Source organism: Somniosus microcephalus, chromosome 12 (genome assembly GCF_052327205.1).
Source record: "Somniosus microcephalus isolate GS21.2 chromosome 12, FLI_Smic_1.0, whole genome shotgun sequence".
In the NCBI taxonomy this organism is placed as follows: domain Eukaryota; kingdom Metazoa; phylum Chordata; class Chondrichthyes; order Squaliformes; family Somniosidae; genus Somniosus; species Somniosus microcephalus.
In genome coordinates, this window is record NC_140998.1 from 79,597,052 (window position 1) to 79,669,140 (window position 72,089).

Sequence of the window (72,089 nt, forward strand, 5' to 3'; positions counted from 1 at the left end):
GGAGCAGCCACGGCAACAGCAGAACCAGGCAGCTCAGCAGCAACAGCAGCAGGAGCGCCAACCTCCTGCTCACCCACCTGATGCTGCACAGGGCAGAAGGTGCCAGCGTATGGAAGCACGTCGCCGCATGAAATACCCCCAACACAGGGTTTACAGAGAGAGGATGAGCTACCTCAACATGACTGAGCAGCAGTGCCAAAGGAGGCTGAGACTTTCGCGAGAGGTTGTCGGAGACATCTGCGCACTGCTGCACCAACACCTGGAGCCCAGAGGAGTGGGTGGACACCCCTTAACAGTGGCTGTCAAAGTCACCACCGCACTTAACTTTTTTGCCTCAGGCTCCTTCCAGGGATCATCAGCAGACATCAGCGGCATCTCCCAGTTGGCCACCCACAGTTGCATCACGCAGGTTACTGATGCCCTTTTTGCAAAGGCGCACAATTACATCCACTTCTCAAGGGATCAAGCAAGTGTAACCGCACGTTCAGTTGGCTTTGCAAATAAGGCAGGCTTGCCAATGGTGCAGGGCATCATAGACTGCACACATGGGGCCCTTAGGGCACCCCATCAGAATCCAGCTATTTTTGTCAACCACAAGGGTTTCCACTCCCTCAACATACAGTTGGTGTGTAACCATAAGGAGGAGATTTTGCATGTTTGCGCCAGGTTCTGTGGTAGTTGCCATGACTCTTTCATCCTTTGGAACTCTCGTGTTCCTCCGCTTTTCAATCCACCAAACCAACTTAATGGATGGCTCCTTGGTGACAAGGGCTAACCCCTGAAGAAGTGGCTAATTACGCCGATCAGGAGGCCAGCTACCGAGGCTGAAGATCGCTACAACGCCAGCCACATTTTGATCAGGTCCATCACCAAGCAAACCATTGGCTTGCTGAAGATGTGATTCCGATGCCTTGACAGATCAGGTGGAGCCCTGCAGTATTCAGCAGCCAGGGTCTCCAGAATGGTTGTAGTATGCTGTGCACTGCACAACATGGCACAGTGTCATGGCTTGCAGCTTCCTGATGATGAACTGGCTTGGTTCATAGCCTCCTCAGATGAGGATGAGGATGAGGAGGAGGTGGAGGAGGAGCAGGAGGAGGACCGAGCACCAGCGTATCGACCAGCAGCAGCGGCAGCACACGAGCACATGGCTGCCCGTCATGTAAGGGATGCACTCATCCTGGCCAGGTGTGCATAGGTTGCCATTTTGGCACATGTCCTTGGCTCCATCTTAACACATGATAGACAATGGACATGACTCTCTGGCCTCCTTTCATTCTGGCCACCAACCTGACCACGTAAGTGTTGCGGAACCCGCAATGTGGAGCTGGCTAAGTCAAAATAACAGATGCCACCACGCCAACAGTTTGCCATCAAATTATTTTTATACTTTCAAACAGGGATGGCATTTCGTTAATAAACAGAAACAATCACCTAAGTGGCTACCCCTATGACTAATGGTGCTTTATTTTTCTCTTATGTGTGCTCCTGCGTGGTGCTCCCCCTGTGGCTTCAGCAGAAGTGGAGGCCCCTTGCTCACTTTGATGCTGCTCCTGCTTCGACACCTTTGGCGGGTGTCTTCTGGGTTTACGAGCCTGTGAGGGCTCGCCAAACGTCTGCTACGGCAGTGCAGGGGCTGAGACGCCCATCTCAGTTGGGTGCGGACTCTGGTGGGGCTCTGACTGAGGGCTACGCATTGTCATGGAAGTGTGAGCGCTTGGAGAGGAGACCCCACTTCCTTGTTCTCTGCCACCAACTTCCCTCTCATGGGTCAGGTCCACCTCAGCGCTTGCAAGTGGCTTGAGAACACCTTGCTGCACATCAGGGGGGCCATGGGGACCCGTATCTGCACTGGCAGTCCTACTCAAAAGGACTTCCATGAAGCTCTGGTTTCGCTGTTCATAGCTGCTCATGGCTCCTCCAGAGATGTCAGTCTATTCTGAACAATGACCATGTTTTCCTGACTCTGGCGACTTATTTCATCCATGGCCATAGGTTGCCATCCTTTCCATGGTGCTGCGTATATGCGCCATTGCCTCCCCAATGTCACTGGTCATGTTAGAGTTGGACGCCTCCATCCTCTTCACACTCACAGTGACCCTGGAGACAAGACCTGTCAGAGACTCCTGCACCTGCTCCTGGAGTTCTAGCATCGCTCTCCTTCTGGATGGACCCAGAGGCACAGGGTCCACATGCAGTGGAGCAGAGCTAGGAGAGTCCTGCGACCTCCGCCGAGGACTCTCTATTGCTGTTCCTGTCTCCAACACCTGCTGATGCTCACCTGTGAGATGTGATACACACGGTGACAACACTAATCTATGTCCTGAAGGTCCCACCAAGGTGTGCATATCTGCGCTGGTGCTGGGTGCGCTTACATCTGCTGACGCTGCGTCCTCAGAGGTTGCAGGTTTCCCTGAGGAGTCTTGCTGCTCAGCCTCTTCCTCGTCGACAGTGGGGTGGGGCTCTGTGGATGGTCCTGTGGGGGAGCAAAGGCATGGGTTAGACATTTGATGGAAGTGTGGCATACACATGCAATGGTGCAGATGCTCAAGTGGCAGTCTAATAATGTACACCAGCAGCCATTTCAGTCACTCAAGCAGTGTAAATGAGAGCAAGGCAAAACTATTCTGTCACCAGCTTGCTCTGCCTCGCCCGTCTGTCCGTCCCCCACTTCCACCTCTGTGCTGGCGATGTCCAGGGCCGTCTCTTCAGCCTGGGTGAGATGGGCTAGGGAAGGTGGCCCTCCTCCTGTCTTCGCCCTTTCCCTTCTATTGTGGGCTCTCTTTTCCTGCAGTGAGGGAGACAAGTGGAGTTGGAGTGAGAATGATGGAGTGAGTGTAGAGAGTCCAGAGCATAGATGCATAGAAGGAGACAAAGATGGAGTGAGGTTCCATGTCCAAGGGCCCTCCCTGTGCATTCTTGGTCATTGTCATTGCATAACATTGAAAGGGAGTGTGAGGGAAGCATAGTCGAATCGTGAAGTGATTGGGTTCATAGAGTGGGAGGGATGGTGAAGGGTGCAAGGGTTGTAAGGGTAAAGTGGGATGTGGAGGAAGAGGTTGACAATGCAGAGTGCTGGTGATGAGAGGAGAAGGGGAGCAGAAGGAGGGTCAAGCTGAAGGTATACTCACTTTGCCTGATCTTACAAGGTCATTGAACCTTTTATATTCATGTTCTGCTGCACACTGATCTGGAGGTGATGTCCCTTGCCAGCTGTAACCACACAGCCTTGGTTTCTTTGGGAGATGAGGAGAAGAACACCTCCCTGCTGACTCTCGCCCCCTCAACCAGCATTCCCAGTGCCTCATCGGAGAACCTCGGCGAGGCCCTTGCCTTGGAGTTGGCCATTGTTGAAGCAGATAAAAGTTTGGAGGTGGTGCAGCATCGACCAAAAACCAGTGGAATGAGCCAAGGCAGCAAGCAGCCCTTAACTGAAGCTGGAAAAGTGACGTCAGCAGAGGCGAGTTTCAGTCCCAAAACATTAACTGACCTCTGAAATCAACTGGCCAATTAGGGAAAAATCGCTATTTTTTTCCACCTCTCAGTGGAGGCGGGTTTGGAACCCACCCAAACCAAAACCCGCCTCCATTGGGAAATTCACGCCCCTTGACTCCAAATCTTCCTTTCCCTCTCTTTATTTCTCTTACTGTACCTGATTTGACTTGAATTCATTTACTCTAATTCACCCTCCTTCTCTGTCATTCCTTGAGTGAGGGGAAAAGTCTAACTAATGGAGCACGCTGCAAGATGCCCATTCCAGCAAATTCTGGGCCAATATATTCTCCACTGAAAATGTTTCCTTATATAGGGCAGAGTTTCAATAGCTCCCGCAGCTGCTCCGAGCCAGAAAGTCAATACATGGTGTGACACTATTCCTTTAATTCCTGAGGTGATCTTAAAATTGCACGCTTTATTTAATAGTGGTGACTGTTTGTGAGGAGAGCAAGAACACATGGAAGGGCGTGAAGCTGCGGTACTTACGTGATAGATACCCACTAAACATGCTAGATAAAGTTAGGGCTTGTCCATTCAAGTCTAAGTGAATTTTTAATGGGGTGATAAGTCTTAATTACTGCCAAACAACCTCTCTGGCACTGAAAATTAACTTTTCCAAGTGTGGAGTCTCATTCCTTCAGCTTTTAATTATTGTTGGAGATTTTTTAAAATTAAAATAATTTTTAAAAACTTTTTCTTTGTCATTTTTATCTCTCTCTCTCTTAATCCCATCTTTCTTTTCCTATTTATTTTGCTTCCTGTACATAATTTTACATTGAATTAAATAGTCCAACTTACACACGCTGTTGTGGCTCTCTAATTACCACAAGTTCCAGTGCAAAAGTCCACAGAAAGTCTGTGCGTAAGTGCAAGTGTAATGAATAGTGAGCGCCGTTCGTTTGCAGCTGATCGCAAAATCTGGGCCAATGTTTTGTGCCCTAATGAACAACACTAGTCCAACAAATTATGATGTTAACCCTGTTTATCAACAGCACAGCAGTAATAACATTTTGTTCCATTTGTCCTAATGAACTATGGCCAAATGCCAAAAGTAATGAATTATGGATAGTTCTTGTATTGTGGATTCATACCCCTGGAGCTGGGTTAAGACTGTACAGATTCATTTTATTCATATCCCTTACTAACCATAAGTGAGAGATCGTTAACCCATCAATCCGAGCTAAAGGTGAAATGAGTATTCTATTTCTCTGTACTAAGCCAGTTTTCCATGAAAAAATCAGTCATATTTGCATCTACAATATTGTGGGGTAGAAATTGGACCTTGTTGCACCATAAAACAGGCACAACAACCATTTCTGGAGACCAACGCCTCAAGGATGTCTGAAAGACATCAACCCGATATTGGGTCGAGGCATGTTCAGGTGTCAGGGCGGCCACTAAGACAGGCGTTGGCTTCTTGCATATGCTAATGAGGAGCCGAAGGCCTGTTTTAGGACCGATGAGTGACACTGGGCTGCTCTGAGCGAAGCAGGCGCGACCCCGCTCTGCTCAGATTTTCTAGGTGTAGATGCAGCCTACCAAGTGGCCGACACCAGAAAAGGTGAGCGTTTACTTAGGTTTGACATGGAGCAACGAGGCGTTGGAGCGATCCTCCCCGCCAGGTTGAAGCGGATCGGCAGCTGGTGGGAAAAAAAGACTTGCATTTATATAGCGCCTTTCACGACCACCGGACGTCTCAAAGCACTTTGCAGGCAATTAAGTACTTTTGCAGTGTAATCACTGTTGTCATGTGGGAAACGTAGCAGCCAATTTGTGCACAGCAAGCTCCCACAAACAGCAATGTGATAATGACCAGATAATCTGTTTTGGTTATGTTGGTTGAGGGAGAAAATATTGGCCAGGACACATTTGGGAAGGATGATGAGGCCCTATAGTGAAGTCAAAAATTTCCTTTGTGGGGCCAGGAGGAGAAGGAGTGCACCTCCAGGTTGCGCCTCCCCCCCCCACCACCCCCCCGCCTCAGACTCCCCCACCCATCCTTCCCTCCTGGAAGATCCTCCTGAAAACCCCTCCCCGCTATTTACCTGGAGGCCGGCGGGTGACAAAGGCCACTCGATCAGGCAGCCGTTCTGAATGCTCTTCACACCTGTTCCAGACGGGATGTTTATTGGCAGCACCTAAATGAGACCCAGCAGGTAAAATTGCCATGGCCTCCTGCTGCGCCTAGCGGGAGGAAAATTAACTCACCGCTGGAAACCAGCTCAGAGTTAAAATCCACCTGATTATCTGTACCGGTTTGGTGGTTTAATTAGACTTAGCTTGGGTTCTTTTCAGCTAATGACAGATGGGAGTTAAATCACACCCAGTAAACATAGAAACATGTAAGATAGGAGTAGGAGTAGGCCATTCGGCCCCTCGAGCCTGCTCCGCCATTCAATGAGATCATGGCTGATCATCCAAATTCAGTACCCTGTCCCTGCTTTCTCCCCATATCCCTTGATCCTTTTAGCCTTAAGAAATATATCCAACTCCTTCTTGAATATATTTAATGAATTGGCCTCTACTGCCTTCTGATGGTAGAGAATTCCACAGGTTCGCCACTCTCTGGGTGAAGAAATTCCTCCTCATTTCTGTCCTAAATGGCTTACCCCTTATCCTTAGACTGTGACACCTGGTTCTGGACACCCCGACCATCGGGAACATCCTTCCTGCATCTAGTCTGTCCAGTCCTGTCAGAATTTTCTAAGTTTCAATGAGATCCCCTCTCATTCTTCTAAACTCCAGTGAGTATAAGCCCATTCGACCCGATCTCTCCTCATATGTCATTCCTGCCATCCCAGGTATCAGCCTGGTGAATCTTCACTGCACTCCCTCCATGGCAAGACATCCTTCCTCAGATAAGGCGACCAAAACTGCACACAATACTCAAGATGTGGTCTCACCAAGGCCTTGTACAACTGCAGCAAGACATCCTTGTTCCTGTACTCAAACCCTCTCGCTATGAAGGCCACCATACCATTTGCCTTCTTAACCGCCTGCTGCACCTGCATACTTACCTTCAGCGACTGGTGCACAAGGCAGATTCATTAACCCATTTGCTGACTACAGTCAGTACATTTATCAACAAAGCATAATTGTGGTGCATTAACATGCACTTTGAGAAGGAATATTTGTTTCAATTTCCAGACATATTTAATGTGCAAAGTTAGATATTAATTTAAAGGAATGTCTTCTGAAATTAATTCCCACTCAAAATTACAATACTTTCCAAATGTAAATGCAATCTTCGTGGGAGTCTGGACTCAGATTTGCCAGGTTTTCTGACTGAACAGCGCCAGATTTTAAGGGAATAGCCTGCTCAAGAATTGCTCCTAGGTTTTCATTTAATGCAACAAAAACTTGCATTTAATGGTGCCTTTAATGCCAAAAAACAGCCCAAGTGCTTCACAGGGGAAAAAACGTCATCAGTGACAGAAATGATCCCCCATTAGAGAAGCAGGACTAGAAGTGATAATGAGAAGTTAATAATACTGGCGGGGCCCATCAGCATTTGACTTGGTGGCTTTTAACTTAATTGTGTAACGACTTCATAACTGATAAGCAACAAGTGAAGAGTTCTCTGATAACAAGTGAAACGAGACCATTGGAATTAGGGTTGCCAAACCTCCTGCGTGCTGCTGCTGGCAACTCGGGAGAAGTGTTTGTTGCATGGTTAGTTCGTGCATGCGCGTAATTGGGAGTGTCGGCACTTGCAGCCAATCAGCTGGTTGCCCCCCCCCACTAATCTATTTATCCCTCAATCAACATCACTAAAACAGATTATCTAGTCATTATCATATTGCTGTTTGTGGGAGCTTGCTGTGCGTAAATTGGCTGCTGCGTCTACACAACAGTGACTGCACTTCAAAAAATTGGCTGTAAGGCACTTTGGGACGTTCGGTGGTCGTGAAGGCACTATATATATGCAAGTCTTTTTTAACTTGGGGAGGAATGTCATTTTTTTAAAAACGTGTTGAAAGAATTAATGGTGACCTGGGAGAAAATTACTTTTGTACCCGTGCTTCGTGCCTGGGCGCTTTCATGGCCCAAACTCTTAATTCCTGCCTCGCGCCAAACCAAAGAGAGAGAGAGCGAGAGAGAGAGATTTGCAAGGGAGGGAATTGTAAATTCAGTGTAATCTACAAATAAACAAGACCTATTATGTAGAGACGGCTGAAAACACTTAGCAGGCCAGAAGCGTCTGTACGGAATGGAAAATGTCAATGTTTCAAGTTTAGCCCTTCATGTAGGTATTACAGATAAAGAGTGTGCAAGAAGGAACGTAGCAAGGGTCAAGGGAAACGGGCTGGAGGAACACATACACAAGAAAAAAATTGATTGGGTGGAGAAGAGACTGTCAGAACTGATAATGGCATAAGATAATAGGTGATATGGAGAGAGAGACGAGGGAGATAAAAGGCATATACGAGATGCAGAGAATGTGTGAATTGTTAAAACAGGTTAGCTAAATTACTGGGGGGGAAAGCATGCAAACCTGGCAGCCATCTCCTGTTATGTGCCCAATCAATTCAACAGCACATTTGTTGTTCTTTTCTTATGTCTGTCCTCTGTCCAAGTACAGGTTTAAGAAGAAAGAAACTGCACTCAACTACAGGGGATACATCCTTTATAAAGCGGGTGCAATAACATTTGCAAACTGCAGCAATTGGGTATCACGTGATTGGGCGTTATGTGACTGGGTGTGATGTGACTGGGTGTCATGTGATCAAATCTCCAGGAATATGTCCAGCCAGAGTTGGCGACCCTAATTGTAATGCAAAGAAGTGTCACAAGGGTATAAGCTATTTGTTTTATGTTAATGCCATTTCAATTTAAAATGTAAACTGCAATTTTGATGTACTGAACTTTGGAGCTATTACTTTGTGTGTGTGTAATCAGATTTTGAGTGCCCAATTGTTACTGTGCACACACAACTGAAAGGTTTGGGTTTACATTCTAATAAAATGGTAATGAAAGCATGCTGTTCGGTACTAATGCTGTCTTCCAATGGTGAGTGTGGATAGAGCTACTTGTTATTCTGGATGAAAACTAATACAGAAGTAACACATTTCTTGTGTAAATTGAAGTGTGAAACAGGCTCTTATTGATTAAAAGCATGAAAGTGTTGACAGGACCACACTGGAGCAGAGCATGAGCAATTAGGGAGTAATTGTCTCTTAATCCCAACCTGTTTTAAATTCATCTAAAGGTATCACTTATAAATTATTTCTAAAGTAAAAAGTTAAAAACTTGTACAACTAAAAAAAAATGATTTCCTTACTATCACATTTTATTTCTATTGCTTAACTCAATTTTTTTTGGATTGAAGCCCATTTTAAGATGAATTGAACTGCTGAATGAACGCAGCTGCATTCAGAACTTTTAATAACTCCAGGCAACAGGCCTGGCTGTGTATTGCTTGGATTAAGTGTCCGTTTTGACTAACATGACATGTTTAAAATTTTTTGCAGATTTATTTAATGGAATTTTAATTTACAGGGGGGTCAATGACAATACCATCTGAGGCATCTATTTGTCTGACAGATCGACAGGCCCAGATTGACCCGGGTCCATTTTCTTCATGCTTTTGGATTCGATAAAAGACAAAAATGGACTCATTTGAAAGAAGACATTGTATCCATTAGCTAATTTGCCCCTTATATTCTTACTTCTGCTGTGGTTACCTGAGACCCTACCTCCTACACCCTCACACCTGCTAGACAGACACTTGAGGTACTGCGGCACATCCTTCCAACTGTAAGGGGCCAAATTTCCAGCTTATTGTACTGTCCCCCGGGCTGCTCACATTCCACATTTTGTTTCTAGCATGAAGGATGTTGTTTTAAATCATAATAGTAACCAGGCTGTAATCACATTATAGCACACATGGAGAACTTGCAAAGATCATGTGTTTCAGATTTGACATTCTGATTTATGGTTGTGTGCTCCAGTTACACAGCTGCAATCTCATTTCCGAACAAAGATGGTTTTTATTTTTCTATTACTTTGCTCCAGCCCTTTCCTTTCAGTGGGGGGAAATGTACACCACCAGTTAAAGTCATAATACAAGCACAATTATGCTTATTCTTTTCACTTGGCAATAACACTACGTACTCTGTAGAACAATGACAGTACCTCTTGATAAGCAGATACGCTTACAAATAATTATTCAAATCGGTCCAAAAGTGCCTTTTTACACAAGCTAATCTTTGCCGAAAGTGGGTTATCATTTTAAATGAACCAAAGGAAAAAAAACAGTGCTATGTTCTCTGTACTTATGAGCCCCTAACCTTGATTAAATTTACTTTATTATTTTGGCACTAATTAGGAGATTGGCCTGAGCAAAGCACACTCAAACTGATCTGATTTTAGATTGACCATATAAGGAGTTTGCATTTAAATACACAAACAACAGTATCAGCCACAAACTGGCTGTTTGGGGAGTGTTCCATAAATTAGTAGAAGGGGTTGGAGCCAAAATCAGTCACTAAAAACAAGTAAGAATTTTTCTTACTCGCTAGTGGTACATTTGCATTCCACAAACAGAACCACTTCAAGTAGAAGCTCTGTATGCTGGTATCAGCCCTGTTTACACTATGGGGCGATACCAAAACACCTGTGGTAAAAAAAAATTGCACAATTACTTAAAAAAGTCTCAATTGCAACTTTAATTTTCTAGCCTCAGACCTCCCTTGATGTCAGCAGAAATGTTATCCAGCCAGCAATTCAAAAATCACTCAACCCACCTGCAGCTCGAAGAAATGGCAGCCTGTGGCAGCTCACGTTACAAGAGGCAGCATTTACGTTTGCCCCGGGTTTAATTTGGCTCAATCAGTGGGGGAAAGAAACGCTTCCAGAGACGGGTGCCCATATTGCATCTCCTTCATGTTACAGTGCTGTCCCTGGAGTCGGGCTGCCCATGGTGTCTGGGCTATAATATAAATGAAGCATAATTCATCCACCACTTCACAGTTTCACACATGTCCTGCAAAATTGAGAATCCTTCACATTCAAGGAATGTATACAGAATACGTCCAGATTATTTTTATGTGACAGAGCATTATGGTATGGGGTCGATTTTCTGAGTCCCCATGCCATTGTGCAGTCAGCAAATTTCAGGGAATTGATTTTCCAATATCAGTTGGCTCTGTTCAAAGCCTTGCTGTCAGCAAAATGATATTATAAAATTGACCTTCATATGCCACTAATACGATAAAGCATCTTCCAATGTAAACATCAGGTTTAAGTCCATACAGGTCAGCAGTGGTGAAAGTACATTGTGGATTGGCCTTTATTGGGCAGGGTGGGAGGTCAATCTGGCTATGGTGGTCTCATGCACACCCCCATATCCTGTGCAAGCTCAGGCAACAGAAACTGTTCATCTTTACTGCCAGCGGCACCCTGTGGTCGGAAGGATCCCAGGAACTCTTTCCCGAAGAGGGTTTTGATGCCTCCTATGGCATCATTTAATGGAGATTCCTCTGATGTCTAAAGCCGTATCTGAGTCAATTTTGTATAGCAAATGGGACATGAATCTTCTATTATTAGTTTTCTGGGGCTGCCTCCAGGCAAAAGATAATGGAAAGACAACAATTTAATATAATCAATGACTATATAATATTATTGTATACGTTCAACTAGAATACTCTATGATCAAATCTTTAGGCATCGGCAACTTGCTCTAAGACATAACCTGATTCTGTATTTACTTTTTAAATTGAAACCAAAAATATAATTTCGGCTCAGTGGTTTTTTTTCTCTGCTAATTTTCTCCTCTCCTTTCCTGAAGGCGTTTACTCCTTACTGAATAACGTCCCACAGACGCCAGGTGCTCTCAGGTACTTCACTAAATTACAATTATTATGCTTGTGTAAGCTTTCAGTGTTTGTAAACCAGCTATTTGACCACAGAGGGTAAAACAGCTGAGTCCAATCATGTTCTTACCCAACATCCATTTCCAGCAGGGATCACAGACTAGCAATCAGGAGCAAGATCCATGCCAATTCCCCTCCCTAACGCAGTGTAGGCACTGAAAGGCAATTGTAGCATCCATACTGCTACCCAGCCCGAGAACAACTAACTCAGCACAACCCATTCATGTCAATGCTTTCACCCGGTGCGGAGGGGAGCGGACAGGTCGGAGGACCTCCTCGTGGGCCTGCTCCTGGGCCTGGCCAAGAAAGCCATTAATTGGTCCAGGCAGCGGGCGGCTGAGGGGGTCGTCCGGCCGGATTGCCTCCCTCTCTTCCGCGGCCATGTTCGCGGCCGGGTGGCCCTGGAGATGGAGCACGCGGTGTCCGCCGGCGAGCTCGAGCTCTTTCGTGACCAGTGGGCGCCGCGGGGACTGGAGTGCGTAATCGATTTAAGAGGCCAAATTTTAATTTGATTAATCGGGCTTATTTAAAGGGTTTATTTGTTTAAGGGTTTTTTTTTGGGGTTTATAAAAAAGAGGACAACCCATTCATTGAACATGGGATCTTCCTGCTCCATGGATATCATGTTATTTTCCTGCATAATTGATCCTCTCTAAGTACCCTAATATATTAGGCTAGAAATTGATGCACATAATTGACAGAAAAGCTGAGACAACCCTCTCCCCCACACAGTCCTCAGGCAAACTGTAATGTGCACCAAAGACATTCTCAGTAGAGCTGCCACCTTTTGCAAAGCCTAAATCAGAAGAGGGAGAAGGAAGGGGTGGGACTGGATTACAGTACTAGCATTTTCTCTGGCAATATTGAAAATTCAAACAAAATACTAATTATCTTAATAGCTAATTCCTACACAACAAAAGACAGAAGTGAGTGGAAAAATAAGGTTTATTATTTATATTTAGTTTGCAGTTTTGAAATTTTCAAATAGCCTGCTTAAAAAGGAATGATTGCCTGTTCCAAACTAGATGGTGAGCAATCCCTTTTTGGGAAGAGGAGTCTTCACCAGCACAAAGTCTGCCAAAATGAGGTAGTGTTATCTTTCTCTGCAGAGGCAGGGGTGTAAGTGTTGGTGGGAAGGCATGAAGCATCTCTCAGGTAGCCTGGCCTGCCAAGCAACCCTTGGCAGCTCCTCCTCTTCCTCAGAAGATCCCTATTGTCCAACCCACTGGTTCCAATAATGTAAGCTCAGGGCAATAAATAAATAAACAGTGATAACTGCAACAAAGGCTCATGGAAGCCTAAGTACCAACAGTAAATAAAAAACAAAAAAGGCCATTTAAAAGGCTTAAACCACTTCTCTGTAAAATCTTCAGACTTGTTAAAGTCAGGTCTTCTTGAGGCCTCCTTCCTGCTAGGTTTCCATAAGCATGTTGGGGACTTGGGGGGGCGATTTTCCCAATGGAGGCGGGTTTAGATTTGGGCGAGTTCCAAACCCGCCTCCACTGAGAGGTGGGAAAAATTTGCGATTTTCCCCTAATTGGCCAGTTGATTTCAGAGGTGTGGGTGCCCCTTTTGGGACTGAAACTCTGCTCTGCTGTCATCACTTATCCAGCTTCACTTAAGGCTGCTTGCTGCCATGGCTCATTCCACAGGTTTTTGGTCAATGCTGCACCACCTGCAAGCTGTTATCTCCTTGAAGAATGGCCAGCTCCAAGGCAAGGGCCTCCACGAGGTTCTCGGATGAGGCGCTGGGTACGCTGGTTGAGGGGGCGAGAGCTAGCAGAGAGGTGCTCCTCCACTCATCTGGGAGGAAGAGGCCTCCTAAAGAAACCAAGGCTGTGTGGGTCCAGCTGGCAAGGGATATAACCTTCAGATCTGTGTGCAGATTGGGTGATTGTTTCTGTTTATTGATGAAATGCCATCCCTGTGTGAATGTATTAAAATTAGGTGATGGCAAACTGTTGGCATGATGGCATCTGTTATTTCGGCTTAGGCAGCTCCACATTGCGGGCTCCGCGACACTTGAGTGGTCAGGTTGGTGGTCAGAATGAAAGGAGGCCAGAGAGTCATGTCCATTGTCTATCACGTGTTAAAAAGGAGCCAAGCACATGTGCCACAATGGGCAACCTATGCAAATCTGGCCAGGATGAGTGCATTCCTTGCACGATGTGCTTCCATGCGCTGGCACCTTCTGCCCTGTGCAGCATCAGGTGGGTGAGCAGGAGGTTGGGGCTCCTGCTGCTGTTGCTGCTCTTCATTTGAATCTGAGCTCCATGGTGAAAGGAAATAAATGGTTCCCATGTTGCTGGCAGATACCCCCGTTGGGGAAGCGCTCAGTCCAAGTGGGGCGAGGGTCTTCCAAGGAGGTCCCACAGTTGAGAGATAGAAGCTGCAGCACCTCCAACTTCGGTAGGCCCGCTAAAAGTGCTGAAAGACCTGTGGAACAAAAGTTCTACCACCTGCAACTGCTCCCTGATGAAAGCTCAGTTTTAATGGTGGAGCTGCAGCTGTGAGGAGGCCACCCACTTGTCAACCCACCAGGGTTAGCTGGCGTGGTTTAGAAGGGCTGTGCAACACGCTGAAAATGTGGTAAAATAACGAAGACCTGTCAAAATAGGATTATAGAGGCCCTTAACTACTATTTAAGGGTCTTATCTATCTCTCCCGACTGATGGAGGCGGGAACGAATTGCACCCATCAAACCCGCCTCTGGCAAAATTGCACGGAGGTGGGTTCCGAACCCGCCCTCCATTTCTGCCATTTTGTCAACTGTCCCACCTCCAAACCCGCACAGCAGTGGGCCAAAATGTGGTGAGGTGCTCTTCTGTGCCCACTGCTTCTGTGTGCCATTATAGCATCTGGTTGTTCCGTATATGAGTCCAGTGTTCTGGCAACAAGCACTCTTCTGGCAACCCAGTTCTAAATTTGTCCTTCACTATCTTGAACATGTGCCATCTTTAAACACGATCATAAAATCACAAGATTAATCCAGAAGGACCTTACACTTCCCCCATTGCAGCATCTCATTTTTTCTTAAATTATTGTAGAATTTTTGTCACCAGCACTGCATCTGGAAGTTCATTCCGTGTGCTGGTCATTCTGTGTGAAGAAGACCTTCCTGCTATCAGTCATAAATTTGCCTTTTACTAGTTTGAGTCTGTGGGCTCGATTTTGCCATTGTGGGCGGGCTGGGGTGTGTCAGGTGGGATTCGTGTCAGGACCCCGACTCCGAAGTGAAGTGTTGAAAAATTGCAATTTTCCTCTAATTAGGCAATGGATTTCCAGTGTGTGGGAACCCCTGGCCCAATGAGTCTTTTCATACAGAAAGTCGTCTTTGATGACGTCATCAATGCTGCTGGATTTAAGGCCTGTAAGCAGCCTTGCTTCTTCTGGAGACCGGAAACGCTTTGGAAATTGTATGAAGGACCATGTCCACCAGCAAGCAAAAGTTTGCACCTCTCTTTGATGAGCCCTCCCTCCAAGCTCTGGTGGAGGGAGCAAGATCTAATAAGGAGGTGCTCTTCCCTTCCTCAGGGAAAAAAAAGCCACCCCAGCAGACTAAAGCTGTGTGGCTGCAAGTGGCCGAGGAGGTCAACTCCATATCAATGAGCCGCAGAACCTGGCTGCAATCAGGAAGAGGTTTCATGACCTTCTCCGCACAGGAAAAGTGAGTATGACTTTCCCATCGCCCTCAATCTGATCCCCATCGCCTCTCCTCACCAGCACTCTGCTTTGCCAACCTCTTCCTCCACATCCCACTTGACACTTACATCCCTGCACCCTTACCCATTGCCTCTCTCTCTATGGTCACATTCACTTAACTATTCGACCATGTAGCCCTCACACTCCCTATCACTGTGATGCAACAACAACTTACAACACACAGGGAGGGCCCTTTCTCTCCTTCTAAGCATCTATGCTATACATTCTCTACACTCACTCCTTCATTCTCACTCAAACTCCACTTGTGTCCCTCATTGCAGGAAAAGAGAGCCCACAATAAGAGGGAAAGAGCCATGACAGGAGGAGGGCCACCCTCAGTAGCCCAGCTCACCGCTTGGGAGGAGGCGGCCCTGGAAATTGCCGGGATCGAGGAGGATTCCCAAGTGGGGGACGGACAGATGGGCGCATCACAACAAGCTGGTGACAGAATAGTTTGGCATCTCTCTCATTGACATTGCATGAGTCACTGATAATGAATCTGATGCTCTAACAGATTGACTTATGATCATCTGCACTATTCAATGTTCATGTAACCTTGACCTCGCATCTCTAACGCTTTCCTTTACTCCACCACAGGACCATCGAAAGCCCCCCGTCCCCACTGCCCAGGAGGAAGAGCCTGAGCTTCCAGACTCCTCAGAGGAAGCAGCAACCTCTGAGGGCACAGCGTCAGCAGAATTCAGTGCACTCAGCACCAGCAGAGACTCTCACACCTCGGTGGGACCTTCGCGAGATAGAGTAGTGTTGGCACCTGGTGTATCACAGCTCACAAGTGAGCATCAGCAGATAGTCGAGACAAGGACAGCAGAGGAGAGTCCTCATTGGAGGGCGCAGGACCCTGCCAGCTTGGCTCTGCTGCATGTTGACCCTGTGCCTCCGGGTCCATCCAGAAGGAGAGCGGTGCTGGAACTCCAGGAACAGGTGCAGGAGTCTTTGTCAGGTTTTGTCTCCAGGGTCACTGCGAGTGTGGAGCGCATGGAGGAGTCCATCGCGAACATGAGCAGAGACTTTGTGGAGGCATTGGTGCATGAACGCATCACCACGGAAAGGATGACAACCTCCATGGAAACGATGGCTACAGTAGAGGAGAGGATGGCTACGGCTATGGAGGAGCTTAGTCGCCAGAGTGTTGAAAACATGGTCATTGTTCAGAATAGACTGGCATCTCTTGAGGAGCGATGGTCAGCTATTGAGCATAGAAACCAGACCTTCATGAAAGTCCTCTGGAGTAAGACTTCCAGTGCAGAAACGGGTCCTCATGACCCGCCTGAAGTGCAGCAAGGTGCCGTCAAGCCACTTGCTAGCTCTGAAGTGGGCCTGGCCCATGAGAGGAATGTTAGTGGCAGACAACAAGGAAGTGGGGGCTCCTCTCCAAGTGCTCACAAGACCATGCTACTGCAAAGCCCTCGGTCAGAGCCCCACCAGAGTCCTCACCCAACTGAGATGGGCATCTCATCCCCTGCACAGCCGCAGGAGCAGCAGACTGTTGCCGAGCCCTCACAGGTTCGCAACCCCAGAGGACGCCCGCCAAAGGCGTTGAGCCAGGAGCAGCAAGAAAGTGAGCAAGGGGCCTCCACATCTGCTGAAGCCACAGATAATGCACAAGTAGTCACAAGGGTAGTCACTTGGGTGTTATGTTGTGTATATTTTTGAAATGCCATCAGTTGCTTGTTGTGATAAAAATTTCTGATGGCAATCTGTTGAAGTTGTGGCCCGTGTCTTTTCACAAATGGTACTTCCACATTGAGGGCTTAGAGCAACTTGCAATTGTCAGTATGGTGGTCAGAGTGATAGGAATCCACAGGTTCTTGTCCATTGTCGATGCTCTGGTAAGAAGGTGCAAGGCCAAAGTGTTTGATTGTGCAGGCTAAGCAAATCTGGCCAACATGAGTGCATCCCTTGCATCCTGGGCAGCAATGTGGTCGCGCTCTGGCGCCTTTTGGCCTGTGCAGCTTCAGATGGGTGAGCAGTAGCTTGGCGCTCCTGTTGTTGCCCCTGCTGTTGGTGCTGCTGTTGTTCAGGGTTCTGCTGCTGCCGCAGCTGGTCTTCGTCCGAATGTGATGTCCAGGAGGAAAGGAAATAAATGGTTCCATGCTTCTGCTGTATACCTCAGTCAAGGTGGGAAGAGGGGTTTCTCAGGAGGTCACACTGGAGATGGATCTCAGGCTCCAAACACCCACAACAGTGAGTAGGCCTGCTAAAAGTTCCCCCAGACCTGAGACAACAAAGTTCTGCCACCTGCAAATGATGATTGCTGAAAACTCCTTTTTAATGGTGGAGCTGCAGCTGTTACTAAACAATCCACTTGTGAGGCCGCCAGGATTACCTGGCGTGTTCCAGAGGAGGCGTGTAGGATGGGGGAAATGTCTAAAAATCAGAAAGGCCTCTCAAAATTGGATTATAGAGGCAATTAAGTGGTTGTTAAGGGCCTATCCCGCCTCTCGGAGGCAGGATAGAAACGGGGTCTGAAACCCCGATTCTGGGAAAATTGCTTGGAGGCGGGATGGAGGTGAGATTGGGCCCGCACGCCATTTTTTGCGATTTTACCACCTCACATGCCACCAATCCCGCCTCCTCGGGCCTGGCAAAATCGAACCCTGTGTCCCCTTCTACAACTCTTGCAACTGAATTTGAAATAATTTTCCAGATTTACTTTCCCATTCCGTTATATACCTCAATAAGATCATGTCTAAGATACCTCCTTAAGATTTTCTCATCTCTCTTCATAGCTTAGACTCTTGGTACTAGGGATCAATGCTGTTGTTCTTCTCCTACAGCTGTCTCCAGTGTTTGAGTATTACTATTATGTCTCGGTGACCAGAACTGGACACAGTATTCAAGGTGTAGTCTGACTAGAATGCTAAATAGTTTGACATGTACTGTTTGCTAAATTATAGTAATCTGGGATGTTATGATTAAGGTTATCCACCAGGTGGTGCTGTAGCCAATGCTGCTGCTAAGGTCAGGGGTTGCTTCCTGTTAAGGTCAGGGGTTAGCTTCCTGCTAAGGTCAGCAAAGGTGCAATGCCTGGAAGCAGGCCTGCCTGGTTGTCTCGCAGTCGTTCAATAAAGTACTCGTCTTAATCCTCATACCTCGCCTCTTCGAGTTCCTTGTCTCACTACATGGATTTATCACATTTGACGATGAGGTAAAACAGGACCCTGAATAAGAGAAGTCTGCCAGGATGTTTAAACAACAAAATCACGAGCTGCAGTTAGCTACCAGTTGGAAGAGAGCATGGCTGCCACGGTAGGAACGGTCTCCGCTTTTGATATTCAAGCACAAACTTGGGAGAATACTGTGAAGTGTTGGGTTATTTTTTTGAAGCAAATGAAATAAATGATGCTGGAAAAAGGAAAGCCATTCTGCTTAGTTCAGTGGGAAGCCAAACCTACAGTTTGATGAAGAACCTGCTCAGTCCTGAAAAGCCTGGAGACAAATCATTTGTTGAATTAGTGGCTGTGCTAAAAGTACATTTCAACCCTAAGCCTAGTGAGATTGTACAGCGGTTCAAGTTTAATTCAAGGAACAGGAAAGAGGAAGAGAGTGTAATGGACTATGTAGCAGTGTTGCGTAAATTGGCACAAGATTGCAATTATGGGAACAACCTGAAGGAAATGCTGAGAGATAGGCTAGTTTGCGGAATAATGGACGACCGAATGCAGCGCAGATTATTATCTGAGACTGGGCTTACTTATGAAAAAGCATTGGAACTTGCTCAAGCCATAGAGACAGCGAACCGAGATATAAAAGAAATACAGGGTTCAGACAGGGCTAATGCTACGCAAGTTGCAGGTCAGGTTGTTGTGCACAAGTTGAACATGCATCAGAAACCACAACGTGAGCATGTGAAGACATGTTATAGATGCAAGGGTGATCACCTGGCGAGTGAATGCCGGTTTCTGGAGGAAAAGTGCTACAAGTGTGGGAAACAAGGACACATAAAACGAGCTTGCAGGGCGAAATCACCTGTAGAGGAATCCAAACCAAAAGGAGGAGGACAGCAAAACCAAGGGAGAGAAGTGAAAAAACATGGAGCACACCACATCAGCGGAGAAGCTGAGGAAGAAGAGGACATGTTCATAATGTATGGCATGTTAGAGAACATTCCAAAAGTGGCTCCTATCACATTGCAACTGACAGTAAATGACTGTAAGGTGAACTTTGAAGTGGATACAGGGTGCGGCGTGACCATAATGAACAAGGCAGAGTACTCAAAATTGTGGAACTGTGCAAAAGTTCCAGAGTTAAAGCCTTGCTCCCTGCGTCTTAAAACATATACAGGTGAACGAGTAGCGACATTAGGTACAGCTAAGGTAACTGTGCAACACAGGGACACAGTGGAACAGCTACCTGTAGTTATAGTATCGGGTACTGGACCAAACCTGTTAGGTCGGGGCTGGATAAAAGAACTTAAATTAGACTGGGGAGCAGTACATCAAATAGATGCGGGCAACCAGTTGACTTTGCAAGAAGTGTTGAGTGAACATGAGAATGTGTTCAAGGAGGAACTTGGCACATTTAATGGCCCCCCAGCTAAGATTTATGTAGACAAGGAGGCACCGCCAAGGTTTTTTAAACAACGACCTGTGCCTTATGCCATGAAGCCAAAGGTAGAGGCTGAGCTTGACCGTCTATTGAGAGAGAACATACTGGAGCCAGTGAAATGTTCGGAATGGGCAGCTCCCATAGTACCTGTTTTAAAACCGGACAATTCGGTAAGACTCTGTGGAGACTATAAATTGACAGTCAATCGGGTGTCCAAACTAGAGCAGTATCCTATTCCCAAAACAGAGGATCTCTTTGCAAACCTGGCTGGAGGAAAGAAATTCACAAAGTTGGATATGAGTCATGCCTACTTGCAGATTACACTGGATGACGAATCAAAGAAGTATGTCACCATAAATACACACAAGGGCTTGTTTACATATAACCACTTACCGTTTGGTGTCTCATCTAGGCCAGCTATCTTCCAGAGGAAATCGAAGGTGTACTGCAAGGGATTCCACATGTTTCCATCTATCTGGATGACATTCTGGTGACGGGAAGAACCGACCAGGAGCATCTGAGCACTCTGAGAGAGGTACTACAGAGATTGGAGAGGGCACGGTTCCGGCTCAAGAGGAGTAAGTGCACGTTCCTGGGGAATGAGGCAGTGTTCCTGGGACACAGAGTGGACGCCACCGGGCTCCATCCACTCAAGGAGAAGGTACAAGCACTGCAGGACACCCCTGCTCCTACCAATGTGGCTGAGTTAAAAGCTTACCTGGGACTGCTGAGCTATTATAACAGGTTTTTACCAAACTTGTCAACTATGTTAGCACCTCTTCACAAACTACTGCGTAAGGAGACACAGTGGCAGTGGGGAGAGGAGCAGGGGGTTTCATTTGAACAGTCCAAGAAACTGATGCTGTCGTCGGATGTGCTGGTTCACTACAATGCAGAGAAAGACATCATTCTCTCTTGTGATGCTTCACTTTACGGGATGGGGGCAGTTCTTTCACACTGCATGGAAGATGGAACTGAAAGACCAATAGGGTTTATGTCCCAAACTCTAACACCAGCGGAAAAAAACAATTCCCAGTTAGAGAAAGAGGGGTTAGCAGTAATGTTTGGGTTACAGAGGTTCCACAAGTACATATATGGCAGGAAGTTCACCATATGCACCGATCATAAACCTCTTATCCCTCTTTTCAATTAAATGAAAGCAGTTCCACAGATGGTGTCACCCCAGATCCAGAGGTGGGCCGTGACGTTGAGGGCATATGAGTATGTCATCGTCTACAAGGCGGGCAAGTACCATGGGAACGCAGATGCCTTGAGCTGTCTTCCACTGCCAGGCACACCTATCCGTGCAGCTCCAGAGGACAGAGTGTTGATGTTGGAGGACACTGACACAGCACTTGTGACTGCAGAGCAAGTAAGAACATGAACAGGTAAAGATCCAGTACTGTCTAGAGTTCGAGAATATGTGGTGAGGGGATAGCCACAGCATCCGGAAGGGGCTGACTTCACACCCTACAGTGTCAGGAAAACAGAGCTGAGTGTGCAGGATGGTTGCGTGTTGTGGGGAGCACGAGTGATTATTCCACAGCCAGCATGACAGTCTATCCTAGAGCAACTACATCAGTGTCATCCTGGGGTCTCGCGTATGAAAGCCTCGGCTAGGAGTGATTTGTGGTGGCCAAAGCTAGATGAGGAGATAGAAAATCTAGTCAAGACATGCAGCACTTGTCAGGAACACCGGAAGGCACCAGCAGCGGCTCCTCTCCACCCCTGGGAGTGGCCGGATAAACCATGGAGAAGATTGCACTTAGATTATGCGGGTCAATTCATGGGGAAGATGTTCCTCATAATCATTGATGCACATTCCAAATGGATGGATGTTTATCCTGTAAATTCTGCTTCCGCCACTACTACTATAGACTGCCTGCATTGGAGCTTCAATAATCAAGGGCTACCGGAGATCGTGGTAAGTGACAATGCCACTTGTTTTGTGAGTACAGAGACAAAAGAGTTCTTGAGAAAAAATGGCATAGTGCAGGTGACCTCGGCCCCATATCATCTGTCCTCAAATGGACTTGCGGAGAGAGCCGTACAAACATTTAAAGAGATGATGAAAAAAAGTGCAGAAGGGAGTTTAGCAGCCAAAGTGTCACGGGTTCTGTTCAGCTACAGAATAACACCTCAATCCACCACAGGACTCTCTCCTGCTGAGATGTTATTAGGTCGTAGACTACGCTCCACTCTTGACCTTGTCCACCCAGACCTAAAAAGGAAAATGGAAAACAGACAAAACAAACAAAAAGAGAACCATGACAAAAGAACAAAGAGCCGAAGTTTTGGAGAAGGAGATACGGTCCTTACCAGGAATTTCAGTTATGCACCAAAGTGGATTCCTGGCTTCATAGACTCAATGACTGGTCCCGTATCATACAACGTCATGTTGGGTGATGGTAGGGTAGTACGCAGACATGTAGATCAGATACTTACCAGACAAGGGGAAATTGAAATGAAGGTTCCAGATGCAATGGCTGAGGACAGGGTTGCCCCCAGTTATCCAAGTGCATCTGTGGTGCCACCACCAGGGACATAGACAATTCCACAGGAACCCATTCATCAAGAGGAAACCATCGTTGCAGAGTCAAAACACTGCTCAGGAGCAGCTGGTGGCTTCACCACAAACAAGCAGGGACTTTACTGTCAGACGTTCACAAAGTTCTCGCAAGCCACCAGAGAGATTGATACTGACCTGTTAGATTCGTCAAGTATGGAACATGGTGAATGAAGACTTCTTATGTGACCCTTAGGAATGGTTGTTTGTTAAGAAATTCATACTGAAATCTTAAGGGGGGAGGGATATAGTAATCTGGGATGTTATGATTAAGGTTATCCACCAGGTGGTGCTGTAGCCAATGCTACTGCTAAGGTCAGGGGTTGCTTCCTGTTAAGGTCAGGGGTTAGCTTCCTGCTAAGGTCAGCAAAGGTGCAATGCCTGGAAGCAGGCCTGCCTGGTTGTCTCGCAGTCGTTCAATAAAGTACTCGTCTTAATCCTCATACCTCGCCTCTTCGAGTTCCTTGTCTCACTACATGGATTTATCACATAAATAGTTCGTCATTCTATTTGCTTTGTTCATACATGTCAACCTAGAAAACTGGCAAAAGCTGACCATAGAATCATACAGCACAGAAGGAGGCCATTTGGCCCATCGGGCCTTTGTTGGCTCTTTGAAAGAGCTATCCAATTAGTCTCACTCCCTCACTCTTTCGCCATAGCCCTGCAAATTTTTATTTTTCAGTTATATATCCAATTCCCTTTAGAAAGTTACTATTGAATCTGCTTCCACCACCCTTTCAGGCAGTGCATTCCATTCACAAGTTGCTCCCCTCTTTTTTTGCCAATTATCTTAAATCTGTGTCCTCTGGTATCCGACCCGCCTGCCAGTGGAAACAATTTCTTTTACTCTATCAAAACCCCATATAATTTTGAACACCTTTGTCAAATCTCCTCTTAAACTTCTCTGCTCTAAGGAGAACAATCTCAGCTTCTCTTGTCTCACCACATAACGGAAGTCCCTTGTCCATGTTATCATTCTAGTGAGTCTCCACTGCACTCTCTCCAAGGGCTTGTCTTCCTTTCAAAAGTGTGGTGCCCAGAATTAGACACAATACTCTAGCTGGGGCCTAATCAGTGCTTTATAAAGGTTTGCCATAATTGCCTTGCTTTTGTACTATATGGGCTGGATTTTGTCAGCCCCGAGGAGGTGGGTATGGAGGCAGGACAGCCGGTAAATTTGCAGAAAGTGGGGGCGGATGGCAAATCCGCCCCCGTGCCCTTTTGCCAGGAGGCGGGAAGATGTCCTGCTTTGGGTCCCGTCTCCTCGAGGCGGGAAAGGGATTAAACCCTTTTAACTGTCTGTTAACAGGTAGTTAACAGGCAGAAAAAAGGACTAGTGCCATTTTATCTTTTTTACCTTTTCAGGTGAAGGCTTCCCATCCTCGGAGAACCCCGTCGGGTTGGAGGAGTCGAGTAGAAGGTCTGCGGGGGTCGGACGGGCCTGAAAGTGAGATGTAGAGGTGAATGATAGGTGCAAGTGTGGAGTGGTAAGTATGTGAGGTGAGTGTTAAGTGTTATAAAATGTTCATTTGCCTTTGTTTCTGCCTACAGCCTTCAGCCGCGGTGGTTCCGGAGTCCCAACATCTTCATTGTAGATTTCACAGACTGACTGTTGGGTCCTCCGAACCAACAGTCATCTGCTTTCTACAAAGTTGAAAGGTTTGATGACTCCAAATTACACAGAATTTCAGTGTTTGACAGCTTCAAAGAGCTAACAAACACTGACATTTCTTCTTTCAAGAAGTCTTGATAGATGGCACGTCAGACGTTGACGTGCTCTGTCAATGACTTCCCCCTAATTGGCCTGCTGAGCCCGCAGGGTCAATCAGGGGAAAAACCCTCTGGTTGGCCAGAACATGATGGAGGCGGGACATCGATCCGACAAGCAGCAGTCCCGCCTCCAGTATGTCTCCATTCACAAAATCCAGTCCTATGCCTCTATTTATAAAACCCAGGATCCCATATGCTTTTTAATAACTTTATCACCTACAAAATATTTTTGTATGGGTTACCCCCAGGTCTCTCTGTTTCTGCGCCCCCTTTAAAATTGAACCATTTAGTTCATATTGCCTCTCCTCATTCTTCTTCCCAAAATGCATCATTTCACACTTCTCTACATTAAATGTCATCTTACATGTTTCTGCCCATTTCACCAGTCTATGTCCTTCTGACGTCTCCTACTATCTGTAGTGTATGTGCCTTTAAGACAGAACTACTTTTACAGCTCCTGTATACTGTAGTACCGGCAGTGACCACACCTGTATATAAGCCTTGTGCATGCCTCTGTACCCCCAGTCTTGAGACTACCCTCCTCCAGTAAATACCTGTTTATCGTTAAGTTACAGCATCCGTGTGGTTATTGAAAAACAGCATACTCGCAGAATCACGGATCTAACAGTGGCGACGAGTGTCGATTCGAATCTACCTGCAACTCTGCATTTCCTTCGAGGATTCGCTCCGGGAGGGCGGTGTAACAAAAAAAAAAAGTCGAGGCCAGGAACACGGGCGTCGACCACGAGCAACCGCCCAGTTGTCCGGCAGAGACTGAACATCGCAGGGGAGGCTGTGGAGAGCCGGGCTTGATTCCCCAGCCACGACGATCAGCAAGAGACTGACGACAGGTCCAGTGCAGACCCTTCCCGGACAGCGGCGGCGGGAGCCGACCGACGGCGGAGAGAAAGCCGAGCAGCATCGACGGGGTAAGGCAGAGGGTGAGGTGCACAGGGCGCAGCCGGGGGTTGAAAACCGAGCGGCGTTGAGAAAAAAACCCCCAAAAAAACAAACCGGATAGAGAGAGGGTAAAGCAACAGCCAGGTTCAGGACCGAGCGGCGTCGAGAAAAAGAAAAAAAGAACGCGCAGAGCACAGCCAGGGCTCAAGGGCTGAAAAATGTCCGTGGGGAGAAGAAGGGAGAGCGCGGGAGATGCCATTGAGCCGCGGAGAAGAAGGAAGAGCGCGGGAGACGCCATTTTTAGAAGCGGCAGCAGAGAAGAAGGGCGAGCGCGGGAAGGAAGGAAAGCGTGGGAGACGCCATTTTGTGCCAGCGGAGAAGAAGGGGAAGCGCGGGAGATGCCATTTTTGACAGTTAAATCACACCCAGGGATGCTGAAGAGTGGCAGTATCTCTACGTTCGACAATGAAGTCGAAGGTTGGGTGACATATGTGGAACGTATTGAGGTGTACTGCAGGGCGAATGAAGTGCCAGATGCTAGTAAAGCACTGGCTTTGTTAAATTCCATGGGTGCAAAAACTTATGGGTTACTGCGAAATCTAATAACCCCAGAGAAGCCGGTGAACAAGAATTTCGAAAGCATAGTAGAAATCCTACAGGACCACTTTAACCCCACAACACTGCTGATAGCAGAATGATTTAAATTCCATAAAAGGAACCAACACAAAGACGAAAGCAATGCTGATACCTAACGGAACTGCGCAAGCTATCGAAACACTGCCAGTTTGGAGCGGGACTAGCAGATACGTTAAGGGACAAGTTTGTGTGTGGGCTACAAAGTGAAGGAACCCAGAAACGGCTTCTATCAGAAAAGGATCTTACGCTGGACAAGGCTTTCAGTATGGCAGTATCACACGAAGCAGCCGCAAGGGGAGCTGCAGAGATACAACGGAGACCGCAAGAATATGGCACCAATGAAATGTCCTATGGAACAGGGAAGTGCTATCGCTGCGGCAGAACAACACATGACCAGAAGGATTGTTGGTTCAAGGACCAAGTGTGCAGACAGTGTGGAAAAGCAGGACACATAGCAAGAGTCTGCAGGTCTGGGAAGAAAACCAACAGTAAGAAATCTCCACAGGAGAAGTACAAAAAGGTACATAAGGTGATGGACAGTGGTTCAGACGAACAGAAAAGTGACACAGACTCCGGAAGCAAGGAGCTGGGTTGTCTGAAACTACATAAGGTAACCAAAATGGAGGATCACCAGACTATCTGGGTTACACTCAAGATAGACGGAGTCCAAGTGAAAATGGAATTGGACACAGGATCAGCCCTAACAGTCATAAACCAAAGGGACTACAAGCGGCTATTTTCACATATGCCCTTGAAAGCTACAGAGATTGTCTTGAAGATGTACACGGGGCAAAAAGTCTACCCCAAAGGAAAAATAAGGGTGAAAGTGATATATAAAGGCCAGGAAATACCTAAAATGGATATATATGTATTGCCAGATGGAGGACCACCACTGCTAGGATGTGAATGGATCCGGAAGTTACAATTAGATTGGCATTCCATACAGGCACTGAAGGTTGAGGCCAAAAAGGATGACGACGTCACACCTGGACGACTGTCAAAAATGCTAACTGACGCAAAAGAAGTGTTCCAGGAGGGACTAGGAACACTAAAAGGCATAACAGCAACGATTAAAATAGAGGAAAATGCAAGCCCAAAGTTTCTGAAGGCCAGACCAGTGCCTTATGCGATCAGACCAGCTGTCGAAGCAGAGCTGGAAGGGTTGGAACGTTCAGGCGTACTGTCCAAAGTGGACTGGAGCGAGTGGGCTACACCCGTCATTCCTGTAATGAAGAGGTCGTTGAATAATACGCCTGGGGAACCAAAGAAGGTTCGCATCTGTAGGGATTTTCAGGTGACAGTGAACCCAGTCCTTCACACGGTACAATATCCGCTTCCACGAATTGAGGATATTTTCACCTCGCTATCTGGAGGTAAATGCTTCACCAAAATTGATCTAGCCCAGGCGTACTTGCAAATGGAGGTAGAAGAAGCTTCGAAACAATACCTTATGATTAACACTCATAAAGGTCTCTATCAATACAACCGGCTGGTGTTCGGGGTAGCCTCGGCTCTGGCTATCTGGCAAAGGGCAATGGATCAAGTCCTACAAGAGATTCCAGGGACCCAGTGTTATTTGGACGACATCTTGGTCATGGGCGAAAATGACAGTAATCACCTCGCCAACTTGGAGAAGGTGCTCACCAGATTAAAGGAGTATGGGCTACGAGCTAATCGCCACAAGTGCGAGTTTTTCCAGAAACAGATCTCGTATTGTGGCCACGTCATCGATGAAGAGGGGTTACATAAGTCCCCTGAAAAGATTGAGGCAGTAGTCAAGGCTCCAGCACCGGAAAATGTGTCACAACTCAGGTCGTTCCTCGGGCTGGTAAACTACTACCACAAGTTCTTACCAAATTTGTTCACGGTATTACCCCCACTGAACACCCTACTGCAAACAGGGGTACCATGGAAGTGGGATGACGAACGTAGACGAGCTTTCCAGAAGTGTAAAGAATTGATCACATCAAAAGAGGAGTTGGCCCATTTCAACCCAACACTACCAATTCTTTTAGCATGTGATGCATCACCCTATGGTATTGGAGCGGTGCTGTCGCACAAATTCCCAGACGGGTTGGAGAGGCCAGTAGCCTTTCCGTCTCGGCCACTAATCTCAGCCGAGCGCAACTACGCCCAGATTGACAGGGAGGCCCTCAGCCTAGTATGGGGAGTAAAAAAATTCAACCACTATCTGCATGGGCAGAAGTTCACCTTGCTGACTGACCACCAACCACTTGTCTCCATCTTTAATCCTAAGAAGGGCGTTCCAGTGATGACTGCACAGCGGTTACAAAGATGGTCCCTGTTTCTAGGGGCGAATCAATATGAAATAGAATATAAAGGCATGAAACAGCATGGGAACGCTGATGGGCTATCGCGCCTGCCACTGCCTACTATGGAGGAAGCACCAGCAGTGGACCCTATCGAGATATTTTATTCGTCAATAATTGAATGATTGCCAGTAACGAACGCGGATATAGAGAAGGAGACCCGCAATGATCCGACGCTGTCTCGGGTATATGATTTGACGGTGAGGGGATGGCCAACACATGGCGACTCACTGTTGCCAGCATTCTCATCCAGAAGAGAACAGCTGTCAGTATGCCAGGGGACAGTGATGTGTGGATCCAGAGTGGTGATTCCACCCAAGTTAAGGGAGAGAGTGCTAAAGGAGCTACATGAAGGTCATCTGGGGGGAGTGAAAATGAAAAGCCTTGCTAGGGCTTATGTGTGGTGGCCGGGAATCGATCAACAAATCGACGACGTAACTAAGAGCTGCTTAGGATGCCAGAAGGTCCAAAATGCACCACCACATGCCCCTCTACACCCATGGGAGTGGCCCTCCTCTCCATGGCAATGGGTGCATATTGATTTCGCTGGTCCATTCATGGACTCAATGTTCTTAATAGCAGTGGATGCTCATTCGAAGTGGCCTGAGGTGATAAAAATGTCCTCAACCACTACAGAGAAAACGATTGCAGTCCTACGGACCATATTTGCCAGAAACGGTTTGCCAGAGCAGATCTGCTCTGATAATGGACCACAGTTTGTGTCCGAAGAGTTTCAAAAATTTATGAGAAGGAATGGGGTAAGGCATTACACATCCGCCCCGTATCATCCAGCCACAAATGGATTGGCTGAGAGGTTTGTACAAACGATAAAGGCGATAAAGGCCATGTGCGATGATGAAATTCCACTACAGCATAAGATGGACAATTTCTTGTTAGCCTACCGAAATGCGACACATGCAGTTACCAACCAGACCCCGGCCACGATGTTCTTTAACCGAAGGTTGAGATCTCGTCTGGACTTGCTCAGACCAAATGTGCGAAGAAATGTTGAGGACAAACAATTCCAGCACATCAATGAAAAGCCGACAAGGAGCTTCAATGTAGGACAACCAGTCTTGGCCCGTGACTGTCGAACAGAGAAATGGCAACCCGGAACAATATGCACAAGGCAGGGGCCATTAATGTACACAGTGGATGTCGGAGAGAACATTGTGAGATGCCACGTCGATCAGATCTTAGCGTCACAGGAACGCGTCAACCCCATGTCTCGAGTACCTGGGGATGAACCCGACATACCGGTAGCATCTACCTCAGAACCAGTAGCAGTTGAACCCGATGAACTACCCGATGAAAAGGGGTCAGAATCGCCTCTGCACCAAGAACAAGAACCTCAGGAAAGGCGCTATCCCGAAAGGGTCAGGAAGCTGCCCCAAAGACTGAATCTATAAATGGACTATTGTTGTTTAATGTACATGTTAAAGTGTTAATTGTTATTTGAATATTAGGGGTACTACTAATCTAAAAGGGGAGGAATTGTAGTGTATGTGCCTTTAAGACAGAACTACTTTTACAGCTCCTGTATACTGTAGTACCGGCAGTGACCACACCTGTATATAAGCCTTGCACATGCCTCTGTACCCCCAGTCTTGAGACTACCCTCCTCCAGTAAATACCTGTTTATTGTTAAGTTACAGCATCCGTGTGGTTATTTAAAAACAGCATACTCGCAGAATCACGGATCTAACACTATCCTCCTCACTGTTTACTACATTTCCAAGTTTTGTGTCATCTACAAATTTTGAAATTATGCCCTGTATACCCAAGTTTAGATCATTAATATATATCAAAAAGTGCAGTGGTCCCAACACCAAACCCTAGGAGAAACCACTGCACACTTCCCTCCAGTCTGAAAAGCAACCGTTCACCACTACTCTCGGCTTTATTTCCTTTAGCCAATTTTGTATCCATTCTGCTACTGGCCCTTTAATCCCAATGGGCTCCAAATTTGCCAACATCTATTATGTGGCACGTCTTTTGTAAGTACATTTACAAAACATCAACTGCACTACCTTCATCAACCTTCTCTGTGCAGGTTTGGCCTAGCGCCAGTTTCAGGCAGGCATGCTGGACAACTACAGGGTTGCCCTTGCCAATATGACATGTGGCACACTTCCGGCGTGGAGGGAGTGTGCATACGCTACATGCCACATTGGTCCTGCAGCGAGGTTCCACCAGTTCAGTGACAGAAATGTTCAATAAAGTCAGTTAATGCATTTGCACCAGAACATTCTCCTTATTTCAAACAAGGAGCTGCAACTAGAATTGAAGAAAATATACCTTCACATAAGACACCTGACATATATGCCCCATAAAGTTCCTTTAAGGGAAATTAACTTTTAAAAAAAGCTGTATTTTAGCAGCTTGTAACATACAAGTTCACTGGAGAAAAATAATAGATAAAAACACCTGTAACTATGATTCTTAGAAACTGTAAGCTCATCTTAAAACTTTTTTATCCCAAGTTTGTGCGCAACCAACAGTGGAAGAAAAATATTGGTTCTATCAGCTTTCTTTTGGGAGTTTTGAGCCTTAAGGCCTCTTTAACTTCAACTCCTTGCTGCTAGGAAATAACAACAGAAAATGCTGGAAAAACTCAGCAGGTCAGGCAACATCAGAAAGTTCTGTAGAAGGGGTTCGACCTGAAACGTTGACTCTATTTCTCTCTCCACGGATGTTGCCTGGCCTGCTGAGTTTTTCCAGCATTTTAATTTGTTATTTCGGATTTCCAGCATCCGCAGTATTTTGCTATCGTCCTTGCTGCTAGGTGTGCTCTTTAAATTTCTCCTGTGCTAAAGTAGGCTGCTTTGTTGACCTCACCCCAATCTTTCCAGCCCTCCTCTTTAACATGCAGCTGTAGGCCCATGATCCGTATTTGCCCTGCCCGATTTCTCGCCCTCCCAAATGGCGAGTTGCCTATAAGCATCATCACCATTACTGGCAGCATGCCTATTCAAGTTAATGGGGCCTGACCACAAACACCAATCGGGTCTCCTGCTGCTGTCATCGGGCAGGTGGAATGGTTGCCCTGTCCAGCACCCACCCAACATACGCTCCGCACAAAAAACAACCCCAATGCCTCATATGAATTCCTCTGTCAATTTGGGATATCACCTCCTCGAAAATCTATGAGGTTAGTCAGGCATGTGCTACCCTTTGTAAAGCCGCCTTGGCTAGCATTTATTTGGTTATTTTCATTCAGATACTCTTTAATTTTATTCCTGATTATTGAGTCCACTAGCTTTCTGATTACTGAGGTCAGGGTAATGGGTCTGTAATTGCCAGGGCTTTCACCCTTCTTGACTATGGAATCTAAATTTGTGTGTTTCCACTCTGTTGGGACCTCCCCAGTGTTCATTGATTCTCTTAGAATGACAATCACTGTTTCACAAATGTCCTCCTTTGTTTCTCTATAGTTCATCTGTCGCAGGGGATTTATTGGTTTCATAGTATTATAGAATTTTACAGTATTATAGAATTTTACAGTAAACAGGAAGACGTTTAGCCCATCGTGCCTGTGCTGGGTCATTAAAAGAGAGATCCACTTTCCTTTTAAAAGCTATTATAATTATGTGTCCACTACTGTTTCTGATAAGGTATTCCATTACTGAACAACCCTCTATATAAAAATAATTTTTGTAACTTCATCCTTCATTTTTTTGGTGATGTTGTTAAATTTATGTCCTCTAATTACTTACTTTCTGACTAGTGGAAATAGTTTCTCCCTAATTTACCTTATTTAAATGCTTTATAATTTTGAACACTTTGATTTCCTCTATTCTAATGAAAAGGACCCCCGTTTCTCTAGTCTTGCCTCATAACTAAAGGCTCTTATCCGTGCACCCTCTCCATGGCCTCGACATCCTTCCTAAATCTGGATACAGTATTCCAATTGCAGCCGAGTCAATAATTTGTATAGGTTTCGCATTACCCCTTTGCTTTTGTATTTTATGCCACTATTTATAAACCCTCAACTGCCATATGCTGTTTATTTTTGCAGCTTTATCACTTTTAAAGCTTTATATATCTGAATCTTTAAGACTCTGCCCCTCTTAAAGTGTTAGTTCAGTGTATATTTCCTCTTATTCTTCTCCCTCAAATGTTATCACCTCATATTTCACTGCATTAGCATTCATCTAAAATCTGTCTGCCCAATATGCTGAACCAGTCTATGTCCTCTTGGGAGTTGCTTACAGTTCTCTTCACGGTTTACCACACTCCCTGTTACTGTGTTGTTTGCAAATTTTGATATATCCAAAGTCATACGCAAAGCCTAAAGTACTGGTTCCAACACCACCCCTGGCAGACACTACTGTTTACACACCGGCAGTTCGAAAAACATCCATTAACCACTACTTTCTGTCCTTTTGCCAACTTCCTATCCATACTGCCACCCTGCACTTGCCAAGAAATAGTCATTCAGCATATTAGCTATTTCCTGTGCATCCTCATGTTCAACTCCACTCAAGACACTGGGGGGGCTAAATTTGGTTGATTTGCACCTCCGGTTAGTGCCCGCGCTAATGGGGTGCAAATCAACTAGCGCCTGAGCGCAGCGCCACTAACGCCTCCCGCCAAATTCAGCGGGAGGTTAGCGGCAGCGCTAACCGTTAGCGATGCACGGTGCTGCGCCGCCGGCGATGACGTCATCGCCATGCACAGCAGCCCGTTCATGCCCCGGCTGTAATATTAGATGGCGCCCCCCGACTTATCGCCAGATGCTATGTCCGCCGGGGCCAGGGGGGGGCCTACCTGTGGCCGGGGCGGCGCTAGTTAAAGGGGAGGTGGTGGGCGGCCATTTTTGTTGCTGGCTGCCTGCCAACACCTGCCCCCGTTGCTGTCCCCGGCCCCCGTGAAGCCCCCCCGCGGGGTGCCGGCTGCACTCCGTGAGCCCGGCACGGGCTCGTTTGCCGGCACTTCTGATCCCTAGTGGCCCAGCTGGGCGCTGGGACGCGCTGCACCAGGCCCCTCCCCTTTAATAAGGGGAGGAAAGCCTGCAGTACCACGGCACGACGTGCCGCAGCGCACTTCCCGTAGCGGCCCTCCTCCCTCTCGGGGCACTTCCTGGGAAAATCGGCCGCGGGGGCGCTAACTTTTTCGGGGCGCTAAAATTAGGGCCCCGGCAAAGGTATATCCAATTTTTACCCCTTTGGGTTTTAACTTCTTCCAACTATACTCTTCTTCTTATACTTTTGGAAGATTCTTTTGGTATTATGCTGGCACATTGCTATGTCCCTTTCCAGTTTTTTCTTGGCGCTTTATTGATGCCCATCAGGCACATTCCTGGTGCAGTTCCACCCTTGAATGGGCTAGTAGAAGGTGGAGAAGTAAATCATAGAAGAGTGCAGTTGCAGGCCTTTTAGGCTCCCACAGAGGAGTAGCCAGCAGGCCCCTTCTGGTCTGTGCAAGTCCCAGAGCTCACCCTTGCACCAAGTTCCTTCAGAATGCCTCTGCTGCGGAGGAAATGGAACCAGGAGATCAGGAACACACCCCCTCCCCATCCTCCACCTCATTAAAATCCCAACAATGGGCCTACACCTACTCCAGGTGCAGATAAAGGCTCAGGCCTAGGCCCAGTACTGCCCAACAAGGACATCCCAGGAAATCTATGTTGGGTGGAAAGGAGTGGAGGCCAGAGATTATGGGTCTCTGCTCCCTTTTCTTCATTGGAGCACTTGAGGAATCAACAAACACACTTCTTTCATCTGCTTCTGTATAATTTTGTACTCGGTACTCTTCCTTCTCCCTGCAACCTTTGTCATTTCCCCCCCTAATCAGTCTGTGGACATGATCGAGGGGGCTATGGCAGTGGAACATAGGGCAGGATCTTGTTCCATGAGTCCTGTGCGGCCTTGTCCTGAACATCCTCTTCTTCAACAGTAACATCCTCATTGTCCACAAGGAAGAATTTCCTTCCTTTCTGCTCTTCATGATCCTATGCACCCTGTTGCACTGATGAATCTGTAGGAAAGTCTGGCAACAGATACATCTCTTCTATTTTGTTCTAAGTGCAGCGAGTGCACACATGGAGGGCCTCAGAATGAGCTGTGAACTAAAGCACAGCCATTACAAGGCAGAAGCCCAACAGAAATAGGTCCGGTACCAGAATCCACTCCCAAAATTGCCAGTACATTGATTTACGATGGAAGCTCACGAAGAATGGCAAGTACATTTGGGGCCAGCATTTTAAGTAGGAAAAGTACATTTACACCGTTTGCAATTGGTCCATTGCTTGTAAAATTTTACTGACCGCTAAAATTTACTTTTGCATTCACACGTCATCACCATGCTCTGATGAAGTGTGAATATTATCAGAAACTAGAAACAGTAACAATGGATGGAATGCCAAATATTTCCTATGTGGGAAAAAACAACTTTTGAGCATTTGGTTAAATGATTGAACACAAAAAATGTAATTTTAATTTGAACAAAGTTTTTCTTCCTTTCATTTATAATGCAATTCATGTTGTACCCTGGTATAATTTTTAAACAGACAGCTATTACAGATCGGCTTTAAAGCCATATATATTGTATATCAATACCCAACTCCAAACAAAAGAGGAACCGGGGGGGTTAAATAGTTCCGTCCATTCACAGACTAATAATTTGTAAAGTACCAAATTTAATAGATGTTATCTCTTTTTTACACTCTATCCTCCATGTTCCCTTTAAGTGCCAATTCATTTTAATAAAGGCATCCAAGCCTGTGTTTTTGAACGGAAGCATTAACTTGAAGTGCCAAAGGCAGTTAGTTTGAAAAAAGGCAATATTGTTTAGCTTAAACAGCATAGAATTTTTTTATGGCCCAAATACTTCCCTTATTATATACAGATGCCAGATGAACGTCATTGTCATTGACGGGGTTTTGCAGCTCTGCTGCAGTAATGAGCTCCAGAATGGCCCATTATGTGGGTCAAACACAAGCCTGCAGCAGGATCGTTTTCCAGGTCTGGTTAAAGGTTAATGCAGCATGTTTCTATTAAATTATTTTCCCTTCTTCTAACCCTCCCAGTGCTAATTTCTATTAAAGACACACTATCCCTATTTGATCATTAGAATACTCGGTTTAAAAACAGATTAATTAATTTTCAAATTGAAGTAATTAATCCACAAAGTGCCTCTGCTGTATATCTCAGGCTTCTGAACTTTAAGGTGTTCAAACTAAATCTTTTTTTTTTAAAAGATAATCAATGCTGGAAAAAGATTGAACTTTTTCTTCCTGGGGTCCGGAAATAAACATCACATTGCAACATTTCAGCCAAATATTAAAAGAAGCTACACGAGGATTGATATCCAGTGAAATTTATTGTTGAAGGGATTCCACTTTGGCCAAGGTTACTGCAACGTAAATAAGGAGCAGTCCAGAATGGTCATCACTCAGACAAGAGTGTTCAGGGGAGCAATTAATACTCCAAGTATACCTTTTCCATAACAACAATCAGTTTTTTTACACAAGGGTTTTGGGAGAAAGGTAAAATGAGAGCATTCTGTACTTTTGCAAAGTAGATGACACTGATTCCGAAAGCACAAACAAAATGTTCACAAATTCGAAAAATATTTGACTCCATATTTGGGTTAAATCACATTGAACCCAACCCCGTTGAAATGGAGTCATATGGGAATGGCTAACCTCTCTGACCCATTTTCCCCACCTTCCGCCCCAAATTATTACCACCACTATTTAACTGGCTGGTTGAGCACCACTAAGGTATGCCTGAGGCAGATACTGCATTCAAGAGGCCATTTTATTTGCAGCAACTGACGGTTGGTGTTACTTTGCCTACATATCAAACTGTTTGGTACTTTGGATGTTCGTCAGGAATTTTGCTGCTATTTTTATGTCAGCTCTGCAAAAAGTACAGTTTTGGACTGGGGACATGATTTCCTAATGGGAATTCCTTTACTCCTATGTTATGAAGAGAAGAAAAATGAGAATATGAAAGAGGTTAGTTTGGAGGCACTTAGAGTGAGACATCACAGAAGAAGCTTGTTTGCAAAAGAACCAGAGGTGACATGAGGAAAAAGGTTTTTACACAGTGCGTTGTTATGATCTGGAATGCACTGCTTGAAAGGGTGGCGGAAGCAGATTCAATAATAACTTTCAAAGGGAATTGGATAAATACTTGAAAAGAAAATATTTACAAGGCTATGGGGAAAGAGCAGGGGAAAAGGATCAATTGGATAGCTGTTTCAAAGAGCTGGCAAATACATGATGGGCCGAATGGCCTCCTTCTGTGGTGTATGATTCTATCATTCTAAGTGCAAACATCCTCTTTACGTCTATCTTTTAAAACTTTTTCATAATCTTAAAGACCTCCATCAGGTCACCCCTCAGCCTTCTGACTTTTAGTGATTTGTGTATCTGTACCTCCAGATCTCTCTGTTCCTCTACCCCATTTAGACAAGGTGTAAGTGGTCACATCAAAATGCACCACCTCAAAGGAATGCTTGTTTTGGTGATAGGGAGAAAGAATAAGTTTCAAAAGGTTAAAGTATTTGGCAATTTGTACTGTAAACATTTCAGAAATTGTTTTAAACGGAGCTAAAATAAACTTTACTTGGACCATCGCAGGAAGACCAGATTTTGCTCAGTCAGCAAATAAGGGATTTATGACTCATATCAATGTAGTGATAGTTTTTATTCAAATATTATCCCCCACCATCAACATCCTGGGAGCTACCATTGACCAAAAACTTAACTGGACCAGCTACATAAATACTGTGGCAACAAGAGCAGGTCAGAAGCTGGGTATTCTGCAGCGAGTGTCTCACCTCCTGACTCCACAAAGCCTTTCCACCATCTACAAGGCACAAGTAAGGAATGTGATGGAATACTCTCCACTTGCCTGGATGAGTGCAGCTCCAACAACACTCAAGAAGCTCGACACCATCCAGGACAAAGCAGCCCGCTTGATTGGCACCCATCCACCAACTTAAACATTCACTCCCCCCACCACCGCCGCATGCCCACATCCCCTGAACGAATAAAAAAAATAATGGAGCCCTAAACAATCAAGAAATGCTTGTTTTTTCTGGACCATTGTAGGATAATCATGTGACTAGCAACTTTACACTGCAATGGAAGCAGCATTGGGTCCAAACGGCTAATGGCAACCAATAAAAAACAGGTATAAATAAAGAAAAGAATAAAAACTCACTCCTGACTATGTTGCTACAGTGCTCCAATACTGTATTTGTGTAATTGTAAACCATCTCTCAACTTGAAACGGTATCTTCACCCAGCCATCATTTACTTTCCTCAAGAGTTGCATGATGATGTAATTGACATCTGACATCACCTGCCCCTTACTGTTTATTCAGTAATTTACCACACATGTGCCAACCCATTCTTACTCATGTGAGTGGCCCCTGCTATGAAATGTAATGCAAACAGGACCACAAGCAGGCAATATTAAAATCAAAGTGGAATGCGAAGCAGGATGAGGGGCCAGTCAGGTTATGAAAATGAGCTTTAAAAATGATACAATCCTCTATCAAATACCCTCTGTATAAACACAATACAGCATGCAGACAGCATCATAAACTGTGAGAGCAAAGCTTAAGTGGTTCCTGAAATCCTCAAACTCCCTAAATGGAGTTATAGCCTGCACTTACTTGTAGCTGAATGTATAGACAATTTGTTTCATCTACCCTATAAATTGAAGATGACCATAAAACACTGAATTAGACAGTAAGTTTGCAGCCTCAGGTCTCTGGGACAGCAGTAAGTTCTCCGATTAAAACATAAGTCACTTCTTTGGCTAAAGTTTAAGTTTTACTTATTTAATCTTCGTTACTGCCAGACCTAAATAAAATCACACAACTGTCTTTCTATTCCCAATGTGTAACTGTTTATAGAAGTCTGGTGTGTTTTGTCAATGGATGACTGTAATGCACTACGATTAAATAAAAGACAGTTTCGCTACACATATTTATTTGTCCATATTTGCTAATCCATTAAGATGATAAAAATTGAAGTGACATAAATCAAGGAAAGTAGCATAATCTAGCCACTACAGTAGAAAACTATTAAAATCGAAGAGTCCAGCAGAAATGAGTGTCCCAGGCTATTCAACTACAGTGGATATCACAGGTCTGCCTGTCTGATCACGTCCTCACTCAATGCAAGGACCCTCCTGCTTGGTATGGCTCAATATAAAATTAGTTGGTGAGTTATAGGGACATAGGTCGGCCATTCAACCCATTGAGCCTGTTCGGCCATTAAATTAGATCATGGCTGATCTGTATCTTAACTCCATCAACCCGCCTTGGTTCCATAACCCTTAATACCCTTGCATAACAAAAATCTATCAATCTCAAGTTTTAAAATGATCAATTTACCTAGCCGCAACAGCTTTTTGGGAGGAGAGTTCCAGATTTCCACTGCCCTTTGTGTGAAAAATTGCTTCCTGACGTCACCCCTGAACAGCCTAGCTCTAATTTTAAAGGTTATACCCCCTTTGTTCTAGACTCTCTCACCAGAGAAAATAGTTTTTAAAGTATCTGCTGTTCAGAAGAAGAAAACAATGGACTTTACAATCAAATGGCAAAGGGTATGGGAGCCTAGTGGTTATGGTACTGGACTAGCAATTCTGGTGCCATCAGTTCAAATCCTCCCATGGTAAGTTATGAAATTGAAAATTCTGATCATTTGTGGGCTAGTACCAGAAAATACCACTGCACTGTTATAAAAACACAACTGATTCATTAATAACTTTCCAGGAAGAAAACCTGCTACCCCTACCTGGTCTGGACCACATGTGACTCTTGTCCCGCACTCTGTGATTGACTCTTAAGACCCTCAGAGCAACTTGGAATGGGTAATAAATACTGTCCTTCTTTCCTTCATGAATTTGCTCTCTGGAGCTGCGTATTCAAGGATAGCGTAATGGCCCATGGATCCCAGCATTTGTGGAAGTGTACCTGGGATCACGTGGGCCTGGTGCTCCAATCATCAATCAGAATTAGATTTTAGGTCATTTCAGTATAGAATCCTGTAATCAGATTTAATTACAATTACTTTACAGGATTGGAATTTAATTCCTAATTAGCTTGATTCCACCAACTTCACCACATCTTAATTCTGTTAGTAAAAATTAAAATTTGCTAATAATTATCAACATCATTAAAGCACCAATCTTTGTAGAAACAAGAAAAACTCATTTGTTACAGATACAGCAGTATGCAAGAACAGAGGAGCTGATTATACTTTGTGTATGTTTAGTTAACGAAATTGAGTTATGAATGGGATGGTGATCTATGGATCAATTCAAACACCTTGAAAGGTACACTCGGATCGCAGAAAATCAAACAGTCCGATTTCCGAGATGAAAATGTTAAAACATGCCTGAGGCATCCCCTTACGCTGATGCAAATAGACGCAGAGCCTGTTTGCACCAGCCGTAAAATTTTCATAAGTAATTGCTGGGCAGATTAGCCCTACTCTGCGCCAGCAGTTGGGATTTGCAAGGCGTTGCGGATGATCTGTCAAGTCGTAACTTGACTGATCACAAGTTTGGGATTTAGCACATGCACATGTGGAAATCACAAACTTGCAGTCCATTTCAAAGGCGGTATGACGGCGAACTCTCAGAGTACACTGTCATACCCACCGCAAGTTTTGGCCCAATATTATTACTTTTGGAAAGGTTTTGTAGACTATGCCTGTATCACTTCACACCTGGCCTTATTTATGGCTTAGAAGAGTCAAGGTGATTAGTGCTCTGTAGCCGCACTGTAACTTTGTACAGAACTGTAATTCACAAAATACATTTTTATGCAAGATATTTCATGATACAACACAGGTGCAGATCTGTAGCTGGCCACAGAGATGCAACCATACTGGAAATCTGCATCAGGGAGGAAAGACTATAAAAAGGCCCCACGGGAATAAAATAACTACTGTGCTATGGTTCAAAATACACAGAATTTTGTGTAAGTACATAATTGTCCTTTTTGTTGCTTCACGTTGAGTAGAAATTTCCCTTCAAATTAATGTTATAGCATGTTTGAGCACACTCTCCAAAATGTTAGCGTACATCTAATTTACAAGTGAGCTCCAGCAACACAATTTATAGTGCTTAAAAGATGTGAGACATATTTGATGAAAGTTATAATTATGGTGTGTAAAGACCATCAGAAAAAGTAATGCCACATTTTCTACTCCAGGGATCAAATGGAAACTGACTCAAGTTTTCTTTTTTTATCTTTTGAAAAAGGAAGGTATGATTGGGTAAGAGATTATATTATAATCACTTCTTCAGTTAAAATCCTTTCCTCAAGATTACAGTCCAATTTTTCCACCCTTGTGATTCTCTGTAAACACCTGCTATTGGCTCTGCCACATTTTTGATCAGTCCTGCTTTGCTTCCTACCATTCTTCCAGCTTACCTCTTTGCCTCGCAAGAGTTCTCATCACCAAAAGCAAACATATTAAATCCCTCACTGCTTGTGTTTGGACATACGTGCAGAAATAATCTGGAGATCTGACTGGGCCAGCACGTGCTTTTAAATAGTGTTTTGGTGGACAGATCATATGCAGTTTCTATCTCCTGCCACTAAAAGTCTGCACGGTCACTGACAATCAGTAACTCAACGACTCATTAAAAAACTGGGAACAATTAGAGGCATTGTTCTGCCATAGTAGCCACCTGTTGATCTAAGCCTTCCACAAGAGAATGGGGTTAATCTCACAGACCAGTTAACACTGCCCTTATGCAGAGCGGCTGTGAACAGTGGTGAAGGGGGTGGGTGCAAAGTGTTGCAGAGGTCTTTTTTTTAAGTATGAAGCTTTGGATGGATGTGGGCCTTTTCATTAAGAAGTAAAACCATGATAAAGAATTGCATCTGGAACAAGGGTAGTACTTGCAAAAATAAATCCTTAATCTGTTGTTTAACATTTGCCACAGACAAAGCAATTCAGAGGAGTTGGTTTCACTTAAAAATCACAGTACAATTGTTGTTGCCTCTCGAAAGTTGACGAGAGCAGTGAAGGTAAATTCTCCAGCAAAATCTTCAAACAGAGGTGTAATTATAAAAACATTTCTGTAATGAACCATAATCTTCTGTTTCTAGTGGAAAATTTCAGAATTCATTTTTAGATGGTTCTCCTTTGCTGTTTGAGATTAAATCTCAAAACTCTCCAAATGGTTTCATCTAGGCAGTAGACGAAACAGATGTAATCTTGCAAGATTTCAAGCTTCTGAGCCCCAAATTGCAGTAAACATAGTTCATAATCAGAAACTGAAAGGTAATTAAGATTTCAGTACCCCTACTTTATATTCCCATCTGCTTATCCTTTATACACTTTTTTTTTCTAACCAAATTTTGATGCTTCAGAACTAGCAAAAATACTGGATTGCCATTCTCTTTATGCTTATTTAAATTTTAATTAATGTCTCCTACTGTGGATTTTTTAAGAAAAGCTTGCTCAACTATTTCAAAGATTACTTTCAATGAGCATTATAAATGTTAAAAATGTTATAATTACCAGATAGAATACATAAAATAGATTGATATTAGATGTGTTTTGTACAGCCTTTTCTTCTTTTGAAATATGATGGAACCTTGATTATCTGCCATAATGGGGAGGACCCCTCCCCAGTGGAAATGGAGTCCCAAATTACTGTATATATTACAGTAAAACAAAAAAGGTCAGTTAGCATCTGTAAAGAGAAAGGACAGGTTATGACATTTTGGGTGTGTATCCTTCAGCAGAATAGCTGTGATGAAAGGTACATAAGAAAACATCTTAACTTGTCTTTTTTCTCTTTACAGATGATGACTGACCTGCGGTGTATTTCTACCAGTTTCTGTTGTTACTGTATACTGCTGATTGTTCTATCTTTCTGCGTTTGCCTGGCCACCTCAGTCCTCTCCAGTAGCGCTCACCCCAATTATTTCTGACAGCAAGATCAGCTAACACTGCAACAGATAATCCACCGATCTGATAGCTCACAATTACCTTATGCATTGGCCCGTGAATCCAGCCTCACTGGCATAGTAGTTCATTTTAAACTGGCAGGTTCTATATTTATTTTAATGTCTGGAGCTGAGCACTGCAGAATCTGCCAACGGGATCATTGGAAGTATACACATATTGGGGTAGATTTTGACTTTGTGTAATAGTGTAAAACGAGTGATAGCGAATCAACAGCCTGTTTTTCGTCTCTCCCGATTAATAAAAAATAGGAGAGATGTAAAACGGGCTGCTGATTTGCTATTATCCATTTTACACTATTGCATAAAGTCAAAATCTATATCATTGTCTTTAGTGCTGATCTGTGCAGCTGGGGAACTGTGGTTGGCAGTGGGAAACATATACCAACATAGGAACAGGAGTAGGCCATCAAGCCTCTTCCGCCATTCAATCACATCACAGCTGATCTGTACCTCAACTTCATTTACCTGTCTTTGTTCCATATCCCTTGATACCCTTACCTAACATAAATCTATCGATCTCAGTCTTGAAAATTTCAATTGATCCAGCATCCATAGCTTTTTGGGGGAGAGTTCCAGATCTCCATTATATTTTGTGTGAAAAAGCGCTTCCTAGTTTCACTCATAAATGGCCTAGTACTAATTTTAAAATTATGCCCTTTTGTTCTGGATTCCCCCACCAGAAGAAATAGTTTTTCTGTAATTATCCCTGTAATTATCCCTGTTGAATTCCTTTATCATTTCAAAAACCTCGATTAGATCATTCTCAACCTTCTGAACACATGGGAATAGAAGCCAAGTTTATGCAAACTCTCATCATTTATCCCTTTTAAGCCTTAGTATCATTCTGGTGAATCTTCCCCTTCCAACGCCAATATATCTTTCTTAAGGTTCCATAGTAAAGCTGAACACAGTATTCCAGATGGGGTCTGACCAAGGCTCTGTACAACTGAATCATCACTTCCTCACTTTTGAATTCCAACCCCCTTGATATAAAAGCCAACATTCCATCTGCCTTTCAGGTTTTGTACCTGTGCACTAGCTTTTAGTGATTTGTATACATGGACACCTAAACCCTTTGGGGGCTAAATTCGGTTGATTTACGCCTCCCGTTAGCACCCTCTTGGGCACTAATGGGGCGCAAATCAACTAGCACCTGTGCGTGGCACTGCTAACGCCTCCCGCGAAATTCAGCGGGAGGTTAGCGCCACCGCTAACCGTTAGCACTGCGCCGCCGGCGATGTCGTCATCGCTGTGTGGCGCCCCGCTCGCGCCCCGGCTGTAATATTGGGTGGTGCCCCCCCCCCGACTTATCGCCGGATGCTATGTCTGCTGGGGTCAGGGGGGCCTACCTGCGGTCGGGGTGGTGCTAGTTAAAGGGGAGGTGGCAGGCGGCCATTTTTATTGCTGGCCGCCTGCCAGCACCTGCCCCCATTGCTGTCCCCGGCCCCCATGAAGCCTCCCCCCCCTCCACTCCTCTTGACTGCCGGACTCATTTGCCGGCGCTTCTGATCCCTGGTGGCCCAGCTGGGCGCTGGGACGCACTGTGCCAGGCCCCTCCCCTTTAATAAGGGGAGGAAGGCCTACAGTACCACGGCGTGACATGCCGCGATATTGGCTCGCAGCGCCCCAAGAGGGACACGGGGCACTTCCAGTAGCGCCCCTCCTTCCTTGCAGGGCGCTACCTGGGAAAATCGCTCGCGGGGGCGCTAACTTTTCGGGGCACTAAAATTAGCGCCCTGATGGGAGCGCTACCCAATTTTTACCCCTTTGTTTCTCCACAGCTCATTGTCTCTCACCATTAATATTCTGATTGTCTTTCTCAGATCCAAAGTGGATAACTTTACGCTTCCCCACATTGAATGCTATCTGCCATAGTTTTGCCCACTCACTTAGTATGTCCAAGTCCCTTTGCAACTTTATGTTCCCATTCACACAACTTGCTGTGCCTCCTAACTTGGGCCCTGATTTTCGGCTTGTGTGGGAAATGGTCAGGTTTCCCTGAATGTGGGGTTTCTGACACACATAAAAAAGTGTCAGCCAGCTCCACGCAATTTTCCCTCAAGTGGCCAATTAATTCCCAGCATGTGGGAAGCCTTGCTAATTGTCCAATTCGAGTCAGAAATCCCCACAGTATGATGTCATCATTCGTGGTGCTTTCAAAGTGTCCAGCAAGCTTCTCCACCTCTGCAGGCTTCTCAACCACTCTTGCACAATGACAGAGGAGCCTGCACCAGCTGCTGCCAACGGCAGAGGCCGAGCTGCCTCCAAATTCGATGAGGCTTCACTGCAGGCATTATTGGATGGGGTTAGGGCCCACAGGGAGGTCCTCTTCCCTAGGTCAGGGAGGAAGAGGCCTCCCACTGAGACCAATGCTGCATGGATGCAGGTGTCAGCAGATGTCAACTCGCTGGGAGTCACCAGAAGAACCTTGGCATTACATCTCTATCTCCTTCCTTTACTCCCCCACAGTACCATCCAGAGCCCCCGTCCTCACTGTGGAGGAGGAAGAGGCTGTGCAGCCAGACTCCTCAGAGGAAGCTCCAACCTCAGGGCGCAGCATCAGCAGAAGTAAGCGCACCCAGCACCAGCGCAGACACTCACACCTCGGGGGGACCTTCGGGACATAGAGTAGTGTTGTCACCTGGTGTTTCACTGCTCACAAGTGAGCCTCAGCAGATTCTGGAGACAGGGACAGCAGTGGAGAGTCCTTGTCGGAGGGCGCAGGACTCTGCCAGCTCAACTCAGCTGCGCTGCATGTCGACCCTCTGCCTCTGGGTCCATCCGCAAGAGAAGAGGTGATGGATCTCCATGCACAGATGCAGGAGTCTCTGGCAGGTTTTGTCTCCAGGGTCGCTGCGAGTGTGGAGCGAATGGAGGAGTCCATAGCGACCATGAGCAGAGCCTTTGTGGAGTCATTGGTGCAGGAACGCATCACCATGGAAAGGTTGGCAACCTCCATGGAGGAGATAACTCGCCAGGGTATGGAAAACATGGTGAGTGCTCATAAGAGAATGAAATCTCTTGAGGAGCGTTGGCCATCTGTTGAACAGAGAAACCAGATCTTCATGGAAGACCTGAGTAGGACTGCCAGTGCAGAAATGGGTCCCCATGGCCCCCTAAAGCGCAGCAAGGTGCTCTCAAGCCACTTCCAAGCACTGGCCCCTTCTGGCCTGTGCAGCTTCAGGTGAGTGAGCAGCAGCCTGGTGCTCCTGGTGCTCACCCTGCTGTTCCTGGTTCTGCTGCTGCCGCCTCTGCTGCTGGAGATCCTCTAATGCCAGGAAGGGAACGTACCAAAGGCCTCCCATGCCTCTGGCAGATGCCTCCGTTGAGGGGGCGCTGAGTTAGGGTGGTGAGAGGGGCTTCCCAGGAGCTCACACTGGAGAAGTGTGTGAGGCTCCAACTTTCTACAGCTGCTCCTAAGGCTTCAAAAAGTTCCCCCAAGCCTTGATCAACAAGGTCCTGCAGCCTGCAAATGCTGGCTATTTAAATCTCTTCAGCCCTCAGCGACCTGCTGCTGCAAGCAAGCAAGCCAGCTGTTTTCACGCCAGCTCTCATTGGCGGGGTTCCCCGCAGTTGTGTTTCATGTGGGGAAAGCCCCAAAGTCGCAACAGCCCCGGAAAATCTTCCTTAACAAGGTGATCATTGGTGATTAGTGCTCCGACGAGCAGTCCCGCCAGCGGCGGTCGGGACTGAAGCGGGTGACGGAGAAACGGCGGTCTGAAAGTCGGACGGGGCGGGGAACCAGGCGGGGGGGGGGGGGGTTCCGACCCGCTTTTTCGCCGATTTTCGGCCCCCAGCTGCCTGAAAAGCCGCCCGCGGTGGCCAGAAAATCGACCCCTTAGTGTCATCTGCAAACTTGGATATAAACTCTCTATTCCTTCATTCAAGTCATTAATACATATGGTGAATAGCTGAGGCCCCAGTTCAGATCCCTGATGAACACCACTTGTCACATCCCCCCAGAGAACTAACCCTTCATCCCTACTCTCTGTCTCCTACTTCCCAACTAATTACCGACCCATGTCACAAGGTTACCTCCAAATCTGTGCACTCTCATTTTTTCTAATGATCTCTTGTGCAGACCCTTTTCAAATGCCTTCCGCAAGTCCATATAGATAACATCCATAGACACTCCCCTATCAACCATGCTAGTGACCTCCTCAAAAAATTCAATTAGATTAGTCAGACATGACCTACCCTTCACAAATCCATGCTGACTTTCTTTGATCAACTAATACTTGTCCAAGTGCTCAGTCACTCTGTCTCTGATGATAGATTCCAGTAACTTCCCCACAATTGATGTTAAATTGCCATATCTGCAGTTACCTGGTGTAAAGTCTGTGGGTTGTATAGCGAAGTAATACACAGACTACAAGAGTAACTTAAACAGGACTTTACTATTCGAAGGTCAGGGCGAATCTGCCCAATAAATCCTGACACAGCACTTATATACTGGTGTGGTCACTGTCGGTATTACAGTATACAGCAGCCAAGATAAAGTAGTGCCACGCCTAAAATAGTTCTCTTAAAGGTGAACGGTTACATACAATAGTTCTCTTAAAGGTAGAACAGTTACATACACTACAATCCTCCCTTTTTAGCTTACAACATACTTATTCCCCATTAACCATATCATTAGAACATATATACAAATTATGTAAAACAGTTCACAGATTCAGTCTCTCTGGAGGTCTCCTGACTCTGTCCGGATAACGCCTCGGTGGTGTAGTAGTTTTCGGCGGGGTAGTAGGTTCTTCCGGCAAGGCCGATTCAGCTGAAGGACAGTGTCAGGATCATCTGATTCCAGTATTACCAGATCGGAGGTAGGTGCTCTGGGTATCTCTGTTTCTACATTAGCAGTGTAAGGTTGTGGAGTAGGTTGGCTCTTTGTGGATGACCCTATGATCTGGTCAACATGGCGCCTTATTATGCTGTCCCCAATGTCCACTGTATACAGCAGCGGCCCTAGCCTTTTTACAATAGTTCCAGGCTGCCATTTCTCGGTACGGTAGTCCCGGGCCAAAACTTGTTGACCTGTCTGAAAAGATCTAGTTGGCCTTTCATTCATGCCCTGGAATTGCCGGTTCTCTATGTCCCTTCTGACATTTGGCTTAATCAAATCCAGCCGGCATCTTAGTCTTCTATTGAAAAACATCATGGCGGGAGTTTGATTTGTGACCGCATGTGTTGCATTCCTGTACGCCAACAAGAAGTTATCTACCTTATGTTGTAAGTTGATGTTCTCATTACCCATGGCCTTTATGGCCTTCTTGAAGGTCTGGACAAACCTTTCAGCTAAGCCATTGGTGGCGGGATGGTATGGGGCTGACGTGTAGTGCTTGACCCCATTGCTTTTTAAGAACTTCCTGAATTCTTCGGACACAAATTGTGGCCCATTATCAGAACAGACCTGTTCCGGCAGCCCATTCCTGGCAAACATGGTCCTTAATACTGTGATGGTTTTTTCCGTGGTGGTGGAGGACATCTTTATTACCTCCGGCCACTTGGAGTGTGCATCCACCGCTATTAGAAACATTGAGTCCATAAATGGACCAGCAAAGTCGACGTGTACCCTTTGCCAAGGAGATGAGGGCCACTCCCATGGATGCAGAGGAGCTTGTGGTGGCGCGTTTTGGACCTTCTGGCATCCTAGACAACTCTTGGTTATTTCCTCGATGTCTCCATCAATACCTGGCCACCACACAAACGCTCTTGCTAGGTTCTTCATTTTCACTCCACCCAGATGCCCCTCGTGAAGTTCCTTTAGCACCTTATGCTGAAGTTTGGGTGGAATCACCACTCTCGATCCACACATCAAGGTTCCTCGGCACACTGACAGCTGTTCTTTCCGTTGCGAAAATGCTGGCAGTGTTGGTTCGCCATGTGCTGGCCATCCCACCGCTGTTAGATCATAGACCCGTGAGAGAGTCGGGTCATTTCTTGTTTCATTCTCGATCATCAAATTGGTTACTGGTAGATATTCTACTATGGATGAGTGGAACATCTCTACCGGGTCCATTGTAGCCGCCTCTTCTACTACCGGCAACGGTAGGCGCGATAACCCATCAGCATTTCCATGCTGTTTGGAGCTTTTGTATTCAATGCCATATTGGTGTGCCCCAAGTAACACGGACCACCTCTGTAACCTTTGCGCTGTCATAGTGGAAACGGCCTTGTTAGGGTTGAATATGGACACCAACGGCTGGTGGTCTGTCAGTAATGTGAACTTCTTGCCCTGCAGGTAATGATTGAATTTCTTTACTCCCCACACAAGGCTGAGGGCCTCCCTGTCCATCTGAGCGTAATTTCGCTCCGCGGAGGTCAACGATCGGGACGCAAATGCGACTGGCCTTTCCGAGCCATTTGGTAACTTGTGTGAAAGTACTGCTCCAATTCCATAAGGGGAAGCATCACAAGCTAGACGAAGAGGTAACGTTGGGTTGAAATGAGCCAACACTTCCTCAGAGGTAATCAACGCCTTGCTTCTGCGAAAGGCCTTTTTACAGTCCTCGCTCCACTTCCATGGCACTTCTTTCCGTAACAGAGCATTCAGCGGATGTAGCACCGTGGATAAATTTGGCAGAAACTTGTGATAATAATTAATCAACCCCAGAAACGATCTCAACTGTGAAACGTTTTCCGGAGCGGGGGCCTTCACGACAGCTTCTATCTTGTCAGGCGACTTGTGCAGCCCCTCTTGGTCAATGACATGACCGCAGTACGAGATCCGTTTCTGGAAGAACTCACATTTCTGGCGATTAACTCGAAGGCCATATTCCTTCAACCTGGTGAGCACCAGTTTCAAATTTGTGAGGTGTTCCTCCTCGTCTTCTCCCGTAATCAGGATATCGTCCAAGTAACACTGCGTGCTTGGAACACCTTGTAAGACCTGCTCCATTGCCCTCTGCCAAATCGCTGGAGCCGAAGCTACTCCAAAAACCAGTCTATTATAACGATACAAGCCTCTGTGCGTGTTGATTGTGAGATACTGGCGCGACTCTTCCTCAACTTCCATTTGTAAGTATGCCTGTGCCAGGTCTATCTTGGTGAAGTGTTGCCCGCCAGACAATGAAGCAAAGATATCCTCAATCCGCTGAAGCGGGTATTGTACCGTGTGAAGCACCGGATTAACTGTGATCTTGAAATCTCCGCAGATGCGGACCTTCCCCAGTCCCCCGGCTTGTTACTTGATGAAGACTTCATGACGGGAACAATGGGCGTGGCCCACTCACTCCAGTCCACCTTAGACAGTACCCCTGAACGTTCAAGCTCTTCCAGTTCTGCCTCCACAGCAGGTCGTATCGCGTAAGGTACCGATCTGGCTTTGAAAAATTTTGGGCTTGCATGTTCTGCAATCTTGATTTTTGCTTTAATTCCTCTCAGTGTTCCCAGTCCTTGCTGGAATACCTCTTTAGCTTCGTCCAATATTCTGGACAACCGTTCAGGTTTGACCTCTTCCTTCCCGGAATCTACCGTCATTGTGTTTAGTGAATGCCAGTCTATCTTTATTTTCCTGATCCACTCCCGTCCCAGAAGTGGTGGACCTCCCTCGGGCAGCACATACAAGTCCATCCTTTGGTGATCTTTGTCTTTGTATCTCACCTTGACTTCTATCTTTCCGATGGGGTATACTTTGTGCCCCGTGTATGTCTGCAATACTATCTCCGTATCCCGTAGGGGAATATGTTTGAATAACTTTTTGTAATCATGCTTATTCATGACCGTCAACGCCGATCCGGTGTCCACTTCCATCTTCACTTGGACTTTTGCAATCTGTAGTGTGATCCAGATAGTTTGTCGGTCAGCTTCTTTACTCACATTATGAATCCTCAGACTACCCAGTGCCTTGCTGTTGGAGTCTGAGTCCGAATTCTGTTCATCTGGACTCTTCCCAGTCACCTCATGTACCTTTCTGTACTTCTTCTGCGGTGACTTATTATTGTTGTTCTTCTTTCCTGACCGGCATACCTTAGCTATGTGGCCAAGCTTGCCACATTTCCTACAGTCCTGGTTTTTAACCCAGCATTGGTTCTGGTCGTGTGTTGTCTTCCCACAACGAGAACATTTCGTTGTACCCGAAGTCATTTGATCCACACTGAGTACCGCTGTCTTCCGCTGCATTTCCACCGTGCCTCTCACTGCGGCTTCGTGCGATGCTGCAATAAGGACAGCCTTATCAAGTGTAAGATCGTTCTCTTCGAGTAGTCGTTTTTGCGTTCCTTCCTTCGACAATCCACACACGAACTTGTCTCGCAATGCCTCTGTCAGATTTCCTCTAAACTGGCAGTATTTCGCTAGTCTACGCAGCTCGACCAAGTACTCCGCGTTGCTTTCCTCTTTTCGTTGCGTTCTCCCGTAAAATTTAGATCGTTCCGCTAACATCAGCGGTGCGGGGTTAAAATGATCCTTCAGGACAGCAACAATATTATCGAAAGACTGATCCGCCGGTTTAGCTGGTGATAGAAGATGCTTCAATAACCCGTATGTCCTCGCACCCATTGAGTTTAATAAGGTTAGAGCTTTTTCATAATTTGCTATCTTATTAGCCGTACAATATATCTCGATGCGTTCTACATACGTGGGCCAGTCTTCCACCTCGGCATTGAAACCGTTGCTGTTACTATGCTTAGGCATCTTCACACTCTTCCTGAGAAACAACAACAATATTCTTTAACTTTTTTTTTCCAGATGGCGGTTTCCCGCGCTTATCTTCTTTCCCCGCCCACTTTAAAAATGGCGGTTCCCGCTTCTGTCTTCTTCCCCGCCTACTGGCGGCTTCCCGCGTTTCTTCCCCTGGCAGGAGGGGTAAGCTTCCCTTGGGCGACGGCCGCTGGCTTTCGGGTCTGCAGCCTGCGCGTCGGCTTCAGCGCGTTCCCTTCTCTCGGCAGGGCAGCCGTTGCTGGGTACAACCCGTTGGCGGCGAACAGTTTCAGCCGCTGGGCTGGATCTCGCTCAGCCTTCCTCGCTCGGGCTCTGTCTCTCCCGCTCGCTCGGGCTCCCAATCGCGCCTCCAGCCCTCTCGCAGTCCAGTGCTTCCCTCCCCGGCTGCGGCTACATTCTCCGCGGTTTATTTATTTTATATTGTCCCGCGCCTTACGATCCGGTCGCAGCGCTTCGTGGCCTCAATCACTGTCTGGCCTTTTTCACCCCAATCGCGCCTCCCAGCTTCTCGCAGTCCGGTGCTTTCCTCCCCGGCTGCGGCTGAGTTCTCCGTGGCTTATTTATTTTTATATCTTCCCACGCCTTACGATCCCGGTTGCAGCGCCTCATGGTCGCGGTAGTTGTCCGGCCTTTTTCGCCGTCGTGGTCTAGCCGTCTCACGACGCTCCCCAGCCCGCTTGTACCGCGGCTTCTGCTCCACGCTGCCCCAGTCTCAGCGCCTCTGGGCCCGACTTCTGTCCGGCTCCTTTCCCCCTCGACCGTGGTCGAGTGCACCGCCCTTATCCTCCGTTTATTTGTTTCTATTTTCCCTTTACTCACAGTCACCGTGGCCGACTTGCTTCTCGTGTTGATCGGCTCACTCACCACCATGGCAGAAGGGACAATCCGTGCCTGTTGCTGATGGAAGACTTTGTGTTTGAAATCTTCCTCCTTTCTTGGTCTGCAGACTCGAGTTTTCTCTCAGCAAAACGACGAGGGCGGGTGCCTCTTCTCGACGCTCGTTTACTTCTTCAGAAGTATTGTTGCCGCAGGGTAAGATCGAACTCGTCGCCACTGTAAAGTCTGTGGGTTGTATAGCGAAGTAATACACAGACTACAAGAGTAACTTAAACAGGACTTTACTATTCGAAGGTCAGGGCGAATCTGCCCAATAAATCCTGACACAGCACTTATATACTGGTGTGGTCACCGTCGGTATTACAGTATACAGCAGCCAAGATAAAGTAGTGTCACACCTGAAATGGTTCTCTTAAAGGTGAACGGTTACATACAATAGTTCTCTTAAAGGTAGAACAGTTACATACACTACACCTGGTTTCTCCCTCCTTTCTTAAATGATGAAGTGACATTGCAATTTTCCAATCCAAAGACAGAATTCCTGAATCTAGAGAGCTTTAGAAAATGATGATTAACACATCTGCAATCTTCTCACCTTTTACGCATTTTTGCTAGTTCTGTCAGGTCATTGACTGGCACTCTCGATGACATCATTGGGCCCCAACTGCAATTTTAACTGTGGCCTGAGCCATTAGCTTAGCCTACCAAGTGAAGACTGCGGGAAGAGGACCCGGGATCAGAGTAGGCCCAAACAGATCATTTCTTTTGCTTTCCTTGTGGGGCCAGAAGGAGCAGGAGAGCTCCTCCATGCCCCACAAGGAACGTTTAGGCCTCTCCTGCTTCCCCTGTTTAGGCTTTCCCCCACTCCTCCCACGAGATCTTCCCAAAACCACCTGCCTATAACCTGCCTTGTGGAAGGTGACCGTAACTTTGGTGGTGGACTCCGGACTCCGGACTCCAGACTCCGGCCATCAGCCAGCTGCCACTCTCCACCCTTTTTGGGCAGGCAGATGACCAGCAGCATACAGATGAGCTCAGGAGTTAAAATCGCCCGGGCCTTACGTTGCCAAGATTGTGAAGGTTTGGCAGTCGCCTCACCCCCTGCCCACCCCATTCCTAATCCCAGTTAAAATCGGTGCTGAACTAAATCACTGGACAATGTAATAAATAAGCTTGCCGTCTCCTGAACACTTTCCTCACATACCTCAGGAGCATTGCCACTGACATTATGCATGTGTCAGGCTACTAAGCTAATGGGAATGTTGAGGCAGCTTTGAATGATACTTAATCAAAAATAGCTGAGGTTGACCCTTCATCTCTGATACCATGAACCCCCAGTTCCACTGTAAATGGAATATAATCAGCTAACATAGAATCTTACAGAAGGCCATTCAGTCCATCATGCCTGTGCTGGCCCTTTCCCCATAGCCCTGCAATTTTCTTCTCTTTGAGTATTTATCCAATTCCCTTTTGAAAGTTACCACTGAATCTGCTTCCACCAGCCTTTCAGGCAGTGCATTCCAGACCATAATAACTTGCTGCATAAAAAACGAATCTCCTCATCTCACGTGTTTCTTATGCCAATTTCCTTAAATCTCCCCCGGTTACCGACCCTTCTGCCAGTTGAAATTATATTGTATACCAAATAAATGCATCTTTTTTGGAATTGTACTTTCCTTTTTAACAATTTATCTACTGGAAAAAAAAGAACAAATTATCTCCATTTTTGATTGGACTTGGAGAAAGTGATGGTTTGTACTCTTTCATAGCAAATAGAAATTAATAACTGGATATTTTTTCTACTGCTCTGGTTCTCAATCTCAACTAGTTACAAGCATTACCATCAGCTATTAGCACTGAGTAAGTAATCCAAACTGGCAGTAAATATACCATGAGCGATTTTACCACCCAGATAAAAGGTTAGAATTGGTATGTTATCTTCAGTAGCAAAACCCTAGCCTATAAGGGGGCAAAGTTCACTTATTTTCCAAAGTACTTGCATTAATAATAGCGCTAATAGAGATCCAACCGGGCTCAATTCCACGGTGCTCAATCTTGTAGACTATCTATTGTAAATTAAATGGTAATTTAATGGAAAAGTGGGCTAAGAACAGTCACCTCTGACAGTGTCTTTCAGCTTCTGGAGACGTGGATCAAAAAGTATTCTGCTAATCCAAGTACAATTATCTTCACAGGAGCCTGTTGCACTGTTTGCCTGGGAATCTGTTTACATGAATATTTCAAAATTGCTCAATCTATCATTCCATATGGAACACATCCTCTTATTATCTTATCTCACAAATAATCTCACATTTTCATATATTTCAGAATTTTTTTCAGGTGAATTAGTTCATGTTGAACTGAAATTGGTTTAATCCAACATGGTGGATAATTCTGTAACATGAATCTAGAAAATTCATTAAATTGTCCAAGGCATTCAAGTTTGACAAAAAAAAGCTGACTGTGTAAATGGCCATTTCATTCTTATAAGTTGTCTCTATGTTGGAATATTTTAATCAGGATCAAATAATTTTAACATTTGTGAAAGGGATTTTGCAGAATAATTGGTTAATGATCCAGCCATGCCAAATGGATCAAAAATATTTAGAACTAATCAATTTATCTTAAAAAAAACCCACAAATCCCCTGTGCCTCAGAGAAAACAAGACTCGTGTCAAACTCAGTCAGTCTGGCTTCAGTGCACAGAGTGGATCACCTGTGGTTTGGGATGGAAATGCTTTATTTAAAGGGTTAGCTACAGTTATTGAAGCCAGCTCCTGTGCTACATTGAAATCCATTATTTCTTCAGCTGTGCATCAGTCACCTGCAAAGTGGAAAGCCTCTGGGATTAGATAACGTATTTTTGTAGCAGTGAAACGGTGGAAAACTGGAAGATGCAAGAATTAAAAGATCGACAAGGATTAAAAAGCAGAAACAAATCGTTTTTCTTCTGTAATTGTACAATTTACAAAAAAGTGTTTTTGTTGAGAGTTAAGTGAAAACCAGCTTCAAAAGAGGATCCGCATATGAACAATAACCTAAAATCATACAGAGGCACTGATTGTACCAAACTATTATAATCCTAATTTATTCTTGATAAAGTCAAGATTTTGCTTATTGGCCATATGTGGATTTATGTATGGCCATTTCACACAAGCCAGATGAAAGGAATATATGTAAATATAAGACATGAGCAGTGAAGGAGTTTCAAAACTGGCAATCTGTGGATTTATTGCTAAATTTAAAATCCTGTTGTAATTAATGGAAAATATAGCTAGAGAACTACTCTAATAAGGTGAATATTAGCAGAGCTATGATGAATCAATCACCATTGAGGTTTGGTATTATCTAATTTCATTTTAACTACATTAAATTTCTCTTATTTTTGATCATTATTTTTATTTTATTTCCACACTGCTCAGCTCAAATCCACAATCTCTTCAATCGGAAGGATGGGACAACCCATCCTGGGGTATATTTTCATCTGTTTTCCTTTTATTGAAAAAATGACACAAGCATAAACTGGTGTTCCACACTTTACACTCATTTAGTTATTCACTAAAAATAGAGAATAGAGGAAAATATATGAACCTATAGTGATTTCCATGGATGCCATCAGTGTCACTGGTTGGTCATTCAATCAGGTAAAAGACAGGAAAACTGAGCAACAAACTTCAACTTTCTGCTCAGTATAGAGTTTGATGTGTAGCACAAATTAATTTGAAATACATAATGATACAGTACTATGGCAGCTGGGAATTGGAGATTTAAACCACTGAGCATAGAGAATAATCGCTTTATGGTTTGTTTTTTGAACAAGTGATACAAAGCAAAATTTACAGAAGATAAAGTCCTTTCATAATTACTTTTTGTACGTCAGTTATTCTTCAGAATGCTGTGAATAATGTTGGAGATTATAATCCTATAGTGACAAAAAGGGTAATTTTGTCATGCATTGTGTATACACAATATCATACTTATTATTCAGTATGTACAAGTAAAAGACACGTCACATTTCATGTACTTTGAAGCTTTTTAACCTCTCTTTATAAACCTAATAAAAAGGGGAAAAATGGTTGCACATTGACTTTACAAAAACTAGTGCAATGTTACATTTAATTCCCCAAGTTTCAGTATCATCCTCATTGCCCTTCTCTGAACCCCCCCCACCCACCCCAAATCCAACAGCATTATTTTACGAAGCTGGGGGCGGATGTGGAAATTTTCAATTGATGGCTACCCATTTATCATCTAAAATATGGGGTATGGGGAGAGAGCGGGAATATGGTATTGAGATAGAGGATCAGCCATGATCATATTGAATGGCGGAGCAGGCTCGAAGGGCTGATTGGCCTACTCCTGCTCCTATTTTTCTATGTTTCTATAAGCGGCCAGCAATTTAAAATCAGGGGGCACCTCGACCACCCCAGTGGCTCCAAAGACACACCTGATGTAATTATGGAGGAAGGTATAGAGATACAGGAGCAGGAAGGACAGCAGGATGCCCAGGCTGCTGAGGGAGAGCAAGGGTCACAAGAGTTGTATGCCAGCAGACCAGTGAGGAATGCTTTGGTTGAATTGCAATAAGAAATGACAATGAAGGCCACTTGGGATCTCTGCCAAGTCTGGAACCATTGGTCAGTGGTCCCAAATTATATTCCTCCCATTTCTTATTATTTTCCCTAATGTTGACCGTGATCAAAGTTTGCCAATGAACACAGAGAAAAGAGAAGGAGAGCCAACACTGCAGGGCCTCCGAGGTGCCCACACAAGAAGCCAGTGTGATGAGTAATGTCCTTTCCAAAAATAACACTAGTGCTGATTGGTGTGTCACATTAGATGGAATTTGTGTCTCCTCTTCTCAATAATAGTTCTGAAATCCTGAAGGATTAAACTAAATCACCATATCAATGCAGCACTAAAGTATCACTGGTAGCGGCATTAACAGCATTCAGCAGCAATAAACCTTTGTCCAGAATGTGTGATAAGGATAAAATGAGGATTAAATCAGGATTTTAATACTGAATGCTTTCATGTTTTATAAAAAAAAATCAAGGCCCCATTTAAATAGATTGTTTTCCTACAGCATGTTGCCATTTATCTGCTGACAGATTTATGTTTTAATCTGGTGCGATTATAATGAATAATTAGGGTATGTCATCAAAATTACTGCTACAGGGCAGTTATCTATCATAGTGGAAACCAGATAAGATCGTATCACTAGGACAAAGTGAAACTGTCGTCATAAGTAGTACAAGTGATTTCTTGTAGCACGTAATTTGTTATTGTCGAGATCCACTCACAAGCTGGCACTTCCACTGTCTCCGTGACTTGCAGTAAAACATACAAGTACTTAAATTTGTAGAACTCACACCAAATAATTTCCCCATGTCATGAACAATTGATTTCACTTTGTTTTCCCTAGTACACCAAATGGTATGATGATATTACCTGATTAGCAAATGTGACCAAAGAGGAATTGTTATTCTGGTCATCGAGTCAGAGAATAATGTGACTGGTGACTCTTAAAAATATTAAAACAGTGCTATGACAAAGGCTCCCATTCCTTAGCCATTATTCCTTTGTCCTTCCTTAATGTGAAAATTAACACTATCACCTCTTCCTTAAAAAGCCCTCTGCAGACCATTATGTTCTTTCTAAATAGCACCCCATTTCTAATCACTTTCCTCTTTACGGTCCTCCAACATCCTATTGCCACCACCTCCATGCTCACCTCTCCCATCACTCCGTATTTGAATCTCTTTGGTTTGGTTTCCACCCTGCCAACACCAATAATATTCTTGGTCATTGTGACCATTGCATGTTATGCCTCCTTGTTCTCCTCCGTGTTTGCATGTTTGATCAGCTTCCATATATATATTGACAACAGCCAGCTCTACTCTCTAAAACCCTTAGATCCACAACCACAACTGTGCTGCCCGAATGCCTCTCCAACATAATTGTATATGTGTCAGAATTTCTCTAACTTAACATTGTTAACCACTATGCACGGTGGCATAGTGGTTAGCACTGTTGCCTCACAGCGCCAGGGACCCGGGTTTGAATCCGGCCTCGGGCGACTGTCTGTGTGGAGTTTGCACATTCTCCCCGTGTTTGCGTGGGTTTCCTCCGGGTGCTCCGGTTTCCTCCCACAGTCCAAAGATGTGCGGGTTAGGTTGATTGGCTATGATAAATTGACCCTTAGTGTTAGGGGGATTAAATACGTGGGGTTACGGGGATAGGGTGGGATATGTGTTGGTGTAGGGGTTACGGGGATCGGGTGGGATATGTGTCGGTGCAGGCTCGAAGGGCTGAAATGGCCTCTATCTGCACTGTGGGGTTTCTGTGTGATTCTGTGTGTGTGTGATTGTCAAGATAGAGAATCCTGCTATGAATTCCTTACTCTCATCACAGACTCCATTCCCCTTCCCAGCTGCTCTCTCTCTCTGGTTGAACCTAACAGTGTGTAATCTCAGTGTCCTATTTTACCTTGAGCAACATCACCCATCTTCACCTTACGTCATCACCACTGATGAAATCCTCATCAATGGCTTTGTCAGTTCTAGGCTCGACTTCTTCAATGTTTTCCTTGCCAGCCTGCCATGCTCCACCCTACATAAACTTCATTCTCATGATGTGGGCAAGGCTGGCATTTACTGCCCATCCTTACTTGCCCTGAGAAGGTGGTGATGGACCTTCTATTAATACAACTGAGTGGCTTGCTATGTCACTTCAGAGTGGAGTTAAGAGTCAACCAAATTAGTGTGGGATGTGAGTCACATACAGGCCTGGCCACATAAGGATGGCAGGTGTCCTTTCCTAAATAATTTTAGTGAACCAGTTGGATTTTTATGACAATCTAACAGCTTCATGGTCAGTTTTACCATGTCTTTTATTTCCAGATTGTTTAAAGTGAATTCAAATTCTCAAACTGATATGGTGGGATTTGAACTCACGTTCTGTGAATTATTAGTCCAGTAATATAACCACTGCATTACCACATCCCAAACTCCGCTGTCTGCATCCTATCACACACCATATCCTGCACGTCACCATGTCCTCAACAACCTCCACTGGATCTCTATCCCCCAATGCATTGAATTTTAAATCCTTATCCTTGTTTACAAATCCCTCCATGGCTTTGCCCCACCCTACTTCTGCCACCTCCTCTAGCCCAATGTGCCAGCTCACACCCTCCATTCTTCTGACTCTGGCCTCCTTTGCATCATTCCTTCTTCAGTTCCACCATCAAAGGCAAAGCTGTCAGGCGTCTGGGCCCTACGTTTTAAAACTCTCTCCCTGTACACCTCAGACTAACTGCCTCTCTTCCCACCTGCAAAGATCTCTTCAGCTATACCTTCTGTCACTTTTATTACTGCTTTCCAGGTGTTTTTGCCTCTGTGATATTTCCTATGTTAAAGGTGCTATTGTAGCGGTACCACCGAGTGTCCCTTACTTACCGTACATAATTCCCTTTAACGTAACGATGGAGCCGGTGCGGGGCTTTCCTCCTTTGGGAGCGCGGGCGAACGCGATGACGCGGGTTAACGCGATGACGTCACGTCACACATCACGTGACCGTCCCAAGCGCGGGCAAACGCGATGACGTCATCACGCAAGTCACGTGACTACCCAAGCGTGGGAAGAACGCGATGACGTCATCATGCAATCCACGGGACTGCCTACTGAGTCCTCGTGGCGTCTCCGTCTGGTGAAGACCTATTTTATGGCTCTCCTGTACCTAGCTCTGCAACCTGTTTGAATTCCTCTGTTCCTGCATTAAAAACCTTTTTGATTGTTCTCCTGGAGTCGAACTCGATTATTAAGTAGGAATTCGTCCAATACCTACATCGGTGACCACGAATACCAACAATTGGTGACCCCGTCTCCGTGAACGTTTTTCACGGAAGAAGCGCACAGCCTGAACCCCATCTCTGTGAATGTTTTCACAGAAGTCGAACGACATCCGACGAACAACAACCGACGAACACCAATTCCGACAATTGGTGACCAACGACGTGAGGACGGGAGCTCATCAATACCTACATTGGTGACCCCGTTTTTCGTGAACGTATTTCACAAAAGCAGCGCAGCCGGACCCCAGATTTTTCGTGAACGTTTTTCACGAAAGAAGCACGCATGGCAGCTTAAGCCGTTTCGCTCAGCTACCGCAACATTGGGAGCAACAATCGCCCTCGTGCTTTATAAAGGTAGAAGCCCCGTTCGCCCTGTGCTACATCGATATGGCACAGACCACGTACCTGGATACGGTCCCTGTTTTCGACAGCTCTACCGACTTTCGGAGCATCAGCCTCTTCAACAACCCCACGGAAGAACAGCAAGTATAACACCCTCACAGCGCAGGTACAGCACGTTTACGGGCTCACAGGATCGGAGCGCACCCCGGCGGAGAGGCCACGAAGACTCAGTCCTCGCAAACCACCCCTCACAACCCACGAGGACTCGCCCCTCGCAATCCATGAAGATTCGCCCCTCGCAACCCACGAGGACTCACCCCTCGCAACCCACGAGGACTCGCCCCTCGCAAACCACGAGGACCCATCCCCCGCCGACGCCGCACCAGCCCGTCAGCCTGCTGGTCTGTCTTTTCTACCATGCTTTTCGGCGCGACGGCGAAGCGTTGCCGCCCTCCCGGCAGTTTTTCCCCCTACCGAAATCAACAACAACTAGAAGCGTTGCCGCCCTCCCGGCAGTTTTTCCCTCAACAAAAGCAAACATCTACTGATGCTGCGACTATCGAGGACGGGTCCAACGGGCATCCCGTGGCCGCGATCGGCCACGCGAAAATTGCTGTCATCACCGATCACTGATCAACGCAGCAACGGTTCACTCTCTTCTGTGTTACCGTAGTAGCACTACGGCATGCACCGTTCCGTGCGTTCCCGACTGCCGGAGAGTTCGGTCGCCTGTCGGCGAGTTCACCAACCTGCCCAGACCCACGTTTTTTTTCCTCCTGGATCACCCGTTCGGTGTTCCTGCAGATTTCGTCAGGCTGGGGACCTTTTCCCAACAATGACAGAGCCATGGTCCGCATCTGCCCAACCTGCCAGTCACTATGACGCAGCCAGCTGTTTCGCCCCGGCGCCTGCTTCGAACCACAGGCTACAGAGGTCACACGCTTCCACGGTCCTTCGCATGGCTGAATACGTTTTATTTGCCATGACGCCACGGTCCTTCGCAAGGCTGGATACGTTTTATCCGCCATGATGCACGCAAGGATCCGCTCACGACCAGCACGTATTTGGACATCGCCCGCCAAGTTGAGGCAGCACAACCGCCGAGACCACCGACCACCCATCGTCGTTACGCCAACCCAAGTACGACCGCCCGCCAGACCGTCAGCCACCCAGCAGTCTCCGTCTCGAGACTACAGGAGTCGTTCGGACAGGCTCGTCAGACCATCTCATCATTTGACGCCGACCGTTAAAGCGAATTCTGGGGGGGCGCATGTAGCGGTACCACCGAGTGTCCCTTACTTACCGTACATAATTCCCTTTAACGTAACAATGTAGCCGGTGCGGGGCTTTCCTCCTTTGGGAGCGCGGGCGAATGCGATGACGCGGGTTAACGCGATGACGTCACGTCGCACATCACGTGACCGTCCCAAGTGCGGGCAAATGCAATGACGTCATCACGCAAGTCACGTGACTACCCAAACGCGGGAAGAACGTGATGATGTCATCACGCAATCCACGGGACTGCCTACTCAGTCCTCGTGGCGTCTCCGTCTGGTGAAGACCTATTTTATGGCTCTCCTGTACCTAGCTCTGCAACCTGTTTGAATTCCTCTGTTTCTGCATTAAAAACCTTTTTGATTGTTCTCCTGGAGTCGAACTCGATTATTAAGTAGGAATTCGTCCAATACCTACATCGGTGACCATGAATACCTACACTATATAAATAAAATGTGTTACTATTGAAGCTCGCATTGATTTTTTGCTGGAGTAGATATTGTATCTGCTGCACTCTGAAGTTTCCCAGTGGTTATAATATTAGCTGTGAAAATTGAAATTTCAAAGCAGAAGCTTACAAGAACTGAGCTGCTTGAAAATTCCTGAAAGGGTGATGAGGCCACTTTAAACACAACCAATATATTTAGCATCTTTTAAACCTCCAGAAACACCTAGGACTGTATGTTTTAGGACTTAGCCAAGAGATAAAGCCACAAATAGACAGTAATACTGTTGTTAACTGTGGAATGAAGGGTTTGTTTTATCTGATTTAATGAAAGTTTTGGGGCAGCAGCTGGCTAATGCCTTTTCACACCCGTACCTTATCTATTATGGATAGGAAGCCGAGGACATAATCCTCTGTAAAACTGAATAGTCCCTTTTTTAAAAAATCTTTTAAAATACAACACAATGTTTAGCTCACATTCATATAAAAATTCATTACATGTTTTAATAATTTAAAAATAATTTCCATGGTTAAAAAAAAACAAAGCCGGACGGGTTGCACCTCAACAGGGCCAGAACCAATTTCCTCGCCGGGAGTGGTGGAGTTTGCTAGTGCTGTTGGGGTGGGTTTAAACTAATTTGGCAGGGGGATGGACACCAGGATGTAACATTAGATTGGGAAAGACAGAGAGCACTAAAGTAAGAAATAGTAAGGTATTAGGTGGGGTCCAACTAAGAGAGAATACAGAATGGTCTAAGATGGGTTTACAGTGTATGCATGTGAACGCACCAAGCGTAGTAAACAAGGTAAGTGAGCTGCAGACACACACAGCCACATGGGAATATGATGTTGTGGCAGTAACTGAGACCTGGCTCAAAAAAGGGCAGGATTGGGTACTAAATATTCCTGGTGATAAAAGTGTTCAGGAAAGATAGGGAAGGAAAGATAGGAGGTGGTGTGGCAGTATTGGTCAAGGAGAGTGTTACAGTGCTGGAGAGGGAGGATGTCCTGGAGGGGTCAAGGACAGAATCTATATGGCTAGAGTTAAGAAATAATGGAGGTGCCATTACACTACTAGGTATATTATATAGACCACCAAATAGTGGGAAGATACAGGAAACTCTTTTTTATCCGGCACCGACGGGACCGGCGTGGTGCCGGTTTATCAAAAAGTCCGGATTACAGAGAGTTATAGTGAAAAGGTACGAGAGCTCCATACACAGCAACAAATCCAGGCTTCCCTGTTGCTTAGCAACAGCTGCAGGAACCCCGGCCGCAGACCAAGCGTCCCTGTTGCTTAGCAACAAGTGCAGAAACCCCCGATTACACAGTCAAGAATCAAGAAACGGCCACTAAATAAAGAAAAACTTAACTGAACCTACTCCTGAATTTTGCCGGTTAACCGAGATTTCCGGTTGTTTGGGTGCCGGTAAATCGAGAGTTTCCTGTATGGAGGAGCAAATTTGTAGAGAAATTACAGAGAGGTGCAAGAACTATAGAATAGTAATAATGGGGGACTTCAACTTACTAATATAGACTGGGATCGTAATAGTGTTAAGGGCAGAGAAGGGGAAGAATTTCTGAACTGTGTTCAGGAGAACTTACTTGGTCAGTATGTATCCGGCCCGACGAGGGAGGAGGCATTGTTGGATTTGGTTCTGGGGAATAAGATAGGTCAATTGAAGCAAGTGCCAGCAGGTGAACATTTAGGGAACAGTTATCATAGTATCATAAGGTTTAGATTAGCTATGGAAAAGGACAGGGAGCAATCTAGAGTAAAAATGTTTAACTGGGGGGAAGGCCAATTTCAGTGGGATGAGAATGGATCTGGCCCGGGTAAACTGGAATCAAAGGGCTGCCTTTAAAGAGGAAATAGCTCCAGTACAGTTGAGGTACATTCCCACTAGTGGGAAAGGCAGGGCAACTAAAGTCAGAGCTCCCTGGATGATGAAACAGATAGAGAATATGATGAAGCAGAAAAGAGCACATATGACAGATGTCAGGTTGCAAATACATCGGAGAATCAGGCTATATATAGAAAGGTCAGAGGAGAAGTGAAAAAGAAAATAAGAGGGGAAAAGAGAGGGTATGAGAATTGAATGGCAGCCAACATAAAAGGTAATCCAAAAGTCTTCTATCGGCATATAGATAGTAAAAGGGTAGTAAGGAGGGGTGGGACCGATTAAGGACCAAAAAGGAGACCTATGCATGGAGGCAGAGGGTATGGCTGAGGTACTAAATGAATACTTTGCAACTGTCTTCACCAAGGAAGAGGATGCTGCCATAGACATAGTAAAAGAGGAGGTAGTGGAGATTATTGATAGGATAAAAATTGATAAAGAGGAGGTATTAGAAAGTCTGGCTGTACTTAAAGTAGATAAATCACCAGGAGCAGATGGGATGCATCCTAGGATGCCGAGGGATTTGAGGGAGGAAATTGCAGAGGTACTGGCCATAATATTCCAATCCTCCTTAGCCACTCCTTAGCCAGAGGAGTGGAGAATTGCAAATGTTACACCATTGTTCAAAAAAGGGTGTAAAGCTAAACCCAGCAACTACAGACCAGTCAGTTTGACCTCAGTAGTGGGGAAGCTTTTAGGAACAGTAATCAGGGGCAAAATTAACAGTCACTTGGACAAGTGTGGATTAATTAAGGAAAGCCAGCATGGATTTGTTAAAGGCAAATCGTGTTTAACTAACTTGATTGAGTTCTTTGATGAGGTAACAGAGAGGGATGATGAGGGTAATGCAGTTGACGTAGTGTACATGGATTTCCAAAAGGTGTTCGACAAAGTGCCACATAATAGGCTTGCCAGCAAAGTTGAAGTCCATGGAATAAAAGGGACAGTGGCAGCATGAATATGGAATTGGCTAAGTGATAGGAAACAGAATAATGGTGAACGGTTGTTTTTCGGACTGGAGGAAGGTATACAGTGGTGTTCCCCAGGGGTCGGTTCTAGGATCACTGCTTTTCTTGATATATATTAATGATGTGGACGTGGGTGTACAGGGCACAATTTCAAAATTTGCAGGTGACACAAAACTTGGAAATATAGTGAGCAGTGAGGAGAAGAGTGACAGACTTCAGGAAGACATAGACAGGCTGGTGAAATGGGCGGACACGTGGCAGGTGAAATTTAATGCAGAAAAGTGTGAAGTGATACATTTTGGTAGAAAGAATGAGGAGAGGACTAAATGGTACAATCCTGAAGTGGGTGCATGAACAGAGAGGCCTGGGGGTATGTGTGCACAAATCGTTGAAGGTGGCAGGGCAGGTTGAGAAAGCGGTTAAAAAGGCTTACGGGATCCTGGGCTTCATAAATAGAGGTACAGAGTACAAAAGTGTGGAAATTATGAACCACCTGTATAAAACATTGGTTTGGCCCCAACTGGAGTACTGTGTCCAATTCTGGGCACCACACTTTAGGAAGAATGTGAAGGCCTTAGAGAGGGTGCAGAAAAGATTTACGAGAATTATTCCAGGAATGAGGAAGTTCAGTTACGTTGACAGACTGGAGAAGCTGGGGTTGTTCTCCTTGGAGCAGAGAAAATTGAGAGGAGATTTGATAGAGGTGTTCAAAATCATGAGGGGTCTGGACAGATTAGATAGAGGGAAACTGATCCCATTGGCAGAAGGGTCGAGAACCAGAGGTCACAGATTCAAGGTGATTAGCAAAAGAACCAAAGGCGACGTAAGAAAGAAAGACTTGCATTTATACAGCGCCTTTCATGACCACTGGACGTCTCAAAGCGCTTTACAGCCAATGAAGTACTTTTGAAGTGTAGTCACTGTTGTCATGTGGGAAATGTAAGAAAAAAACTTTTTTACGCAGCGAGTGGTTAAGATCTGGAATTCACTGCCTGAAAGGGTGGTGGAGGCAGATTCAATCACGGCTTTCAAAAGGGAGTTGGATAAGTATCTGAAGGAAAGAAATTTGCAGGGCTACAGGGAAAGAGTGGGAGTGGGACTAGCTGAAGTGCTCTTGCAGAGAGTCGGCACGGGCTCGACGGGCCGAATGGGGTTCTTCCGTGCTGTAACCATTTTATGATTCTATGATCTATGCAGATTGTTAAAATGCATTAACAAGATGTAGGAAGCCTTTTTTATTAAACAGCTAAGAAGGCTACCCAGAGGGGTGGTGGGAGGGTTTACAGTAATACTCTGTCTTTAAGAAATCTTTAAAAAAAGCAATGTCACTCAAGGCAAGCCGATCAAAGAAAGAGACCATGGCCTAGAAATTCGCTATCGCCGCGCCAGGTCTTTAGCGCCCGAAATTTAGCGTTCGCCCGGATTCCCGTAGCGCCCGCCTGAAATTCAGTTGCGGCGCCCCAAGACGGAGGCGGGCGCTATTGCAGGGTTTGGCCGCCTCGCTTGGGGCGATGAAAGTCAATTTCAGGCGTCCAGCTGCCGCTGCGGCACCCGATGCGGTGTGGCAGGCTGGGGTACTGCAGGCCTCCTCCTTCTCTTAAGGAGGAGCTGCCTGCAGCCGTGAGATCGCCGCTGGATTCCCCCGGCAAATGAGCCCAGCACCACAGAGAAGTGCCGGGCTCGCGGGAGTCAGACACCAATGCCGCGGGGGGGTGGTGCAGGAGTCCGGGGAGGGAGGTGCGGCCAGGCGGCCGCCGGGAAAGTGGCCGGCCGCCCCTCCACCTTTATGCGCCGGCCTCTCGGAGCTGCAAGGCCCCGTTTTTCAAACGCTGTTTACGGCCGCTACGGGCGAGGCGGCCGCAACTGAATTTGGCCGTCGGCACGGAATCGCGTTGGAACCGGGGCGCTGCGCACACCGATGACGTCATCGGTGCCGGCGCAGCGCTACCGGCTAACGCCGACTTTAGGGACCAACTGAATTTCGGGCACTAAAAAACTTCCGGCGCAAACCACTCTTTAGCCAATAAGTGGGCGCAAACGCGACTGAATTTCTAGGCCCATGAGTGCAATACTGCTTACAAATCTGATTATGTAGATTATCCAAATAGAAGTTACACACATCAACAGAAACCTTCGAACTGAATCATAAGTGAATAAAATTGCCATACATTAGAAGTGGTATTAATTTTATTCACTCTGTAGAACTATGATATATTTCACTCATCAGAAGTAAAATTAATTGTAATGGAATTTAAATACAGTGAAAAGAATGCCTTGTGCATGCCATACTAAAGCAGTTAGTCCAGTTAATGCAAATCTAGTCCTTTAATAATATATCAAATATAAGACTTTAGGAGCAGCTGCAGCCCCGAATACACTAAAAGACTAATTAAGCTATCATATGGGTAACATGGAACCCTCTGAAAAATAGGTGTGTACTGTAGCTTACAACATGTCTGTCACTAAACAAAAACTTCCCCAAGAAAAGGTTTAGCAATTATTGCACACTTTTATAGTGAAAGACTTTCTTTTGTGCAAATTGAGATCATTGTAATGCATAGGTAAAATGACTGTATGAAGAGACAAAATGATACGAGAGATCTTGGTCTAAAGGATTCTTATTCAGTTCAGAAAGTTACTGGTTCATTAAACTTTATGATTTACTGGGATAAGTAGATGGGAGTACTTACACCATGGAATATTCTTGTTTTAAGACAATATTATCATAAATGGTATGCTTTATAACTAAAGATGATTCCACACAAGTGAGTACTCATTATTCAATGCAAAGTAAAGCAAGTTAACCCCTTCCTCTCCATCTCTTCTGAAGGTAACAACTCATGCTGGGCTAGGGCCTCATGGGCACAAGTAACCCTCTGCTAACTTGCCCAACTGCCTGTTTTTCATAGGTTAGCCTAGAGAGTGAGCATCAACAAGCTATTTGACTATGGGCTGCATCATAACAAAGGCTGATCATTTCTTTGCATAATGTACATAGATTGCTCCCTTTGGAGCTGAAGAATTGGAGATGCTGTTGTAGAATATGGACCAAGTCAATGCAGTCACCCAGCGCCCTTGTAGTATTCTCCTATTGAAGAAAAAGTTTGCAAGATGAAGGTAAGTGTGTTCTTCACTTTTGTATATATTTCTTGTGGGGCCGCATCAAGCATGACACAAATCTAAGATGAGAATTTCTGCACTCTCTGGGAAGTACCTTTTGAAACATCATACATAATCATTGCCCTCTTGCACAGAAACTGTCATTGTGCCAAAGCTGCACAGCACACCTTTCTTGAAGGTGAAGATACAAACTGAGGAACAGGAAATCATAGAGTCATAGAGTCATAGAGTTTTACAGCACAGAAAGAGGCCCTTCGGCCCATCGTGTCTGCGCCGCCCATCCATCCCTGTCCAATCTAATCCCATTTTCCAGCATTTGGTCCGTAGCCTTGTATGCTATGGCATTTCAAGTGCTCATCCAAATGCTTCTTGAATGTTGTGAGGGTTCCTGCCTCCACCACCCTTTTAGGCATTGAGTTCCACATTCCAACCACCCTCTGGGTGAAAAAGTTCCTCCTCAAATCCCCTCTAAATCTCCTGCCCCTTACCCTGAATCTATGCCCCCTTGTTATTGACCCCCCTACTAAGGGGAAAAGTTCCTCTTTATCTACCCTATCTATGCCCCTCATCATTTTGTACACCTCAATCAGGTCCCCCCTCAGCCTTCTTTGCTCCAAGGAAAACAACCCCAGCCTGTTTAGTCTTTCTTCATAGTTGAGGCGCTCCATCCCAGGTAACATCCTGGTGAATCTTCTCTGCACCCTCTCCAAAGCAATCACATCCTTCCTATAGTGAGGCGACCAGAACTGCACACAGTACTCCAGCTGTGGCCTCACCAGCGTTTTGTACAGCTCCATCATAACCTCCCTGCTCTTATATTCTATGCCTCGGCTAATGAAGGCAAGTATCCCATATGCCTTTTTAACCACCTTATCTACTTGTTCCGCTGCTTTCAGAGATCTATGTACATGTACACCGAGGTCCCTCTGACCCTCTGTACTTCCTAGGGTCCTACCACTCATTGTGTATTCCCTTGCCTTATTTGTCCATCCAAAATGCATCACCTCGCACTTTTCAGGGTTAAATTCCATTTGCCACTTTTCCGCCCATCTGACCAACCCGTCTATATCGTCCTGTAGCCTGAGGCTTTCCCCCTTGCAATTTACCACCCCACCAATTTTCGTGTCATCTGCAAACTTACTGATCATCCCTTTTACATTCTCATCCAAATCATTTATGTAGATCACAAACAACAAGGGACCCAGCACCGATCCCTGAGGTACCCCACTGGACACAGGCTTCCAGTCACAAAAGCAACCTTCGACCATCACCCTCTGCCTCCTGCCACTCAGCCAGTTTAGGATCCAACGCACCAAGGCACCCTGGATCCCATGGGCTCTTACCTTCTTGACCAGTCTCCTATGCGGGACTTTGTCAAAAGCTTTACTGAAGTCCATGTAAACCACATCCACAGCATTTCCCTCATCCACCTCCCTAGTCACCCCCTCGAAAAATTCAATCAGATTTGTCAGACATGATTTACCCTTGACAAAGCCATGCTGACTATCCCCGATTAATCCTTGCCTCTCCAAGTGGAGACTAATTTTGTCCCTCAGAATTTTTTCCAATAATTTCCCTACCACAGATGTTAGGCTCACTGGCCTGTAATTCCCTGGTTTATCCCTGCTACCCTTCTTGTATAATGGTACTACATTAGCTGTTCTCCAGTCCTCTGGTACATCCCCTGTGGCCAGAGAGGTTCTGAAAATTTGTGTCAGAGCCCCTGCAATCTCCTCCTTTGCCTCCCACAGCAGCCTGGGATACATCTCGTCCGGGCCTGGGGATTTATCCACTTTTTGGCCTGCTAAAACCGCTAGCACCTCCTCCCTCTCGATGCTAATATGTTCAAGTATGTCACAATCCCCTTGCCCGATTTCTATGTCTGCATCGTCTTTCTCCATAGTGAACACAGATGCAAAAAATTCATTTAAAACCCCGCCTACATCATCTGGTTCTACACACAGATTGCCACTTTGGTCCCTAATGGGCCCTACCCTTTCCCTGGTTATCCTCTTGCCCTTAATATACTTATAAAACATCTTAGGATTTTCCTTTATTTTGCTCGCCAGTGTTATTTCATGGCCCCTCCTCGCCCTCCTAATTTCTTTTTTAAGTATGCCCCTGCACTTTTTATACTCCTCTAGGGCTTCTTCTGTCTTTAGTCTTTTGTAACTGCCAAAAGCCCCCCTTTTATTTCTAATGCATTTTTGTATCTCCCTTGTCATCCAAGGTTCCCTTTGCTTCTTGGTCCCACCCTTGACCTTTACAGGAACATGTTGGCGCTGTACTCTCTCTATTTCCCTTCTGAAAGTCTCCCACTGTTTTGATGTGGATTTTCCTATAAGTAGCTGCTCCCAGTCCACTTTGGCCAGATCCTGCCTTATCATATTAAAATCGGCCTTCCCCCAATTTAGAACCCTTATTTCCGGGCCGTCTTTGTCTTTTTCCATGACCACCTTAAATTTCACCGAATTATGGTCACTGTCGCCAAAATGCTCTCCTACTGATACTTCCACCACTTGCCCAGCTACATTCCCCAGAATTAGGTCCAGTACCGCCCCCTCTTTTGTAGGACTTTCTACATGTTGGCTCAAAAGGCTCTCCTGGATGCACTTTAAGAATTCTGCACCCTCTAAGCCTTTCACACTCTGACTATCCCAATTTATATTGGGGAAGTTGAAATCCCCCACTATTATTACCCTATTATTTTCACACTTCTCTGAGATTTGCCTACATATCTGTTCCTCTATCTCCCCCTGACTGTTTGGGGGCCTATAGTACACTCCCAGCAAAGTGCTTGCCCCCTTTTTGTTTTTAAGTTCTACCCATATGGCCTCATTTGAGGAACCCGCTAATATATCATCCCTCCTTACAGCAGTAATTGACTCCTTAATTAATATTGCAACACCCCCTCCCCTTTTACACCCCCCTCTGTCTCGCCTGAAGATTCTATACCCCGGAATATTGAGCTGCCAGTCCTGACCCTCCCTCAACCATGTCTCCGTGATGGCAACAATATCGTACTCCCATGTGTTCAACAACAACTTCAGTTCATCCACCTTATTTGCAAGACTCCTTGCATTAAAATAAATGCCTTCCAGCCCTGCCATATTCCCTTTTGCCTTCACATATTTGCTCTGCCTTCCCAGCTGACTTGTTTTTTCCTCTGTATTTGGCTGTAAATCACCCCCTACTATAGCTCCACTCTGTACCCCATCCCCCTGCCAAGTTAGTTTAAACCCCCCCCAGCAGTGCTAGCAAACCTCCCCGCAAGGATATTGGTTCCCCTCTGGTTCAGGTGTAAACCGTCCGACTTGTACAAGTCCCACCTTTCCCAGAAGCAGACCCAGTGATCCAGGAAACTAAAGCCCTCCCTCCTGCACCATCCCTTTAGCCACGCATTCATCTGTTCTATCTTCCTATTCCTATACTCACTAGCACGTGGCACCGGGAGTAATCCAGAGATTACAACCTTTGAGGTCCTGCTCTTTAATCCTTCACCTAGCTCCCTAAATTCTTGCTGCAGGACCTCATCCCTCTTTTTACCTATGTCGTTGGTACCAATGTGGACCACGACCTCTGGCTGTTCACCCTCCCCCTCCAGAATGCCCTGCAGCCGCTCAGTGATATCCTTGACCCTGGCACCAGGGAGGCAACAAACCATCCTGGATTCACGTCTACGGCCACAGAGACATCCAAGCCGGGATGCTCCTCTACTGTTAGGGGCTTTCTCAATTCTTATGGGATCTACAGTCATGGATGCAGATGATAGCCCTGGACTCCTAAGAGACACCCACCCAGTGTTTCTTCTCGTTCAGATAATGTGGACACAGTGGAATGCCACACAATTAAGGCATCAAGGCTGTTTTGTGGATAATGGCAGCTGACAAGCATAATTACATTTCTGTGGTCAGATACACCTGAACAGTTAGAGTGCAAATCCTTCCTGTTCATCAAGGTCGTGAGGTTGATATGAGGAGCCCTGATGCCCATGTGGCTACCATGGGGGTAATTTTAACTTTTGGCGATAGCGTAAAAAAGGCAATATCAGATTGGTAGCCTGTTATACACCTCTCCCGATTTTCCTGTGCATTGAAATCAACAGACGCTGATCCGATATCTCTCATTTTACACTATTGCCAAAAATTATGATTACCTCCAGTGTCAGTTGTGGCTCAGTGTGTAGCACTCTCGCCTCTGAGTCAGAAGAATGTGGGTTCAAGTCCCACTCCAGAGACTAGAGCACAAAATCTAGGCCAACACTCCAGTGCAGTACTGAGGGAGTGCTGCACTGTCAGAGGTGCCATCTTTCAGATGAGACGTTAAACTGAGGCCCCGCCTGCCTTCCCAGGCAGGTGTAAAGATCCCATGACACTATTTCGAAGAAGAGCAGGCGAATTCTCCCTGGAGCAGGAAATATTAGTCCTACTAATATTTATCCCTTGACTAACATCACTAAAACAGATTATCTGGTCATTATCACATTGCTGTTTGTGGGAGTTTGCTGTGTGCGATTTTGGCTGCCCCGTTTCCTACATTACAACAGTGACTACACTTCAAAAAGTACTTAATTGGCTGTAAAGTGCTTTGGGATGTCCTGAGGTCGTGAAAGGCTCTATATAAATCCAAATCTTTCTTATGTGTGAAACTTTACATTGAAGGAACCTTGTCACCAAGTGAGGGCTCTGCAATCTGCCCAGCTGATAGGAAAACTGATGAAGGTGTTGCCCCTTGCAGACACAGTAATTGTCACTTACTTTGGCACATGCTATCAGAATCTTTTACCAAACTAGCTAATGTAGAGAATCTTTTGTTCTAGAGGGACAGTACAACTACCAGATACCAGAAAGGTCATCGACCCAAAATGTTAACTCTGTTTC